The 71,827-nt window shown below is 43.3% G+C and overlaps 2 protein-coding genes across 3 annotated transcripts; one reads left to right on the forward strand and one right to left on the reverse strand.

Annotated features, from left to right (window-relative positions):
* The first annotated feature begins 15,857 nt into the window (after window positions 1-15,857).
* LOC780612 (callose synthase 10) lies at window positions 15,858-38,478 on the forward strand. 2 transcript variants are annotated; one of them, XR_006482243.1, is made up of 52 exons: window positions 15,858-16,278; window positions 17,056-17,153; window positions 17,272-17,426; window positions 17,953-18,076; window positions 18,167-18,277; window positions 18,377-18,496; window positions 18,959-19,048; window positions 19,900-19,997; window positions 20,085-20,202; window positions 20,960-21,088; window positions 21,550-21,626; window positions 21,716-21,794; window positions 23,115-23,207; window positions 23,306-23,408; window positions 23,549-23,672; window positions 23,789-23,978; window positions 24,069-24,121; window positions 24,620-24,680; window positions 24,787-24,868; window positions 25,034-25,083; window positions 25,175-25,261; window positions 25,337-25,413; window positions 25,515-25,539; window positions 26,011-26,108; window positions 26,185-26,266; window positions 26,363-26,523; window positions 26,628-26,748; window positions 26,907-27,004; window positions 27,099-27,189; window positions 27,427-27,587; window positions 27,666-27,775; window positions 28,822-28,953; window positions 29,119-29,187; window positions 29,286-29,463; window positions 30,568-30,685; window positions 31,360-31,479; window positions 32,104-32,219; window positions 32,312-32,392; window positions 32,522-32,634; window positions 33,005-33,057; window positions 33,387-33,563; window positions 34,181-34,228; window positions 34,322-34,480; window positions 34,567-34,680; window positions 34,752-34,840; window positions 36,290-36,448; window positions 36,589-36,590; window positions 36,747-36,849; window positions 36,957-37,076; window positions 37,549-37,599; window positions 37,697-37,879; window positions 37,981-38,478. XR_006482243.1 is itself a non-coding variant. In XM_044581644.1 (51 exons), the coding sequence occupies exons 1-51, from the start codon at window positions 16,014-16,016 to the stop codon at window positions 38,215-38,217; spliced, it is 5,751 nt and encodes a 1,916-aa protein (XP_044437579.1). In that variant the 5' UTR covers window positions 15,862-16,013; the 3' UTR covers window positions 38,218-38,478. The 2 variants fall into 2 exon arrangements, 1 of the variants encoding a protein (XP_044437579.1); XM_044581644.1 differs by lacking the exon at window positions 36,589-36,590 and having other exon boundaries at window positions 15,862-16,278.
* A 5,837-nt stretch (window positions 38,479-44,315) lies between these two features.
* Window positions 44,316-46,115, reverse strand: LOC123167524 (transcription factor MYB53). The gene is made up of 3 exons (XM_044585362.1): window positions 45,759-46,115; window positions 44,923-45,678; window positions 44,316-44,678 (listed from the first exon to the last, which is right to left on the reverse strand). Exons 1-3 carry the CDS (start codon window positions 46,022-46,024, stop codon window positions 44,645-44,647), a joined length of 1,056 nt encoding a protein of 351 aa, XP_044441297.1. The 5' UTR covers window positions 46,025-46,115; the 3' UTR covers window positions 44,316-44,644.
* Between the last annotated feature and the right edge of the window lie 25,712 nt (window positions 46,116-71,827).

Below are 71,827 nucleotides of genomic sequence, written 5' to 3' on the forward strand. Positions count from 1 at the left end.
GCTTGTCTGTCTGCTTCCTTCTGTGCAGCACTGGCTTTCTTCTCTTCTAGTTTCTTTGCAGTAGCAGCCTCCTTTTGTGCCTTCTTCTCAGCAGCTAGTTTCTCCTTCCTCTCAGCAGAAAGCTCTTTTTGTACCTCCACTATTATCTGCCTTGTTTCTACTCTTGCCTGCCTCAGGATTGCCATTGCTTCCTTCTTCTGTGCAGCTGCCTCTCTCTTCTTCTCAACTTATCTAGCCTTCTTTTCTGCTTTGTCATGCCTTCTTCTAGCAGCCTCTTCTGCTTTCTTCAACTCTGGTTCTATCCTTGCCCCTAGTATAGCTTGCTTCCTGTCTTCAAGTTCCTTCTCTCTTTGCTGCTTCATGGCCAACATCTTCTTAGCTAGCTCTCCCTGCCTAATTGTGTTAGTGCTTGTTTGGGCCTGGTTCAACATTGCCTATGCATTTGTTAAGAATGTTGATTCTAGGATTGGTGTCTGCTGAAGCACTCTAGGCAATGGCCTCTGTACATACACATGTCAAGTGTCAACAAATGGAAAGTAACCATGTCACTAAAGCATGACTGAAACAGAGCAAGTAATGCAACAAGTACAATATGTTTAAAGAGTACTCATGTTTAAATTACCTGCTGAAGCTTCTGATCCACCATAAGATCTTCAACTACTGTACTAGTCTCCGCACTTGTTTTGGCATGCTGCTCATCAAACAAAAAACTTGTTAGAGTCTACTGCTCCATAAGATCTTCTAGAGGTTGTGTAGAACAAAAGACAGTTACCTGGGCTTGTTCTGGAGGTGGCTGTTGCTCCATAGTAGCTTGTGAAGCTTCCAAATTGTCATCAGATTGGGGTGGAGGAGCTTGTGCATTGGGAGGTGGTAGACCAACTTTCATATATTTGCATCCCTTGATGTTGTGGTCAGGCTCACCACAGTAACTGCAGTGCATGATGACACCATGCCTTGACATCCTCCTACCTCCATTACTACAAATAATCTCTTCTGGTCCCTTCCTTCTGCTTTTGCAAGGCCTTCCAACATGCTTCTGGTAGTCTGGTGGATTAATTTCAGGCCATTCATCTTCTCCCACTCAGTGATGTCCTTGCAAGGGTAGATGATGTTGCTATAAGCCTTCTTGAACATGGACACTGAATAGCATTGATCCACTAAGGTTAGTGGATCTACTCTCTCATTCCTACAACATGCTATAACATGTATGCAAGTCACACCACTTTTTTGCCATCTCATACAGCTACAGGACTTGGTGTGCCAGTCTACTATGTAATTTGTTCCTCTATCCCCCACTTGAAACACTCCATCTCCTGATTCATACACATAACACGTGTTGGCCAACTCTGTCAGCTTGTCAACAAGTTTCTTAATCTTAGGGCACATTACTCCTTGCATCTTATCACCCTCACAATGCTTAGTGTAGTGCCTTGCAGTCCACTATTGCTTGATCCTCTCAAACATTGAAAGAATTGGCAATTCTCTTGCCTCCAAGATATATTTGCACAAGCATTGCATGTTATGTTAACAACAGTGATAGGAAAGCATTGCATCTTATGTTAAAAAGAGTGAGAGGAAAGCATTGGAACTTACTTGTTGAACACCGCACACAAATTGTTGAGCAGAATGTCACACTTAGGTATGTCAATGGTTAGCTTACGGCCAAGACATCCTACAGCGCATATGAGTGCATTCAGGATTTCTAAAACCGAGGAATGCTTAATAGTGAAAGACTGGACCAAAATTGTGAATGATCGCAGAGAAGTACTAGGGGGCAGCAAATAGAAGCGCAGCCCACGATTAGGATACATGTTCATCTGCATGCTCCTATATGATGAATCAGGAATTCTACACATGTTCTATGCTATTTTACCTGAGAGAGAGCAGCAGGAGTGATTAGCTAGTTCATGCTCTTAATTAGTACTTGTCCTCTCATGTCTTCGTCCTGAACTTAATCTCAAAGTGATTTGTGCTTTTGTGGTCTTATGAACGCTTATAATCTCATGACCATTTTGAAATCGATGATATCTTTGCTTCTGGTACAAGTGAATGTTTCTTCTTTAAGCTGGTGTTTGTGGTGATTAGATAGCGGTAATGACTATGATGATTAAATAGTGGTAATGACGACTATGATGATCATTAGCTAGCTAATTAATTTTGTTGGTGATGATATGATGCAAGAGTTTTTATATTAATATGATGATGGTGATGATGATGATGATGAGTTATTTATATCATTTATGAAAGAAACTGCGGATTAGTTTCAACTGGATGGATCCTAGCTAGCTAGCTAAGTGATCATCAAGCAATATGCCATATCCATATTACTTGATCACTTAGGACAATCCATGCATATATATCCACTAATCCGCGGTACTTTCACCTAGTGATTTAACAACTCATTATAATGTAAAAACAATCTCTAAATTAAATGGAAAACACAAAATTAAAATAAAAAATAAAACCAAAACACCCCCAACCTTTAGTACCGGTTTGTGTTACGAACCGGTACCAAAGGTCTCCCCGCCCACGACCCTGGTTCGTGCCACGTGGTGGCCCTTTAGTGGCGGTTCGTGTAGAACCGGTACTAAGGGGGGGACCTTTAGTCCCCACCCTTTAGTGCTGGTTACCGAACCGGCACTAAAGGCCCTTACGAACCGGTGATACTGCCCTGTTCTGCACTAGTGTTTGGAAAGCCCTCACCCAAGTGTTTGGCTCCAACTCTTTCAACCAGTTGTATGCACCCTCATTTAGCACCTTCATCTCAACCATGTACTGCTCATACTTAATAACTGTTGTGCTCCTACCTATCTTCCACAATTGGTTCTTCAAAGCATCACCTTTGTACAACTGTTGGAAATTCTTCCACATATGCCTGACACAGAACCTATGTTCTGACTCAGGGAATACTTCAGTGACAACATTTATCAGGCCCTACAAAACAATATAGACCAATACAGAAAGTGTTTAGCAAATGTACTCAAGTACACAAATTTAATTAGACCATCAGGCAATGCGGTTGCATATACCTTCTGCTTGTCAGACATTACTGTCCATGCGGATGTGTTGATATACCAAGATCCCTCTTCAGCCTCTCAAGAAACCAAACCCAGTTAGGCTTGTCCTCCACTTCCACAACACCTATTGCTATGGGGAATATGCAATTATTTGGATCTATTCCTATTGCAACTCTCAAGGTACTTCCTGGCTAGAAAAGGTGTTGTGAAAGCCTTGATTTACCATTTTTTGCAGCAACTATGTTCTTCAACATATTTCTTCACCATGAAACATTTTGTCCTGCTGTCATAAGAAGCCCACAAATACCAGGTACAATCATCATCGCAGACTGCTTTGACTCTCTTTCTGTCATTCACTGGTAACTTGACATCAACTCTGTTCTTGCAGCTCTATTCCTTAATTGCTTTCCTAAGCAAATCAACATTTTCAAACACTTGTCCAACATGAAATTTTGGACAAGTCAAATCCTCCTTTCTAAAAGCTCTAAATTTGGTTTGTATTTCATCATCTAAATTAGGTGCCCAAAGATCTTCACCTTCAGATTCATAATCTGACATGTTTTCTTCCTTTCCTTCCCCTACAACTCCTTTACCTTTTGCAATAGCTGCTATTTTCTGCTTCACCTTCTCCTTGCTCTGAACTGGTTCATCCTCATCCACATTGTCAGCATAAAGGTCATCATCTCCATCACTGATTTCAAAGTCACTATCTACCATGTCACCAGGATCAAAGTCACTGTCATTTGAGTCACTATCTGTTCCTACATTGCCTTCAAAACATCTCTTCTTTGCTCTGGTGCTCCTCAATTGATGTGCTTCTGCATCTTCCTCTACTGCATGTTGCTCTGCTTCCCTTGTTGCTCTACTTGCTTTGCATCTTCATGTGGCTCTGCTTCTCCTTCTTGCCCTACATGCTCTGCATCTTCATGTTGCTATATATCTTCATATTGCCCTGCTTGTCCTTGTTGCTCTGCATTCTCCTCTGCTCCTTCACCAAATGTGCACTACCTTCTTACAAACATGAATGGATTGCCATCTTCTTCCCTGTCTAGCACATTATTTGGATAGACAACCTGAATTGGTATAGGGCAGTCTTCTTCTGAATTTCCAGGCTTGCCACTCCGAGGATTAGTACCATCTTTTGAAGGGCTAAACACTGGTGGAAGTTGAGCCCTTGGAAATTGGACCACATCATCAACAACCTTCTTAGTAATCAAGGTGTCATCATGATCAAGATAAATACTGAAGAAATGATGCCCAATAGACAGAAATTTCATCATTTGACCAATATCTTCCTCAGAACTGATAAGTCTCAAAGAATTCCTAGTAATGTCAAGTATTGGGATTTGATAATATGCCTTCAACGTGTCTGCCATCTCCCAGTCAATCTCTTCTTCTAGATGTTCCACCATTGTGGGAGACCAGGTGAGCTTATCCAAACTGTCATACCAAACTTGATGTCCATCAACATAAGCCCTATTGCTTCCTTCACCCATGAAAAAACCACCATGATGAAACTGCACAGAGAACTTCTCACTTCTTGCTCCTGCAACAACAAAGCATAATTCATCAAATCAAAATTGATCAAAGAATGAACTTTTTGAACAGGACAACACAAAGCACCAGATGTAGGAGATATGCCCTAGAGGCAATAATAAATGATATTATTTATCTCTGAGTTCATAATTATGTTTATGTTCCATGCTATAACTGCAATGATTCTCGAGTCTGCAATATCCACGAGGCTCGGAGGAAGACTCAAATGCACGTGTGGAATAATAAACGGTAAGAAGTATTCCTAGTCTGGCCTCTAAGACTAGCTCAAGTGTTGCATGATGATTCTGTTTTCCTGGTCATGGGCATGTCTATGCCAGCAACTTTGAGGGCACAATGTTAAGAGAACATTTGTGTTGAATCGACCCGGATTGATGTTATGCTATGAGATTCATTCGTCGCAAGTTTATTGGTACATAACACAGAGATGGTTAACGTTTGCATGATTCCTTAGACCATGAGAGTATCGAGTTTCTTCATGCTTGCTTCATGAACTTTGGGGTTTGTTAAACGTCATCCGTAAATGGGTGGCTATTACGTCGGCTTACGGGTTCATGGAAAAGTGTGTCAAGTAACTTGATAGCTCAAGATTGGGATTTGCTCCTCCGACGATGGAGAGATATCTCTGGGCCCTCTCGGTGTTACGGTATCCATCATCGTCTGGCCAGACACTTTGTGATTTGATCACGGGGATGCCGGAACACGATAACGAGAAAAGAGAACAATACCGGTAACGAGGTAACTAGCATAGTGGACAAGTTGTTGATCCACGGGAATGCCAACATGTCTCACCTCGGGTATTTGTAACATATCGCGAAGCAACAGGAATAGCACACGGCAACTGGAGGTTCACTCGAATATTTATTCGTGTGGGTATAGGGGTCAATATGGGTGTCCACGGCTCCGATGTTGATCATTGATCGGAAGGGGTTCCGGGTCATGTCTATACTTCACTGAACCTATAGGGTCACATGCTTAAGGGTCATCTATCTGCTGAATACTAGACAGGGAGTCTGAGAGAAAATCACCGAAAAAGTTTCGGACACCGAAAAGTTTCGGACAGCGGAATCGTACCGCAGAGAGAGGTCATCGGATAAGTTTCGATGATACCAAAAAGTTGTTTCGGGATACACCATTAAGTCAAATTGGTTTCGGCACATGCCTGATAATTCTTGGAGGATGCCAGAATCATTCTGGAAGCTTTTTGGAATTTTCTGAGATAAAAACCGGAAATGTTCCGGAGCTGCCGGAGCCACTTCAGATGCGTTTCGCAGATGAAAATCACTAAAACCGGAATTGTTTCGGAACGCGTTGAAAATCATTTTAGTGGGTACTGGAAATGTTCTTAGCCCACATAAATATTTTCAGTTCGATCAGACGCTGAAAAATGTCGTCGTGAATAGTGAAAATCAGCTTTATGGTTACTTTATGGAAAGCCACATTTTGGGGCTTTGCTCCAAAAGATCTTGGGGATGACATGGATGGATAGGAGCCATTTTTTGGGCCCCTCATGGGGGTGTGGCCGGCCACATGGGGTATCCCCCCTTGGGGACCCTCTTGTTCCTTGGTTTCACTCCTAGGTCCTTGTGGAAGGACTTCATTCATGTGCATTTTGGGTTTTTTGTGAAACTACCCTACCCCCTTGGGATTTCCTATAAATAGAGGTGGAGGGGCAGCCCTCCACACTCATCCCTTGCTCTCATACACATGCCATGCATTATCTGGCTTCTTCTCTCCCTCCCACGAAAAGAGTTTCGTAGAGCCGTAAGGCTGTCTGGGTTCCGACAGGAACTAGTTCTGGACGGCGAAGCCCTGCCGGATAGATGACACCGTATGTGTGCAACTCTGTAGAGAGATCGTAGTTTCGGTCTTAGTTCGTGAGTGCCTCCCGAAGGGCTGTCCATGTGACCGTCCGAGTTTCGAAGGTCCTCCCGAAGGGCTGTCCGAGTGACCGTTCGAGTTTCGAAGGTCCTCCCGAAGGGCTGTCCGCGACACCGTCCGGGGGCTGTTCGACCGCCTCCCGGAGGGCTGTCTGAGGAGCAGATGAGGGTATACATCCTCGCGGTTGGGAGGTTGTAAATCCTAGCTGCGGGGATCTGCACCGCCGATCGTCATCGACTCTACTTCCCGCTGCGCTACGAGTCGGTAACGAAAAAGATCAAACCATGTATGCAGTCTCCATAGTGGTCCTGGGCTGGTGCGTAGGTCGGAATTTTTTTGTTTTCTGTCGCGTTCCCCATCAGTGGCATCAAGAGCCGTGCTATGCGTAGATGCAGGTTTCGATCTAGAATACATGGAGATGTATGGGTATTGCATAATATAATTAGGTAGTAGATGAGATCTATTGCTGAAAATTATTTATGCGGGTGACAGATTAAATCTGTTACCCGAGGTTCTTGTTGCTTCCCTAGAATTTGCGTTTGCTCAATGTCGAGACAGCATGGTGGAATTTGACAAAGTTCTGGCAATCCGTGATCCTGATTGATCATGGAAGTGCTATCAGTTCTTTGGGTTCTGCCGTAGTCAAAAGAAAGATGAAATTCGCAGATGAAAGGGCATTGCAGATATGATCTGCACGGGGGTCATGCGTATGACGAAGTTTAGTATGGGGCTCGAGATTTAATTATCCCATGTTTCATACACCCCGAGATGTTAATCTAGCAACTTGAATAATCATACTTGATGATAAAACGTTGGTCGCTGCGGTTTAAGTCAAAACCTTAGAAGCCCCGTAAAATAAATTTTGCATAAACCGATTATAGGCGTCTAACTTGGTTTTGCAGGATGTGCATATGATGTGGTATAGCAGTGCTCATACTAATTCGATTATGTATGAGATGACTATATGATGTAATTTGATTAACATGACCTGCATGTCATGATTCGGCATGATGGTTGGAGCCATATGATTGCACTTTAATGACCTGCGTGTCAACCTTGTTGTAATGCATTATTTTGTTAGCTATAGAGATAGCAATATTATCTGGTGCATCGACAAGGTGGTGGCAATCTTCGCGAAGGTGAACACGCGAATGCCGAAGACGAAGAAATGAAAGACTTCTCCGTCAGAAAGGGCTATACCATATCATGCTGTTATGAATTGCCTGAGATGTTTATCCCTTATGATGCACCCTTCTTGATTGCGCGGTAGTCGCTTTTATTAGGGTGATCTCTCACTTAAAATACCAAGTAGTTAGTGTTCTCCCAAGTGTAGCACCGTCACGGCACCTATCTTTTCGGGGTGCGCCGTGTCACACGGGTACGAACGATTAGAGAAGTGTGAGGCGGGTGAGTTGAGACCTCGCAGCGAGATCACTTGGTTGTCTTGACGTTCAGGCATGACCGTCATGAGCTCGGAACACACGCATCGAAAGATGAACAAGAGTCACATAGAGATGTGATTGGCAAGTTGGCCTGCCGGTTGAGATTTTTCGTCATCAGTGGTGTTACACCAATGGCGAACAATTGAAATGTGGGTCTTGTATCACTCACAATCAATTTTGAGAGATATTGATTTGAGTGGGAGCGCACTTTTGAATTAACATGTTTAATTCTTAGTGCAATTAATTATGAACATTGTCTAAGTGTTATATGCAAAATAGTTGTAGAATAATGGCTCGCGTTTCCACCTTCCCTGTTAAAATTGAATAGCTGTTAAATATCTGGTTAAAACTTTACGATTGGTACCGTAATATGAGGATTGTCCTCAAAAGTGCCGAGAAGGACTTTGTCCTATCGCATGCTTTCCGTATCCTCCCGCTAATGCTATGGATCATGTGACTCTCGTCCTTTGATCCAAAAGCTAGAATTCTGTTACGGTCAAGTGGAATATGTTTGCTTCCATGAAACCCAAACTTCAAAAGTTGGGATAGTTATATGATATTCATGGAACTGAAAATTATTTTCAGATACAAACAAAGCAATGTTTGTTTGCAAGTATTAGTAAAAGTGTTTACTATGCATTTGACTGTTGGGAAAGGGATCTAGAAGAACGCCTGTCGTATAATGAAAGGTGAATAAAACAACAACTTAAAGAGAAAGGAAGTGTCCAAAGGGTGTTAGTATGACTTACACGCCTAGGAAGTCCGGGGCTAATGCCACTCTTAAGTTGGGTGCTTCTTCTGAGAGTAGGAGAAATACTAAAAGTTAAACTGCTAGAAGTATAAAGGCAAAAGGAAAGAAGACTGGAATATCCAGCTCATGTATGAATGTCATACAAGTTTTTGATGTATAGAAGGCTGGTCAAAGATATAGTTCTTGCGAATTATGGTTAAACATGTTAATCACTAATTCTTGGGTATTGTGAGTTCATCACAAAAATACCCGCTCGATTGCATTCTGTTGCAACTCGATGTAAGAACTACTATGGCCTGAAAGACTAGCTAGAAATGAGGTTAAGGTATACACAGGGAACATAGTAAATGTTACTATACCTTCCATCGGTGTATTGCCGTCTGTATTTATTTTCATAATTCATTTAGAGTTTTACAAACTCTATCCCATTGCATAAGGCATCTTGCAAGAAGGTTGTTCATAAGAGAACTTTTTATGTTCGATGTTATGAATAACACAAGGTCCATACTTTCATTATGAATGAGATGTATGTTATGAATATTGATAATAATACAATACCTCTGGGTTTACTTTCATAATTCATTTTAGAGTTTCATACACTCTAGCCCATTGCACAATGTTTGTTGCAAAAGAGTTGTTCATAAAAACAACAATTGTTGTTAAGTATTATGAATAACATAAGGGCCATACTTCCATCATCGATGGGACGTATGTTATGAATATTGAGGGTAATATGATACATCCATAACACTGACGCTAAATGTCGCAAGACTAAAAGAATACCACACAAGTGTGGCACTACATTTGGTCACATTGGAGAAACCCGCATGGAAAATTCCATTATGATGGATTTTGAAGTCTTTTTGATTTTGAATCATCTGACACTTGCAACTTTCCTCCGAAAAGTGAAGTGACTAAAATACCGTTCACAGGCCATAAGGAACGAACAACAAACTTATTAGTGATCATACATTTGATGTGTGTAGTCCGATAAGTGTTGTTAGTGGTGGATTTATTTATCTTCAGAAATGACTCAAGTAGATATATGGATATTTACTTGATGAGACGTAAGTCTGGATCTTTTGAAATCATTCGAAAGGTTCTCAAAAATGAAGTAGAAGTTATTGTAACAAGAAAATTATGTTTCTGCAATTTGATTGCACAAAGGAATATTTGAGCTACATGTTTAGCGAATGTCTGATGAGTTGTGAAAGGGGTTTCATAAACTTGCACCTCCCGGAACACCACTGCAAGTGGAAAGTCCGTGGAGATGTAATCAAACCATTTATGACATGGTAAGGTCAAAGATGACATAAATAAATTTGCCATTATCCCTTTTAAAGTGATGCTTTAGAGACTGCGGCTTTTACACTGAAAAGAGCTACATCGGGTCTGTTGAAATGAAGCCATGGTATGGTACGCCCAACCATGTTATATCTTTTCTTAACATTTGGAATATGGGGCTTGTGTAAAAGGTTACAAACCTATTCCAAATCAGACAAGTGCTACTTTGTAGGTTATACCAAAATGTTGGGTATTCCTCCCTCACTATACCGAGGCAAATAGTTTTGCTGCGAAACGGTGTGCTTTTAAAGAGAATGGTTCTTTCTAAAAGGTGAGTGGGAGAATAGTGCAATTCGACGAGATAAACAGTATCTTCATCATATCAAAGGAAAGAGACCTTGGAAGAAATTCCAGAGTTTCCTACTGCGACTGATACAGAAGTCTCTATAATAAAATGTATGAACTTCGGTCGAACTTGCAGCTGAACCACGTAGGCAAGGCTCGTGCAAACCTCTCAGGTGCGCAAACGAGATACTGTTGTTAGACAACATTATACCTACGATACACAAGGAAGCGTTGATGGGCCCTGACTCCGGAATTGGCTAAATGCCAATACAACCCGAGTTAGTTTCCATATAAGTGATTCAAGATTAAAACCTTGATACACCTTTCGGAAGACTTAGAGTCTAACGAATATTTATGGATCTTAAAACTGATACGGATAAAATGTTTTATCCATAAAGCTCGACTTGTTGAAATAATACGATGAGGTTGTTTTCATCGTAGCGATGCTTAAAGTCGGTTCGGGTTGAACTAGCAATTAATACATATTTCAATCATGAGATATGAAACATGGATGATAAAAGGATTTCCATCTGATGGAAATGAAAGCTAGGACTTGTATATGATACAGTCCAAAGTAATTTGTCGATCCAGAGGATGCTAGTAGGTATGCAAACTTCAGAGTTCCAGCAATGGACAGAAGAGAGCAAAATGGAGTTGGAATCTTCGTGTTTTGATGAAATGGTCAAAGGGGTTTTGACTTCATCAATGGGTAACGAAGATGCTTGTAATTCAAGAAAGTAAGTGGGAGCGTAATAATATTTCTAAAAACCTTATGTGCTTGGCACATTGGTAATTGGAAATAAAGTTCTTGACACAAATTAGGACTTCATTTGAAAATAGTTTTTTGATGAAGTGCTTAGGCTAAATAGCCTCAATATTAGCCATGATGATCTATGGAGATAGATTTACCTAATGGGGCTAAGCAATGAATACATATTGACAAGTTGCTAAAACCTTTTAGCATTTAAAACGCCAAGGAGTGATTCTTGCCAAAGTCACATGGAAAGAGTTTTTGCAAGACTCGGTGTCCCGAAACACTGATGAGTAAAATACATGATGCAGATTCCACACACTTTTGTGTTTGGATTAATCATGTATTCCATGGTATGTAAAACAACCAGATATGTCCAATACTCCCAAGGTGTTGCGAGTATGGATACCAAAGTGATCAAATTACTGATCATGGGACAAACAGTGAAAGATGTCACAGAGTACTAGAGTAAGTACTGATGACATGGTTTTCTCGCAAGCAGAGATCATGAAGAGTTCGTTGTAAAATGTTACATCGATAGAGTCTTCATCTTTTCTCCATGCGATTTTCGATTTAAATTAAGGGTTTTGTGTAACACACAATATGAATTTTGTGAAAACGTGAAAACGCGAGGACATGCAAAGATACACACAGAACTGAAGTCGTCAGATCCGTTGGACATCAGGCTATACCACAAGCGAAGCATATTTACACCGGTGTGCCACAGGTGTGAAGTGCATTAGCATAAGCTAGATTATTGACTCTAGTGCAAGTGGGAGTCTGTAGGAGATATGCCCTAGAGGCAATAATAAATGATATTATTTATCTATGAGTTCATAATTATGTTTATGTTCCATGCTATAACTGCAATGATTCTCGAGTCTGCAATATCCACGAGGCTCGGAGGAAGACTCAAATGCACGTGTGGAATAATAAACGGTAAGAAGTATTCCTAGTCTGGCCTCTAAGACTAGCTCAAGTGTTGCATGATGATTCTGTTTTCCTGGTCATGGGCATGTCTATGCCAGCAACTTTGAGGGCACAATGTTAAGAGAACATTTGTGTTGAATCGACCCGGATTGATGTTATGCTATGAGATTCATTCGTCGCAAGTTTATTGGTACATAACACAGAGATGGTTAACGTTTGCATGATTCCTTAGACCATGAGAGTATCGAGTTTCTTCATGCTTGCTTCATGAACTTTGGGGTTTGTTAAACGTCATCCGTAAATGGGTGGCTATTACGTCGGCTTACGGGTTCATGGAAAAGTGTGTCAAGTAACTTGATAGCTCAAGATTGGGATTTGCTCCTCTGACGATGGAGAGATATCTCTGGGCCCTCTCGGTGTTACGGTATCCATCATCGTCTGGCCAGACACTTTGTGATTTGATCACGGGGATGCCGGAACACGATAACGAGAAAAGAGAACAATACCGGTAACGAGGTAACTAGCATAGTGGACAAGTTGTTGATCCACGGGAATGCCAACATGTCTCACCTCGGGTATTTGTAACATATCGTGAAGCAACAGGAATAGCACACGGCAACTGGAGGTTCACTCGAATATTTATTCGTGTGGGTATAGGGGTTAATATGGGTGTCCACGGCTCCGATGTTGATCATTGATCGGAAGGGGTTCCGGGTCATGTCTATACTTCACCGAACCTATAGGGTCACACGCTTAAGGGTCATCTATCTGCTGAATACTAGACAGGGAGTCTGAGAGAAAATCACCGAAAAAGTTTCGGACAGCGGAATCGTACCGCAGAGAGAGGTCATCGGATAAGTTTCGATGATACCGAAAAGTTGTTTCGGGATACACCATTAAGTCAAATTGGTTTCGGCACATGCCTGATAATTCTTGGAGGATGCCAGAATCATTCTGGAAGCTTTTTGGAATTTTCTGAGATAAAAACCGGAAATGTTCCGGAGCTGCCGGAGCCACTTCAGATGCGTTTCACAGATGAAAATCACTAAAACCGGAATTGTTTCGGAACGCGTTGAAAATCATTTTAGTGGGTACTGGAAATGTTCTTAGCCCACATAAATATTTTCAGTTCGATCAGACGCTGAAAAATGTCATCGTGAATAGTGAAAATCAGCTTTATGGTTACTTTATGGAAAGCCACCTTTTGGGGCTTTGCTCCAAAAGATCTTGGGGATGACATGGATGGATAGGAGCCATTTTTTGGGCCCCTCATGGGGGTGTGGCCGGCCACATGGGGTATCCCCCCTTGGGGACCCTCTTGTTCCTTGGTTTCACTCCTAGGTCCTTGTGGAAGGACTTCATTCATGTGCATTTTGGGTTTTTTGTGAAACTACCCTACCCCCTTGGGATTTCCTATAAATAGAGGTGGAGGGGCAGCCCTCCACACTCATCCCTTGCTCTCATACACATGCCATGCATTATCTGGCTTCTTCTCTCCCTCCCACGAAAAGAGTTTCGTAGAGCCGTAAGGCTGTCTGGGTTCCGGCAGGAACTAGTTCTGGACGGCGAAGCCCTGCCGGGTAGATGACACCGTATGTGTGCAACTCTGTAGAGAGATCGTAGTTTCGGTCTTAGTTCGTGAGTGCCTCCCGAAGGGCTGTCCGTGTGACCATCCGAGTTTCGAAGGTCCTCCCCGAAGGGCTGTCCGAGTGACCGTTCGAGTTTCGAAGGTCCTCCCGAAGGGCTGTCCGCGACACCGTCCGGGGGCTGTTCGACCGCCTCCCGGAGGGCTGTCTGAGGAGCAGATGAGGGTATACATCCTCGCGGTTGGGAGGTTGTAAATCCTAGCTGCGGGGATCTGCACCGCCGATCGTCATCGACTCTACTTCCCGCTGCGCTACGAGTCGGTAACGAAAAAGATCAAACCATGTATGCAGTCTCCATAGTGGTCCTGGGCTGGTGCGTAGGTCGGAAATTTTTTGTTTTCTGTTGCGTTCCCCTTCACCAGAAACCCCCAATTTTCTCCATAAACCAGAGCTCCAAACCTAAGCCTATTCCAACAAAGGTGCACATACAGGTACATAAAAACATCATTTCATGTGGAATCAATGAAAATTTGACCCGCTCGACAAGAACCTAAAACCCTATCAGAAACCCCTAAGGCTTTGTTCGGTTACACCCCCCACAGGAGGATTGGAGGGGGTTTTGACTTGTAGGGGATTAAATCCACTTCAATCCCTGCCAAACCCCCTTCAAATCCCTCTCAACCGAACACAGCCTAATTGGGTTCGAAAAACCCTAAACCTAAATCGCCATACACGTGACAAATACTACCACATATCATAGGCAAACACAATGCCAGCCCTATCAAACAAGAATGGAAGAGAAAGAAGAAGATTTACGACAGGAATCAGAACTTACGGTAAACGGGGGCAGGGGCACCGTCGGGGCGACGAACATGAGACATGGCGGCGGCGCCTCCTCTTCACCACCGCGAGAAGAAACTCCTCCGCGCCCGGTGCTCCGACCACGGCGCTGAAACACGGCGCACCACGCCACCGATCGCCTCCGTCCCCTTCTCCGCCGGTTTGATCGGCTCGAACAGGGGAGGTGGAGAGGTGGAGAGGGGGAGAGACGTGGGAGGGCTTCGGGTATCTTTCCGACAGGGGAGGTTGTTGCAAATATGCCATCAGGTCGCTCCTCCTTGCGACACCTGGCGCGCGGACTGGGAGCCGAACGGTCAACAGGTGGCGTACGAGCGGTCTACGACCGTATTTTTACTGTTCACCGTACACAGTGACCGTATTGCGTGAGTTCTTGTGTACAGTGACCAAAGTGACTGTGCGACGCAAGTTGAGGTACCGCTGATGAATTTTACTCTATTTAGAATTAAAATCCTATTCCCGTTATCTCCATATACATATACACGGATGGAGGCTGTTTTGTGAACGCGTCGAGAATTCGTTGAAATTGGCACGAACTGTACTCTTCCCCGACCCGACGCGGTAGCCCGGTCGAGAAAGGCAGCGACACGTGAGAGCCAAAAGCCCAGACCGCGCCGCACCGGTCGGTCGGGTCGCACGTTACCGCGTCCCCGAGACCCCCCGACTGGCCAAGGCCGAACCCTTCTCCCCGGATCTACCACTTCCACCTCCACCCCCACCCCCACCTCGCTCTCTTTTGAAACCCGTCTCGTCTCCCCCAACCCCCAGAAACCAAAACCACCACCACCACCAAAGTAGGCAGCCAGCTCAGATCGCCCGCCGACTGCAGTAGCCGGTGGGGCGTCGGGGCGCGCGGAGATGGCATCGTCCATGAGTTCAAATCGGAGTTATGGTTTAAAAGATATGAATGATTTTAAAAAGCATTTGTTTGACTTAAATATGATCCACGGATGAATTATCTAAAATATCAGGGGGGGTTTGAAAAATGTAAAATAACGGTTCGGGTGTGACTTAAATCCGGACGGCGGGTTGAATTCTCTGAAACAGATGGACTTTTTTGAAAAATGCCATGACGGACGAAAGAAACCAATTTGCTTTATTATTATATTAGGTAAGATAAAGATAAAGATATATAAGACGGGACGAAAGCCTGCTTGGTTCGGTCGCCACGTGTGTGTGGTTTGTGAACGCGTCGCAGGCCCGTTGATAATTCGCGCTGAATAGCCAGCCCTCGGGTCCGACGCGGTCGCCCGGTCGAGAAAGGAAGCGAAGGACAGCGCCGGGCAGCGACACGTGAGAGGGACCGCCCGGAACCGGAACGGAACCTCCCTCCTAAGGCAAAGCCCACCGCGCCGCACCGGTCGGTCGGGTCGCCCCCGCGTCGCACGTTACCGCGTCCCTCCCCGACTGGCCAAAGCCCCGAACCCTTCTCCCCTCCCCGGATCTACCACCACCGCTTCCACCCCCACCTCGCTCGCTTTTGAAACCCGTCTCCTCTCCCCCAACCCCCCCGAAACCAAAACCACCACCACAACAGTAGGCAGCCAGCTCAGATCGCCCGCCGCGGCCGCCGATTTCTCGCCGCGGACTGGTGGGGCGGCGGGGGCCGCGGAGATGGCGTCGTCCATGAGGCGGCGGCCGAGCCGGGGGGGCAGGGGCCCGGGGGCGGCGGCGGAGAACTGGGAGCGGCTGGTGCGGGCGGCGCTCAAGCGGGACCGGGCGGGCGGCGCGGGGGCCTCGGCCGCCGCCGCGCACGCGGGCGCGGGGGCCGGGCTCGCCTCCGCCGTGCCGCCCTCGCTCGGCCGCACCACCAACATCGAGCAGATCCTGCAGGCCGCCGACGACATCGAGGACGACGACCCCAACGTCGCGCGGATCCGTAAGCGCCCCCTCCCCTTCCCCTCCCCTCCCGCTAGCCTGCTTCGCTTGCTGCTTGTCACCGCGAGTGAGCCCGTTACCCTGTGGTTGCTTGCGGGGTTTACTGAGTAGCGTGTGGCCCGCGGATGTGGGGGAAATGCCAGTCGGTAATTGGGCGCCCACGCAGCGGGGCTCAGGGTTTCGTGTGCGCTCCTCTGCTGCTGCTCTAGGCCGCTTTGGATGCTTGCCGCCTCACCTCGACCTGAGACAGGAATAGGATTGCCTGTTTGGGCTGAATTGGGGGCGAATTTTGCTGTATAGCTCAGGTGCTGCTGGCTTCAGATTGTCCGACTCTGTGGCCAAATCATGGTCCCGTTGGAGGTTCCAAAGGGTTCTAATCTAATAGCGTGAATTGGCGCATAATGTTCCATCTAGGATTTCGTAGTGACTTGAAGAAAGCTCTGACAACTTTATTTACTCTGAATGCAACTCCAACCCTTGGTCTGGCTGAAATGCTCGTGCACAGCTTGCGGGCCTGAAAAATCTCTGGGTAATTCATTGTCCACGCCGTGGGGTTTAGGGTTCTGTGTGCTCTCAGTCTCTTATGCTTGCCACTGACCTGGGGTTAGGTCCAGAAGACACAGTTGAACATGTAACTTGTTAGCCCCCATTTCTACGCCCTTACTCCGTTGAATGATCACAAGGAGAAGAACATGGGTGTGCCGGCGTACTTATGCACCCTTGCATTAGTTTATAATCTGAATGTCTTCTCTAATCTTCCATTATTGTCGCCCTACAGTTTGTGAACAGGCATACAGCATGGCTCAAAATCTGGATCCAAGCAGCGATGGGAGAGGCGTTCTACAGTTCAAAACCGGTTTAGCATCCGTGATCAAGGTATGCTAGTGCTCACTGTGTTGCACGACCAATCACCCCTATTGTGGTTCAATCTTTCCTCCAGTTAAGTTTCTACTTTGGTGCCTAACTTCTTATTGTGTGCCATGGTATTCTGCAGCAAAAGCTTGCTAAGAAGGACGGGGGTTCAATTGACCGTCAGAATGACATCGAGGTGCTGTGGAATTTCTATTTGGAGTACAAGAAGCGTCGTCGAGTTGATGACATGCAACGGGAGCAGGAGATAATGAGGGAATCAGGAACTTTTAGCACCGAGTATGTCTTTCTCTCTGGTTATAATTGTGGTATTATTTGCTTCATAAAACACCAGGGTCGTCTCATTTCCTGTGACTTGAGTTTTGGCCAGCATATCCTGCATGTTGTGTCACCTTGAGATACTCGCTGAAACACTCTGCTCAAAACAACCAGCAAGTAAAGCTTGTGTATCTTGGTTAACTAATGTTAAATCTTGTATTTAGTTTTACATTTGCTCATTGCTTTGCTGCTCCTGTGCTGCATGTTTTTAGCTATCAATTAGTTGATATTGATACGCCGGAGTTGGATTTTGTTGTATTTATATGCCCTACTCATGTTTGTCCATGCATCTTTGATCTCTGGTCTGGAAGTGTCTGTTATACACTAAGTGCTAAGTTGACCTTCTTTCTTAAGGTCTCTGAGCACAATTGTTTGCTGAAGTACTACATTATCAAATCCCTGTTGCACTTGATGATGCTATGGTGCACTCATCTTATGTACTATACGACATTGCTCATGAGTTTTCCATTTTTTACGCTATGACCAGGATGGGAGCTAGGGCTATGGAAATGAAAAAGATTTATGCTACTTTGAGGGCTCTGCTTGATGTTTTAGAAATTCTTGTTGGACAAGCACCGAGTGATAGGCTTGGTAGACAGATTCTAGAGGAGGTAATTGCTAAATGTACTAATCCATTATTTTAAAGCATGGTTTGCTTGACATTTATGCTTTATTGAACTGGTACTCATTGGCCCTTTCAGATAAAGAAAATAAAAAGATCCGATGCAGCTCTGAGAGGCGAACTTATGCCTTACAATATTATACCCCTTGATGCATCATCAGTGGGAAATGTTGTTGGTTTTTTCCCTGAGGTATCCATGTTTTCTGTTTTTGTTACAATATTATCTTCTCATACCTTGCCAGATATTAGTCTCTTTGGTTGTCTTGACTATCTCTTACAACCCTATTAGGTCAGGGCTGCAATAGCCGCAATTCAAAACTGTGAGGATCTGCCACGCTTTCCTTATGACACACCACAGCTGAGACAGAAAGATATTTTTGACCTTCTGCAGTACGTATTTGGCTTCCAGGTAACCTTTCTCTGCCATATTTTCATGGTTTGGGTCATATTATATTAGATCCTCCTCTATTAAGTGAAAAAGTAGATACGTGTATAGTTTTTTTGGTGTGCTTAGTTCGATGATCTTATGTTCTTTGGCTTAGTTATCCATCAAGCAACAATGTGGCAAGTTGTTTCTTTATTTTTTGCTCCCGCTCCAGTCTTATCTACTTAGGATTCATGCTATTCTGTATTGTAGAACTGAGCACTAGCCCAGTTGGTGGGAGCACAGTGGTGTCTCCTTGCCGACCTGGGTTTTTGACCCCTGTGGGGCGGATTAGTTCTTGTTCATTTATTTTGCGGGACTAATAAACTAGTATCTCTTTATCTTCTTTATAATGTATGGGGGTTGCTAGTACCCTTGGTTTCATTACTATTATCTATTCTACCCGCGTCGTGTATCTAATGCGGTCAAATTTTGCTCATGTTTCAGGATGATAATGTTCGGAATCAGCGTGAAAATGTTGCACTTACCTTAGCCAATGCCCAGTCCCGTCTGAGCTTGCCTAATGATACAGAACCGGTTAGTTCTCCCCCTCTTATCTGGATACGTCTGAACAAAAGAACATTTAGGCATATGGGTGTGGAGTTAAGTTAGATCCTTATTCCTACTGATTATAATACTTCATTTGTTACTAATTATATGTTGTCTTGGGCATTCACACGGTCTTCAATGTAGGATAGAACATTTGAGCGCACAGTAATAAAGTTTTTAAACCACACATTTCAGGAACTGACTGTATCTTGGTTGGTTGGTCTTGCAAGAGTGCAAGCCTCCAGCCACCTTGGTTTAAAACCCTTGGCTTGACTGTCCAGATAGCCTATGCTGATCTATTTCACTTCATTCGCCTTGTTTTCTACTTGTACGTTTATGCAAAAGTAATGTGTTTACAGCAAGATCACTCTTGAGATTGTCGCCACCCTTAGCTTTACTGTCCAAATAGTCTATGCTCGTCTATGTCATTTCACTCGCCTTGTTGTCGACTTACAAGCAAGATTTCTTTATAGAATATACATCGGATTTTGTGTGTGTGTGTGTGTGGATGCTAATCTATCTATGCCAAATTAGAAGCCTATTCGCCTATTTACCTTGGTCGTCTTCTACGATTGCCCCAGGGAATGATGGTTTTGTCTAAATAAACTGAAACTTTTAAGGATTGAAAGAAGTATAACTAGCTGTTTATTAGCAATGCCTAGGCTTGCTGCTGTTGTTCCATCTATTATCAATAAATTTGAGGCACCTGGCAAATATGAAATACCTGACCTCTTTTATTATTCTTTCTGGTGGCCATTTGTCAGTAAGTTTTAGCTGTGCATATTAATAATTTCTTAGCTAAACTCACTATAAAATAAACATGGACACAACTCTTGTAGAAAATCGATGAGAAGGCTGTTACAGAAGTTTTCTGCAAAGTTCTGGACAACTACATAAAATGGTGTAGGTTCTTGGGCAAGCGTGTTGCATGGACCAGGTATGTTAACTGCTTTTGAACAGCTTTCTTTTTGCATGCTATTAGCTCATCGACGCTTACCTGTTATATCACTTACTTTTTTGGTAGCCTTGAAGCAGTAAACAAGAACAGAAAAATCATATTGGTTGCTCTCTACTTTCTAATTTGGGGCGAAGCTGCAAATGTTCGCTTTCTTCCAGAATGCCTATGCTACATTTTCCACAACGTGAGTCTTTTCTTGTCACCCGTTAATTTGTTTTCAAGGGATGCCATGTGAAACACTAGAAGTCGCTAAATCAGTCGAGGATAGGCTCTTCCGTTTTGTAGATAGTCTAGTCAGTTTGTGGCAATGACCAAAATCGTTAATTGCAGCAGCCATTTGACAGCTAGTTATCTTAGCTTCTTGACAACCTCGTAATTTGGGTCTAACTTTGACCACCAATTTGACCAACAAAATATATGTTATATGCCACAATAAATATAGCATTGAAAACTTCTTTCACAAACGAATCCAATGTCATACTTTTTGTGCCATATAACTTATATTTTATGGGTCAAGCCGATGGTCAAAGTTAGACCCAAATTACAAGGTGGCCTTGTATAGATGAAAGGAGGGAGTAGTAGTAAACAGAATGATCTGTGCATCTGTCCCTGATGGTGTATCTACCTTTTTGCTGCACTGACTTGTTTCAAGGAACTCTAATGTATCATGAAAACAATTGTTATGCTATGACACTCACAGCAGTTTGCTTTATGCCAAAAAAGATCGCGAAGTAGCTTTTTTTTGTAGATCTTCACTTTGTACTAGAAAAGTAGACCCTGTATTTGATGATTCAATGGAACAAAATACTATGTCCTTGAGAAATCAAATTCTGATTGATGGCAAACTTAAGATTGGTTCCTTGTCGTGTTTGAATATGTTCTTAGTTCCTCTGTAGTTCTTTTGTACAATGTGTTACTGATCCTTTTTGGCATGTCTTCAGATGGCAAAGGAACTTGATGGGATTCTTGATTCATCTGAAGCTGAGCCTGCAAAGAGCTGTGTCACCAATGATGGTTCAACCTCATATCTAGAGAAAATAATTACTCCTATATATCTAACAATGTCTGCGGTAGGTTCATCATGGAAGTTCTAGCTTGGTTTACAATTTTGTCCAACTGTTACATCAATTAGATCAGAATCGTTATTGCTTTCCTACTTGTGGATCTGGCTTTCTTTGGATTGATATGGATCTTTTTTTTTTGCGACTGAATATGGATCTTTTTTTTTGCGACTGAATATGGATCTTTCTTGAATTCAAAATAAAGTCCTATATTCTGCCGCTACAGTGTTGCGCTTCAATATTTTAGCATTACTTCCTTGATTTTGTTGAAAACTTGAAATTGTTCGCTCCATCTCTTAGTTGGCTATGTGTGAGAGACCATGTAGGTTTCGTTGTTCTGATTTATTTTTACTTAGAATCGTAAATTCTTTTTCCAGTGTAAGCTTTTAGCTATTTACATAGGAATTGACTTGCTGTCTTTTTATCCTTTCTGCTGTATTTAGGTTTAATGCATTTTATATCTTCCACAGGAGGCTAACAATAACAATGATGGGAAAGCAGCACATTCTGCATGGCGGAATTATGATGATTTCAATGAATATTTCTGGTCCATTCTCTAAATCATTGCCTTTGTGCTGTTTCCCTTTTACCCTTCGTTTACTGTCTCTCTTACTCTGTTTTGTTTCATATGTGTAGGTCACGCTCATGCTTTGAGCTGAGTTGGCCACCTGCCGAGAATTCCAAATTTTTGCGCAAACCTGCTAAGAGGAAGCGTGTAAGTTGATCATGAATATATTTTTTAAAGACAGTAGTAGTTTGATGGTACGTGTGGTGCAAACAGCTAAACACTGTTGAGAAACCTAGTCCGCAGAATAAAATTGTTTAGTTTCTCCTTTTCTTGTACCTAGCCCTTATCTGTTGTCCTCACTGTATGTTATGGGCAGGGGCTCCAGTACGGTAGTAAATTGGATTGCTTGTTGTCTACTAGTTTGTTTGATTAGGAAGTTATCCTCAAGAGTTTGAGTTCAAATCAGCGAAGTAGGACTAGGTTTGTTTTTATTGGGCGTTAAACATAAGAGTTTGGACTTCTAGGTAACAAGGAGAGCCTGCCTTATAAAACCCTACAACTGTTGTAACTTCTGACATCAAGCAAGGAGAATAGTTCTCATCAAAAGTCATCTTCCTCATTATTACCCCATTTGTACAGACTCCCTATTCTAAGTCGCACTGTCCATCCACCTTCGTATTCGTAGGATTTTGGGAGTCTTCCACATTATTTAACTACCTGCAATCTCCTTTAAGTTACATGAGGTTTACCATCCTATCATTTTTAGTTTCTAGTCAGCATTCTTGTTGCATTATTTCAATGTTGGTTGCAGACCTTGGTCTCATTTCAGTTCACACAGTGTAAACAACTTGGTTCACACTCGATTTTTGACTATGAAATACAATTCTTACTTCTCCCTCCATCTGGAAATACTTGTCAGAGAAATGGATGTATCTTAGACATATTTTAGTTCTAGATACATCCATTTTTATCCATTTCTGCGACAAGTAATTCCGGATGGAAGGAGTATTAAGAGCGATATTTAAGAAACTATATCGAGCTGCATGATTTTTTTTGTAAGTAGTTGCTGTTTTACTCCACCTTAGAACTTGGCAATAGATTGTAAAATAAATAAATTACATTTAATACTAAAGCCAGCTACCTCTGGATACTATTGTGAATTTGTGATTATCCTTTTTATTGGTGTTTTAGAGTATCTGCAAAGAGGAATGAAAACAGAGATAGAATTTATGATGTTATGCTTACATTTCTTATGCAGAACTACCATTATCTTTGAATCATTAAATTTTGTAAAAACGTATTACAAAAGTGTGGAGTCTTTTAAGCAAACATTGGCTGTTCGTCATCACTTTATTTATTTTTGATATGAAATATTTGGCAGTACTAGTGATTAAGGGGGCTAAGGGGTGTTCTTTGACTTGAATGAAATAAATCCATTTTCTATGAAATATTCATGCGTACCCTGTTTTACATAATAATTATTTTTTCTTTACCTATGCGCCTTCTTATTAAAAAGTTCCATTGCAGACGGGAAAGACCAACTTTGTTGAGCATCGAACTTTTCTGCACCTGTACCGCAGTTTTCATCGGTTGTGGATTTTCCTCATATTAATGTTTCAGGTCAGCTGTTTGATACTATTGTAATTAATTATGTGAATGAATATATCAATAATTTATGTGCTAAAGATGCCTTCTCTCTTCTCTCAATGGTGCTGCAGTGCTTAACTATTATAGCCTTTCACCATGGGAAGATAAACATTAGTACTATTAAAGTAGTACTTAGCGCTGGGCCAGCCTTTTTCATACTGAACTTCATTGAGTGTACGCTCTCTAATTTGTTCTTCTTGATCTCACTTTTCCTATAATGGTTTTGCACATGTTACTTATACATTTTAAGAAAGTGTTACCTGGACCAGGATCTTTAACATTCTCCATTTGCATGTGCCTCTTATCTTTTGTAGGCTGCTTGGATGTGCTACTCATGTTTGGTGCATATAAAACTGCCAGAGGTTTTGCCATCTCACGATTAGTAATCCGATTCCTTTGGTTGGCTGCAATTTCAACATTTGTGACCTATCTTTATGTGTGAGTATTTGATTATATGTTGTTCTTAGATTTTACCTCTCTCAGTGTGCATTAAGTTGCCTATTCACTTTGAGCACTAAGTTACCTATTCACTTTGAATGTTGAATATTGAACAGGAAAGTCTTGGATGAGAAAAATGCAAGAAACAATGATTCAACTTATTTCCGGATTTATGTTCTTGTTCTGGGTGGTTATGCTGCGGTTAGGCTTGTGTTCGCATCGTTGGCCAAGATCCCAGCTTGCCACAGGCTGTCCAATTACTCTGACCGTTCACAGTTTTTCCAGTTTTTCAAGTGGATATACCAAGTATGCATGTTTTCACTCTACGTCGTGTTTTGAGAACATATCTTCATTATGAAATTACGTATTCATCTTCTTTCCCTTTTTCGTACCTAGGAACGATACTATATTGGACGGGGACTCTATGAGAGTATAGGCAACTATGCCAGGTTCTTTTCTTCTCATATTTAGGAGTTTTGAACATTGTAATCTGAGGCACCCTTAGTTTTTGTACTTCTTTATTGACATATCACCAAGATACTAATGTTCAGTTGTGTTAAAATTTTGTGGGATGTTATTTGCGAGACATGCTACCTATTCTTCTGGTCAGGCCAATCACGTTTCCTGCCGAACTTTAGTTATGATATCTGTAGTGCTGCTTGCGGTATTTTACTGTCAGATATGTGTATGCACTTAATATAAAGTGCAGGGAGCCAGTTATTAGGAAATAGCAAAAGACAGACATATGTGATGATGTAATCACTACCTGACATTAGGAGTTGTTAGCATCAGTCTGAGACATTTCTCTAGTTTATTTACTAGTACTTGCCAGTTGGTCATGTTTAGTTATTAATTCACCAGCATTCTAACTGGTCTTCAGCCTTCACTACTTGAGTGCTTGTATGGTCGTGGTGTGTTATTTACCTTTGACAAATTTTCTGATGCAGATACGTGATCTTTTGGTTGGTCATATTTGCATGCAAATTTCCTTTTGCTTATTATCTCCAGGTGGGTATAACTATTTCTTTCGGAACTCAGATGCTTACTGATATTTTCTGTGTGGCCAGAACTTCAAAAGTTACTCTGCTTTTCATCATGTCATTCCCTTTTGCAGATTCGCCCTTTAGTTGTACCAACCAATATAATCGTCCAACTCCATGATTTGCAGTATTCTTGGCATGATTTTGTATCAAAGGGTTAGTAAATTTGTACATATCGCACTAGTAGCGTTGTTTCATTTACTCCACATTTTTTTTGAGGTAATAATTTGCTCAACATCTTTATTAAGGAGAAAACGATTATCTTCTTTTTTACTTAAGTACACTAACAATGACACTACCATGCTGATGACGCTTTTATAGGAAATAGAAATGCTTTGACCATTCTCAGCCTATGGGCGCCCGTCGTAGCTGTAAGTTTCATGTGTTGACCTTCAAATTCTTGGAGAGAAAAGAAGTGAACTTTCAAAATGATGCACTGCTTCACTATATTTGTATATTCAGATATACCTGATGGACATACACATTTGGTACACTCTTCTATCTGCTCTTGTTGGTGGCGTTATGGGTGCTAGAGGTCGCCTTGGGGAGGTACTATCGACCACGTATGCATTTGTTGTGATCTGTAAACTGGATATCACTCTTACATGTGCCAATTTAATGCAGATTCGTTCAATTGAAATGCTTCATAAACGTTTTGAGAGCTTTCCAGAAGCTTTTGCAAAAACCCTTTCCCCGCAAAGGTCCTTAATCCTATTCTTTAAAATTGTGTCATTTTGAGCAGCTATCTAGTTTAATTTGATTTATTTTCCAATTTTCATAATGTTTTCATTTGATGTTGTAGGATATCTAGCAGGCCAGTTCCTCAGGTAAACAAATGCCTGTTTATCACATCCTGCGTTTGTAACTTCCTTTAGATGCTTGTGCCACAGTACATCTCAAGATCTCAAGATGTCTACCGCCGCACCCCCTGGCACACACACATCTAGTTTCTTAAACTAAGTGTTCGCGATTAGTTTTATGCAAACAAGTTATGTTCAACTCAATTTAGCCAAGCATGTCACTCTATTTAAACTTGTTGTTTCTCAAACTACCAAGTCCACTTTCAACTTGTAAAACTGGCTTTCCTGTATTCTTATTTCATCCTTGTTATATTACCTCTCTATCTGGCCAATATCCTAGACCCTGATGAAGTGATGTTGGCTGGACATATTATTATTTTTAATGGCTTCTTTTTATTTATCTTAAAAAATCAAGTTAGCTGATTCCAGTTTCATTTTTCAAAATCTCGACAAGTTAAATACCTGAAAGTACTGACCTTTAATCACGCTCAACACTAGGATTCAGAAGCAGCTACTAAGATGTATGCCTCGATATTCTCCCCGTTTTGGAATGAGATTATCAAGAGCTTGCGTGAAGAGGACTACATCAGTAACAGGTACATTGAACACTATATATGTTTACCATTCTATAAAAACCATTTGCTTCAATACCATCAATAAATTTTGTTTCAGGGAGATGGATCTGCTTATGATGCCAAGTAACTGTGGAACTTTAAGACTCGTACAATGGCCATTGTTTCTTCTTACTAGTAAGGTATCCTAATTGAAACCAACTATATCCAACTTCTGTTGCAAGAATTGATCTTTATCTGTGAATTGGGGTGTCATGACTCTGTTGCTTTATTTGTAGATCATGTTGGCGAATGACTATGCATCTGACTGCAAAGACTCCCAGAAGGAATTATGGCACAGAATATCAAAAGATGAATACATGGCCTATGCGGTCAAGGAATGCTACTATAGTGCAGAAAGAATTCTTAAGTCTATAGTTGATGGTGAAGGGAAGCTCTGGTATGATTCCGTACTAAAAGATGAAGTACCTTACTCACCATCATTAGATGGTTTTCCTAAATTATCTCTTCACTTTTCTCTGCTTTGTCCTGATACATGTACAGGGTTGATCGCCTTTTCCAATATCTCAATGAAAGCATAGGACGAGATTCACTTTTGGTTACTATAAATCTGAAGAAGTTGCAGTTGGTCCAGTCACGTCTTACTGGTTTGACAGGACTTCTGGTGAGATTGTGCTTTCGTTGATGCCTCGCATAGTTTTCTTTGATGAACATTTAATGGAGCAGTATACGTGTTAGTAATTTTTTAACTGTTTCCTATTTCATGTATGTTTCTTAAATATATCATGAAGGCGTTTTAAATGACAATACAATATGTATTAGATACGCGACGAGACTGCTGATCGTAAAGCTGGTGTTACAAAAGCTCTCCGTGAGCTCTATGAGGTTGTTACCCACGAGTTTCTTGCACCAAATCTGAGGTATGCTATGAGAACAATCACTGTTTTGATTGGTGAAAGATATCAGTTACACAGTTCTACTTTATTTCCTACAAATGTTTTTTTCTTGCTGCAGGGAAGAATTTGACACCTGGCAATTACTGTTAAGAGCTAGGAATGATGGGCGTCTATTCTCTAACATTTTGTGGCCAAATGATCTGGAAATGGTACTTCTACTTCATCTGCACAACTATTTGAAAATTTCTTACTGGAAAGAGTTCTTGTCGTACCATCTCTTGTGGTGCTACCAATGTATGCTATTGCCACTCAAAATGTTAAGAAAAAATCCATTTTTTTTTTGGGTTTTTCGTGACTTTCTGTGTTGCTTCGCTGGTACCATAGCAGCATCCCTATAGGGCATGGCATTCTCTCATTGCTTACACCGGGTCTATTTGTGCTTGTAGAAAGAACAAGTTAAGCGTTTACACTTACTTCTGACTGTCAAAGACTCTGCTGCAAACATTCCAAAAAATTTAGAAGCTCAGAGAAGACTACAATTTTTCACCAACTCTTTGTTCATGGACATGCCGGAAGCAAAGCCCGTCTCTGAGATGATCCCATTCTGGTACTATGAATGCTTATGAACTTCATGCTTATCTAAAGGAATATGATCCTTTTGACACATACTTTTCTTGTGCAACAGTGTATTTACCCCATACTACAGTGAGACTGTACTTTATAGCATGTCTGAGCTGTGTGTTGACAATGAAGATGGCATTTCTATACTTTTCTATCTTCAAAAAATCTTTCCAGGTAATATTACGATGCCTTCTCTTGCAAATTATTACTTCTTGATGATATTTTATTTCTCAAGGCTTGGTTTATGTAGATGTTGTTCTGGCTGTTTTGCCAGGGAAAATATGTATAGATAGGGAGGTGCACTCACCCCTTTGAGTGGGATTGCTGCAATTTGTATATTCCATGAAGCCTCTGGAAACAAAAATTCTGATTTTGCCAAAATCGACACAACACAATGCGACTATTATGAGTTATAAAATTTCAAATCCAAACGCGATTGACAATCGAGAAACAGGACAAATGGTAGATGCATCTTGTGTCAATGCTGCCATTTTTTATCGAATGTTTCGTTTACTGTTTGGACGTACTCCAAGCCTGGTTCATCTGTTCCACCTAAATGACAGAGTGCATACAAGTCGTTGCCGCACTGATATCATATTTTGAACTCTTTCGTAGTTACCAAAACTGGTGCCGAAGTTGTGTTTGTAGACATCAAAATTTTAAACCAATACTCTTTCCTCCCATCCTGAGTTTTTTCTTTTCGTCCATAGTTTATTAAACAACTTCACAGGTTGAGGTTTTTCATTTCTCGTGGTAGCATTCCCCTTTTTATGTTGTACTTTGGGCTATAAAGTATTTGGAGTTTTTACACATGTTGTATGGCAGAGGAAAGTGTTCTGCAGAATAAGTCATGTAGAGTAGAACATTGTAAATGCAACTTCAATTAATTATCACAAAATTCCTACATGTCAGCATGTGTTGCAGAGGAAAGTGTTCGGCAGAATAACTCATGTAGAGTTGAGCATTGTAAATACAGCTTCAATTAATTATCACAAAATTCCTACATGTCAACATGTGTTGGATCACAGTTCTGTTGGATCACAGTTCACCACAAAGGAAGAAGATGTTCCTTGTACCAGAATACTGATTAAGTTGTTTGTTTTATACCAGAAATGTAATTAGTATCTCATTTGTTTTTTTGCAATCAGATTGTCGTTTTATACAAAACATGCCCTTAATTTTCTTTAAGAGTGTGGCCTGGATTTTTATTTGGTTTGTAGATGAGTGGGCCAACTTCTTAGAACGAATTGGTCGTGGAGAATCATCAGAAGAGGATTTTAAGGAAAGTCCAAGTGACACCTTAGAACTGCGGTTTTGGGTGTCATACCGTGGCCAAACTTTGGCAAGGACAGGTGAATTTTCTTTTATCTCTGTTTACTAAATGCTCATGTATAGCGGAATGTATGCAACTAATACATGTTCCATACTCAAATGGTCCATAAGCTTCAATCTGATGCCAAGTACATATTTTTTCCTTTTATTTGATATATTCCTTGACTTTGTATTTGCTGGAGCAGTGAGGGGTATGATGTACTACAGACGAGCGTTGATGTTGCAGAGTTACCTGGAGAAGCGATATCTTGGAGGTGTGTTTATAGTTCTCTGTTGTAGAAAATGAAATAACATAGTTTATTTTTCTCATTTGTTTTCTGAGAGATTTTCATCATTTTGTTTGTTCCACCAGGCATTGAAGATGGGTATTCTGCACTTGAATATATTGACACTCAAGGGTATCAGTTATCTCCTGATGCACGGGCCCAGGCAGATCTAAAATTTACATACGTTGTTTCATGTCAAATATATGGACAGCAGAAGCAAAGGAAGGCTCCAGAGGCTGCGGATATTGCTCTTTTATTGCAGAGGTTAATTTGCTTGACTTTTATTTCCTTTGTAAGATCTATTCTAGATTACTAGGACAATGGCATGCTTTGCAACTCACTTCATTGTAAATAGTCCACCTTATTTCCGTCAAAAATTATAATTATACCCAAACTAATTTAGTAAAGAGTAAACCCCCTTCGAACCACATATTTCTCACACTGACATTTTGAACAGATTTAATGTTAAGCATTTTTACAGTACATAGGCACTTCTGCCAGAGTGGTGGGAGCACTGGTTAATTCTGGCCTTTTTTCCTTTTCTTTGGGCTTGTTGAGCTGTGCCCTCAGCAGAACCTGTTGTACTTGTCGTCTGTGTGCGTGTGGTGTGTTTTTTGTTGGACTTGCTTTTTGTGTTGGATACTGTTGTCTGGTTGTGGTGCTTTATCTTTAAAGCGGGGCGAAAGCCTTTTTCGGTAATTCTGGCCTTCCATTAATAATAGAATAAATTAGTCATTTTCTAGCTAAGAAGGGGTAATAGACTTTTGTTCCTAATCTATTTTTTCCAAGGCAACACTAGACATGTCTTTAGAAAGCTGCATCATTCTTGATGTCCATGTCAACCAGTGAAAAATAATAGCGTGCTATAGAGTTCTCAGAAATGTCTCGCTAATAGCACGCTATAGTGCGATATAGCACGCTAATAGCGTATTTTAAGGGTCATGCTATTTTTTCATTGAATTGTCAACAGATGCGTGCCAACTCACTGTCTAGTCAGCTGACAGGTAGGCCAAACCAACCAGGATCAGAAGTGGATGTTAAGTCTGGTACAATATGGATTTCGGTGCTTAAAATCTGGTTCAATACAAAAATAGCAATCTTCTAATTGTCATGATGCAACACTTGTGTGATTCAAAGTGGGATGCACTCTATAATTATCTAAAAAATATAGAGGATATGAAAAGATTAAAAGAAGTCCTTAATTTCTTGTCTTTTGGCTCATCAGTTGATTTTTTGTCTGTTAGATGAGGTCATGCTTGCTGTAGTTTTCATTATCTTAAGTTAATATGTTTCTGATTTTGGTTTCTGCTATATAATTTTTAAACCTTACATTGCATAATCCTGATTAACTTTTGTTATAACTTGTAGAAATGAGGCCCTTCGGGTTGCTTTCATACATGAAGAGGATGGTGTATCGAGTGATGGGCAAGCTATAAAAGAGTATCATTCCAAGCTCGTGAAGGCTGATATTCACGGAAAAGATCAAGTAAGCACAGTACTGCAGTTCTGTATAATTTTGATTAATGATTTGCTCCATTTTTCTTGCGTCCTTGAAATCAACAATAAACCTGTAACACTCCACTTTTCACATTATAAGATCTGTAGTACGTGGAAAATAGCTTGTTCTGTATTAGCAGCAATTGAGCTATCTCAGTTATTATTAACTGTTTTCTGACTCCAAAAGCAACAATAGGTGAAGAAACTGATGGTCATGTTCCATCCTTTTCCTTCTCCGTGTAACCGACAAACCATGTGTAGTACCTGAGCCTTATTCCCCGCTTTCCTTTAGTTCACATGTTTTTGTTAGTCTCGTAATATCACCTTCTCGAATAAAACTGATAATACTGTTCTCTCATGTTACATATTGAGTAAGAGAATATGAAATTATTGCTCTTATCATCATTTCTCAGTTTTCTGCTACTGCACCACCTCTTCTATTGATGCCCCCTTATCATTTGCTGATCTACCAAACTAACTCCACTTCTGGAAGAGATCACAAATGCTGTTGTAGCCTTAGCTCTGGTAGTATGGAATTTTATTAACCAAAAAACAGAAGAAAGTTTTGGTTCTTGCCAGCCATAATGTATCTTAGAATTTTACCAACATTAATATTAATTGACCTCTTATGCTTCATCTTTTTTCATACTGTTGTATAAATAGGAAATATACTCCATTAAACTGCCTGGGAACCCCAAGCTTGGTGAGGGGAAACCTGAAAACCAAAATCATGCTATAATTTTTACTCGTGGAGATGCAATACAGACGATCGATATGAATCAGGTATACTTTTCTTCTTCAATAGTAACAACAGCCCTTAAATATTTAATCATTAACCTTATCATTTGTCAATTCCTCATGAAGTATCACTAGTTTAGATTCTTGCGTGTATTTTGTTGGATTGAATTTAGATCCCAGTAAAAATCTACTCATAGAACATATTGTCTGTTTCTAGTTTGTCCATTCCATTTTTAAGAATATTTTAAATCCTGGATGCTAATCTATGCATGATTCTGATAGTGTCGCATCCTGCACCGTTCTTGGTAGAATTTGCCATACAGATGGATGTTCCATTGCTTTCAATTTGCTTGCATTTTTCTTGAATAGAAAGGAGTTCATTATGTACAAGGGCGTAAGGGGAATTTATACAACAAAATACGAAGTCGCGCTAGATACTTCCCTTAGAAAACGAGATGAGGAGGGACTAGGTGTTCATTCAAAAAGAAATAGGCACCCAAATTCAAGTAGATGACTTGAGCTTGGGTGGTGGGGGTGTATAACTCCCACAAACTGTGCTAGGCTTAGTTTCAGATGCTTCTCTTTTCTCATATGCATGGTATACATTAGATGTGTTATGATGCCCCCGTGTACCCCAAATAGCCCTGATGGATACAAGTTCTCACATAGGATAACTACTTGGAGGAGGCAATGAAAGTGAGGAATTTACTTGAAGAATTTCGTGGTAACCATGGAATACGTTATCCCACAATTCTTGGTGTGCGGGAGCATGTGTTTACGGGAAGGTTATTCTTCGACTACTCAGTTATTTTTTACCAACTATTGACATGTTTTGTATCTTTTCTGTATCAACCTGTTCTATTTTATTCTGCTACAGTGTGTCTTCGCTGGCATCATTTATGTCTAAACAGGAAACCAGTTTCGTTACTTTGGGGCAACGTGTTCTTGCTTACCTCAAGTGAGTAAATGTACCGTGGCCTGTAGGGAATATCCGTGCACATTCTTACTAATTTTCTCTTTCTACCAATGAACCTGACAATAGTTTCATTTCGGCACAACTTAATTGCATTCTGTTGTCCTTGTGTAGGGTTCGAATGCACTACGGGCATCCTGATGTCTTTGATCGGATATTTCATATAACCAGGGGTGGTATTAGCAAGGCATCCCGGGTGATCAATATAAGTGAAGATATATACGCTGGTTTGTACTTTACGTTATCTACAGTTATGTTACATCATGAATGTGACATGGTGGGCTGCAGTGCTTGCCAGCTCATGGCTATTTAGGTTGCACCGGGACCTTTTCCTTGTTGGACCTCCCCACACCCCACCCAGTATTTTTCGAGGTTTCAAGTCTTGAGATAACTAGTCATTCTGAAGTTATTTACCATGTTATATTTTTTAAGAAGCTAAAATGCCTGATGTCACCATCTCTGTTAATTGTCTCACAATAGATAGGTTGGTAGGTGACGTGTCGATAACTAAATATTAGTTTAAGATCACAAGCGTTGTGCATACCTAGATATTACTTTATTCTTGAAAGCTTGACTTTAAGTGTTAACAATTTGCAGGATTCAATTCAACTCTGCGCCAGGGTAATATCACACACCATGAATATATCCAGGTTATCTATTCTGTTCACTTGTATACATAGTCTGCAGCATGGATACATTTAGGTGTACATGGTATGACATGTGTGGAAAGTTCTGTTGACAGATGTAATTATGTGCATTAAGCGAAACATGAGTGAGTAAATGACACTGCAGCACACACATCAGTTTCTATTCTTTCTGTGCACACAAGCTAACATGTAACATGCTTTACAATTCAGTGCTGATATGTCTACATTTTGCTTACTGAGTGCACATGCCATTATTTGTATGTTGCCCATAAAATGTAATAATGATATGCTTCTTTTCCCCAAAATGCAATAAAATCTTTGCTTCTTTCTAGGTTGGAAAAGGACGTGATGTTGGTTTAAACCAGATTGCCCTGTTTGAGGGGAAAGTTGCTGGAGGTAACGGCGAGCAAGTTCTGAGTCGAGACGTGTACCGCTTGGGGCAGCTGTTTGACTTCTTTAGGATGCTAACCTTCTTTTACACCACTGTTGGTTATTATGTCTGCACAATGGTATCCCTTTCTCCCCCCTTCATAATAAGTTTACTGTATTGTTGTTGATTGGTTGTGCCTGGATAATAATCTCAACCAACTCATTTGAATGGATGCATCCAAGTAAGTTATTTATTGTGTGTTGTTGCTACGTGAGCTTTGATATGCATAGTGCCATTAGTTGATCATATATCCTGAATTGGTTTTGGTTGCATTACATTATCCTGAAACCGCCCATATCTGCTTGAGGCTATAAAGATGGGTATAGATACCAGAATGTCATAAAAATAAATGCATCCTTGTCGGCTATTCCCAACTTAGGGTTTATACAAACTTCTAATTCAACTTCTTTAAGATTGATATGCTAAGTCCTTCACCAAAAACCTAGATCGTGTTGATTGACTTATGGGTATGGTTTATTGGTTGCTACTTAAACATCGTGTCTTGCTGCTACTAGGTTCTCAATTTCAATCATTTGATAGCTTAAGGCATGCCTATAGAAAAGACTGCAACGGTGAACCTGATATAAGCATTTTCTTGAGAATTGGATAATTTGTATATGTTTCTTGACTGGCTGCATATATGATTTCGGTCACATGCATATATGTAATAGTTTCTTTGTTTACGTGTGTTTGCAGATGACTGTTCTAACTGTGTATATCTTCTTGTATGGGAGGGTGTATCTGGTAAATATTATGATCCCTATTTTGTTATGCTTCTTTTTGCTGAATGTTGCTTCTGTGCTGTATTAAACCCTAAATTACATTTGAAACTTTTAGGCACTCTCTGGACTCGACCATTCGATATCTCGTCAAGCTAGGTTTCTGGGGAACACTGCCCTTGATGCTGCTCTGAACGCTCAATTTTTGGTTCAGATTGGAGTTTTTACAGCCGTACCAATGATAATGGGTTTCATTTTGGAATTAGGGCTAATGAAGGTGGCGCCCTTTGTTTCTTTAGAAACCTACTTTTACAGGGTCACCCGTGATCATGTATTCATGTTATAATTCTTAATCCTGTGCAGGCTATTTTCAGTTTTATCACAATGCAACTGCAGTTCTGCTCAGTATTTTTCACCTTTTCACTTGGAACTAGAACACATTATTTTGGGAGAACTATCCTTCATGGTGGTGCGAAGGTAGATATGATGTGTTCCTTTTTACCAATATTATTTGTTTGAACTCTGCTGATCCATGATCCTCTATGCAGTATCGTGCTACTGGAAGAGGTTTTGTTGTTCGCCACATAAAGTTTGCTGACAATTATAGGCTCTATTCTCGAAGCCACTTTGTGAAAGCGTAAGTTGCTACTTTCAAGCAATAAAGTGAATCGTCACAACAAGTTCATCTGCATGAGTAATGGACACAAATCCATCTATACCAAACAGAAGAGCACACAGCTGTAGTGTTGCCATATTCCTTTTGTACTCCCTCCGTCCGAAAATACTTGTCATCAAAATGGATAAAAATGAATGTATCTAGAACTAATATACATCTAGATACATCCCCTTTTATTCATTTTGACGACAAGTATTTCCGGACGGAGGGAGTAACATTCAAGGTTTTCGAGTCGTTCTGAGGTTGAGACCCATAGACTAAGCGTGAGTGCGTGACTAATCGACACTAGTCGACACTGAAGTTGCGACTCATAGACTAGTCGACACTGAAGTGTAGTTCGGCCTTGGAGTTGAAACTCATAGACTAGTCTATAGACTAGCCTGAACTAGTCCTTGGACTCATAATCCATGGTAGTATTGTGATAATACGGTTTCCCCATCCAATTGCAATTATCAGACATAATTTTTGCATTGTATAACCTGATTGTTGACATTGGTCATTGGCGATCAATCTGTAACTCCTCTTGAAGGCAAAATTGGTTAGCATTTGCTGCAAAACGCCTTAAAATAAGTAATCTGTTGACGGGCTCTGCAAAATTGTGCTGGAAATTACTGGAGTAGTTAAATTTTCTTGTTTAGAAAATTAGGAGTTAGAAGCAAAGAAATCCTATTTGCCTTTGGAAATTAACCGAGCCCAACTGTTATTGCTCAATCCTATGTTCTCTTGTTCCTCTCCAAGTACAAATAAAACTGCTCACAACCCCTCCCTTCTAAATTTCGAAATATTAACAATAATTGTTCTAGTATGCTGCACCAAGTGGCGCCAATTGTGCAGTTTTCATTGGCAAATACTGTTGTTTCATGATTTGCTTCAGCAAACGCCAACCAATTGTAATAATGTCTTAAAGAGTCAGTTCTGCCCCAGAAATCTAATTCGCCTCTTGGGAGTATATGCTCCTCTGTTAAAAATGTTCTTTACAAATGCCAATTTTTTTGGAAAAAATTAGATGTGTTCATTGTCACACCCAAATGCTACCTACAAAATTTTAGGGGCATAGCTTAAGCATTTTGACCTGTGCAAAATAAAATAAAATAACAAGACGAACGCCACATGTTACACCTACTCTTGTTTTTTCACCGACGACGCACTGCTATCCCGTTTCGCATAAAATTTGTCAAGCACGCTTGTTACACTAACATGAATATCTATAAAAAGAAAATCAGATTTTTTTAAAAATTATTTACTATTTTTTAATTCACTGTTCATCCAGGAGCATATGCTCCCCAGAGCCAAAACACCATCCCCCCATGCAGGGATCTGACTCAACACAACACATTGAATCTTCAATTCCAGCTATAGTGTTCTTGCTAGCATTACTTGGTGATCAATCTGATGGCTGTATTATTGCAGGCTTGAGGTTGCTCTCCTGCTTATTGTCTACATTGCGTATGGCTACACGAAGGGCGGGTCATCGTCATTTATTCTGTTGACTATCAGTAGTTGGATCATGGTTATATCCTGGCTTTTTGCTCCATACATTTTCAACCCTTCTGGTTTCGAGTGGCAAAAGTATGTTCACCAATCCTACCTTTTCCCTTTAGATTTGTTGTCATTCAAGCAGGATGACCACTGATAGGGAAACTGAGCTTGTTTACTTTTTTTTCCCTTTGTAGAAAATAGAATAGTCACTACTGTGATCAAGCATATAGAAGTATAGGATAATTGTATATGTACGCTTTTATACTACCTGCTCACTTGTCATTCTAGTCCTAGAAATATAAATATAAGATGCATTTGGCTATTGCACGTTGCATTGATATAATTGGTTTTTGGATGTACCTTTACTGATTTGCATTTTGAATGTCAGAACTGTTGAGGACTTTGATGACTGGACAAATTGGTTATTTTATAAAGGTGGAGTTGGTGTAAAGGGCGAAAATAGTTGGGAATCTTGGTGGGAGGAGGAGCAGGTCAGTAACAATGACGTTGTGTGTGAAAATCTATTTGTTTAAGCCCTGTGCTTCTTGCTCTTTTGACTTATACATGTTCTTGTTACTTCTGTAATGTGTTCATACAGGCTCATATCCAGACCTTTAGGGGACGAATCCTTGAGACTATCCTGAGCCTCAGATTTCTCCTGTTCCAGTATGGCATTGTGTACAAGCTTAAAATTACTGCACATAATACATCTCTGGCAGTAAGTGAAGAGCTCTCTCCTTTAGTAGTTCTGTCCAGTACAAATTTTCACTTGCTTCGTTAGCTGACTCTTTGGATGCTTCTTTACACCAAATATAATATTTTCTTATAGTTCAATTACATCATATGTATTCCTTTTTTATCTCTTCATGTTGGCCACTTATCCATTCTTATGTTTACATTGGTTGCATAACTGTAACCGAGCAGTAGTGTGTTAGGTCTGCCTTCTGCCATGAGCATAAAAATGTGGTTGGGTACAAACTGGTTTTAAAATTTACCAGTTTACTTCATAGTTTTTACTCTATAGTTTTGTTTTCATGTGCAAGTTGAATAAAAAAAATCTTGAAGTTGAGTACATGTATTTTCATCTTCAAATAAAACAAGAGATAATAGTATAACAGGTTCATGATGTTCCTACCAAGTCTGCCAGTTCTATTCTGTGATAAATCTAAATGCCTTCTGTTACTGGTCAGATGTATGGCTTCTCGTGGATTGTACTTCTTGTTATGGTCCTCCTGTTCAAGGTTTGTTATATTATTCATGCTTTTTCATCTATTTTGTATTCTGCATTATAACATTATTCATGAGTTATGACAAATCTATTTTGTTATTGTGCTTCAGCTTTTCACCGCAACTCCAAGGAAGTCAACTGCCTTGCCGATATTTATTCGGTTTCTACAGGGCCTCCTTGCAATTGGCATCATTGCAGCAATTGCATGCCTTATTGGATTTACAGACTTTACAATTGCTGATTTATTTGCAAGTGCACTAGCTTTCTTAGCAACTGGATGGTGTATCTTATGTGTAAGTACACTGGTCTTCCTTTTTCAATTTCTACATTTCCTGTAGTTTCTGCCTTTGTGCATTTTGCCACATGCCTCATAACCTGTTGCTTCTCGTGGCAGCTGGCCATCACATGGAAGCGTGTGGTGAAGACTCTGGGGCTGTGGGACTCCGTCCGCGAGATCTCCCGGATGTACGACGCTGGGATGGGCGCCGTTATCTTTGCGCCCATCGTGTTCTTCTCGTGGTTCCCCTTTGTGTCCACGTTCCAGTCGCGCATCCTGTTCAACCAGGCCTTCAGCCGTGGTCTGGAGATCTCCCTCATCCTGGCGGGGAACAAGGCGAACCAGGAGTCATGAGAAGCCTCATCCATCCGCTGGGTGTTTTTGTTGTACATTTCTGGACTTGATTAGGGACATGCTAGGTTGAAACAACATATGTACATAACGCCCCTGAGTATTTGGACGCTAATCGCTCGCTTGTGGACAATGAGCTAATGCTGGCTTAGACGTGTGAATATTCATTTGACTCGCGCTTGTAGTTTTGAGTTGCTGGATGTAATTTGGATCCTCTGGTGATTTGTGTCGCCTGGTAGCAGTAATCACAGTTTGAGTAAACTAGTGGCTAACTCTTGAGTTTGACACTGTTTCTGTTAGATTTCATTCTGTTACATTTTTACATTGCCCATCTCTCTTATTTCTGTTAGATTCTGCTGACATGCAGTTGAACATGGGGTGACCTGTCTGGATACCATCTTGTGTCAATATGGCCTGGCTTCCTTGGGGAATGAGTGCTGACAACATTCCCTGTATATCCTTGGTGCTTGAATTACATACAACCCATATGCCTCCTGTTGCGTTGGCCACTTGATCAGTTGCGTGGTCCACTACTGTGGCTCACAGTTCAGGACCACCTGGTGCTTGGCTAGCTTGTTGCTTTCACAAGGTCAGTGGCTGCTATCCATGGTTATTTAGCTTGCTCTAGTCTTAATTAACGTATAATTCTCTTACACCTGTATAAATATGCAGTACTCATGAATGAGAACGTATGCCAGAAAAACTATTACCTCTTGTCTTAGATTTATCTAGATATATGGATGTATTTAGACACATTTTACATCCGTATTTAGACAAATCTAAAACAAGCTTTTTTGGGACGGAGGGAGTATTAAATAATTGCTGTCTCCGTGTATATCTACAGTTCTACCTGGTGTATATCTACAGTTCTACACCAGGTGTTGATGGTATGCCGACCACAAGATACATACATGTGTATCTGCCTAATCAGAAACGTGGCTTGACCATGACGAGCTACTGCGTGTGTTGATCGACATTGACAAGGCATTCTTGTGTCATCGTCATGCCTTATGGTTCACCACCCAAAAGGTGAACATCCTAGCACAACTTGTCCTTAATTCAGCACTACATATGTATGTATTACTCACTACTCTGGCAGGCTTGCAAAGTTAACATGAACCAACTGGTCCTACTCCCCACTCCTAAGCATGCTGTTAAGAGTAGCTGAATATATCATTGTAAGACAGGAACTGCATAACCAAACAGAAGCTACTAACAGAAATAGACAGGCTGATGCATATTTTATTTCTATTTTCCTTTCTGGTGTCCAGTTTCATACATTGTACATCCATGTCATACCACAGAGTTCACCTCCACATCACCCAAAGAAAAAAATATGTAAACAGTTGCTGCAAAGTTTTGCATACTGATGGTTCTCTGCAAGCAAACGCTTGCCGGCAAGATAAGCAACACACAGTTTTATCAAGTCAACATGCACACCAAGCATGCACGACTTGACAATCCTGGACACATCATTCAACTGTTTCGACCGATCAGATCGACCGCGTTTGTTTGTCCCTGTATGCAGCCGGTCGATCCTACTCTCTGTTTGGTAAAATTTCTGCTGAATCACATCACCTTTTGATCCGGGGCGTAAAAAGAAAAGGTTTGGTAAATGTGCATGCATGATCAGGCTAACTAACAAACTAGAGGTCGTAACTTAGAACTGACTGGCCGTTTTACCACGTGAAGGATTAGAACACCTTTTTGATCCATCAAGATGATGATGATGATGATCTGTGCTGAGGGATCGATGATGATGACTGTTTGATCGTTATCTGTTGTTACTGTTCAATTACCCGAACCGTGCTTTCTATCACATGAGGAACTGTAGCACTTTCCCTTTTCTTTGCATAAGACCTTTCCTTTTACTATGATGAGTGCTAATTTAGTTTACGGCGATGCTGTTTACGGCTGTATTTGTAATGCCTGATGATTTCCCCATTATTCGCTTTGGTGGTTCTTCTATAAGAACAGGAACTGTTGACGAGTTGGTTAATTAAGTTGGTGCTTAAAGTTTTATGTGTTCTTTTCATGCCCCTAGTGCAAGTTTTTCTTGTTACAAAGCAGATCAACTATATGTCTTTTCCACAAAAACTGTCTGTCAAGCATATAAAATTATGAATTTGATGTGTCGACCAATAGATGGCATTTTCAAAGAGTGACATTTGCCCCCCTTTAATTTTTTCTCGCCGGATGATGCAAGGAGATTGAGAGTGAGATCTAGCCAGAGGGCTTTAGGTTGGAACAGAGCATTATTCCCGCATCCATCGCAAGGTAGGTATGTGGTTGTTCCTTTATAGGTCCATGGTTTACCTACTAAGTATCTTGCCATCCCTTGTGGGGCAAGGCTTTGTTTCCGCTTTGTTATCCCCCCGAGCACTCATTCATGGGTATTATTATACTACATTTAACTGCTCAACAATTTAAGATGCAATATTTTATGATGTATGCAGTAAAATTAATATTTTTTTCCTAGTTTAACCTGTGGGAAAGAAAATGGTGTGACCATCGAGAGGTGAGTTTCCTGGAAGACGATGAGTGACCATTTTTCTTGCTAGATTTGCATACAAGTACATGTTTATTCTGACAGAGAGACAAACCGGAGACAACTTCATAGAACTTGGGGCTTTGTAATTGTGATATATTCCTCGGTGAAATGATTGGTCTGCCACTTGGTAAGCAGACCGTACGCTCAATTAGCTGGTCTTCAAAGTACTTGAGATTGTGATGATTATCAAACAGGACAAACCGATTATCTACTTACCCACGTTTTCTTACTGATGATCTGACTGACAGCAGCACCAAAAAGTGACTCTAGACTGTGCAAAGGAAGGCACTGACCTGATCATAGCAGCGAGCAGGTCAAAGCAGTACATCCACATGGGTAATCACCTTCATTGGTTACTGCCACCACTGCTGATTAACTTACACAGCTGACCAAACGGGCAAATGCTGCTTAATTACTACTCCCTCCCTAACATAATATAAAACATTTTTTGACACAGCCATGGACACTAAAAAACGTCTTATAAAAAGTTACAGAGGGAGTACGTACTAGATAGTCCATCAGGAAATACAATTTTCATAATTGCCTATATTGACGGCCAATGTGTCGCTATCTAAGACGACATATGTACCTTTGGGGAACAAGTAAACTTTGCCTCTTCCTCTGAATTACTGCCATCCATGTGCTTGTCAGTTTGTCCGAGACAAGAAGTTAACCACAGAATCCGCAATGACCAATGCAATCCATATATTACATTTGGGAACTTTGAGACCATAGAGCAACTAGTCTCACTTAGACAGTTTTATTTTTTATTTTTTGAGCAACTAGTCTCACTTAGATAGTTTTTCTTTTTGAGCATCTAGTCTCACTTAGATAGTTAACTGGTCAAAATCAAAACCTTGTCTGGTTGGTCAGCGCATGTCAAGGAACAGTGCTTTCCTGATGAGTAGGAATTGATTAGGTCCCTCCTTTCCACACCTCTCAAAAGCTGCACAGTTTCAGGGGTCTTATGCGTTTTAAACTGATTAATTAATGTTTCATTAGTTTTGTTCAGCAAAAAGTCTCAGTTTGACATGCATTGGTGCCTGGTCAGACTCAAAATGCCAAGTTGACCACCATGCGCTGCAGCCATCATACGGGTTCTGTATGGTTCTTTTTTCATGGGTTAGGTAAATCTTTGTGCATGTCACCGTACACTTGTGGACAGCATTGCATAGGTGGCCAACTGGCCATGCTAGGGCTGTTGCCAAGAGTTCTTGGGATTCAGGTCTCCTGGCACACATCAATCTTTTCAGGTGGAAGCAGATTTAGCTTAATTCTAGTTAATTTAGTTTGTGGTGAAGCATAAACTATTTGATTCTGACTTTGCTCTCTGCCTACATTCTGGTTTAGCTGAGGCATAAAGTTTAGCAGAATCTGGAAATAATGAGCATTTATATAGTATTAAGCAGTGATTGATATGCAATGCCGCCCAAATCTGATCATGCCTAATAAATCTTGACAGCAAATTAATTTTTTCTTGTATAATGAAGGTCTTTCTAGAGCCAAGCTGAAGTGTTCCATCTCTTCTCTCTCTTTCCTCTCATGCAATTAGTTCGTTGGCTAGTTCAATTAATTAGTGGGTAAGGGGTAGATACATACATACGTATGAAATGAAAGAAATGAAAGCCACCGTGGACTTGGTGTTGAACGAATTATCCGTAGTCCATTTGTCATCTGCCATGAACGCATGCATGGTCATGTCGAAATCTCACCCGACCAGAAAGCGAGATTTAGGTCACGTATGCATGCACATATATAATTCTTACACTTGGAAGTTTCTCGGAAGGTCATTAATTCTGAGGATGGTATGCATACATGTGCTTGGAAACTAATTTTTTTAAGCAACTTGGAAACAATCTGACAGTGAGGAGATAAACTGCCCATCAACTTATTATCATATATAAGCTAACGATAATATTGGTTTTACGTTTATCGGCGTGGCCCCGGCCTTCACTTTCCTTGAAAGAGAAATTAAAACTTCCCAAACTGTTCATGGGAAAAAGGGATAGACATTGCAAGAAAACGGGTTTAAGTACTCTAACAGCTCTAACCACTGTGTCAAATCGGAAAAGCCCGCGAGCTTTTCGAGGATAAAGCGAGCTTAGCTGCTAATCAAAAGGGATGCCATATGCTAATTAAGCTAGGTTGTGAGCATAGAGGACGGACCAGTCAGAGCAGTGCATATACGCAGGTGCAAGCAGAGGCGGGTCAATGGCTTGTGGCGCCCGGAAATGAGCCCTCTACCTACTGTCTAACCAATTCTGTGACTTATATGGTCCATGACCAAGAGAAAAAAGTATTCATATATACACATAGAAAATCATATTGTGAGGCTGCAGGCATCCATCAGGGTCACACCAAGTAGCTGCGGTTTTAACTAAAAGTGCACTCAAGCAGCTAGCTGCCGATGATGGATTTTTTTTGCATCCACTGCCCCATCACAAAAGGAATCTAACTAAGCTAGCTAATTAGACAGGAACGTCCACACATGAACAAGACATGTCAGAAACTGCCCCGAGGACACGCACCGGTGATCGACATGGATGTTTAGTTAGTTCTTCCTTTGCTTTAATTGATTGATTTGTGCGTCGAAACTACTGCCTTGCAAATCGAAATGAATTGATTGCTTAGCGTTGATATTGGTAATGGATTAGTTAAGCTCGATCAGTTAGAATACCATAAGTCCTAGCTAGTATCAAGTTGAATCTGGTTAACCATGGATTATCTAGATAGATTGATGAAGATAGTGTTTTCTTTTGCCTTGATTTTCGTGCTGAGTCGTCAGTGATAGTGTGGAGAAATTCTAGAAGATTAATAAGGTAACTTTCTCCACATTGACAAGCTAAAGCTTGAGCGCTACCCGTCCTTGTCCAACCCCAACTAACTCATTTGATACTATTATACCGTTTGCATGCTATCATATATATGCATGCATGTCCCCTGCTGGTTAATTTCAGTAGTACAAGTGATGTGTGTCTGCTAGTCAATTCTCCTCCAACAAGTAACCTCGTTGTGACTGAGAAGACCCCACACACAGAGGAATTAATCAAAGGCAGCTATATATATTTTTTGAGAAAACATTCTAAATTTTCTTGAAGTTATATATTATGCATGCAATTGTCTTTCTTAGTTAGAACGTATATATGGTTTAATTAAAACGTGAAAGCAAACTTATCTTCTACTATATATGTACCGTACCCTAATGCGAAATGGAAGGCCCACAGTGTAGACTATGTCTTCTCTAATTAGATAATTAAAATACAGTAGTCCATATGATGCAAATTTGACTATCAACCATATGTAGCCATACAATTATTGTCGCAAAGTACATATGGGAGATTGATCACAGTGAAGACTAATGTTGGACTCACAAGACCAACATCGTGGGATTAAAATATAATCACAATCCAATCAAATGACGACCTGAGTTTAGCTTCTTCACGCAAGAGAAAGTTCAAACAAATCAACTAAACCCTCCGTCATTATGCAAGACTCAAGAAATAATGACGATGAATATATAGTCACACTTACACACACATACTTTGCTGTCTGGAAAAACGAAGGTGCTTTCAATTTATGTCACAATCTAGTTATTACATATATTCCCCACCTCATAAAAAAAAGGAAAAACAAAGAAACTAATTAAACAAAAATGAACATTAATTGCTGTGAGTGTGTACATATATATGTATGTCCTTCTGTTCTTTTTTGTACATGACTAAAAGTGTGGACTAAACCACCTTGTTCCCCTATCAACAAACAAACTTGACATCTTCGGTATTGATCAACCGAAAAGTGCGTCAAATCCAACAATTAATAGTCTCAATCTTCTTCCTTATTATTTTTGGCATTCTTGATCATATCTCTTCTATCTACCCATCACAACTCACTTGAGTTCAGCCATGACATTTGCCTGCATAAAAATAAATAAGAGAATAATCATGTCAGCTATAAGTATTGTGTCAATTAATCTCCTGGTAAAATGACCTAGCTAGTTGAACTATATAAATTAAATTAGGATTAAGGAAAAAGCACAGAGAATATTTAAGAAATGTATGAGTCAGAATTATTTGGGTGGATGGAAAAGAGACATGCATGCATGGGTGTTTTTTCTTTCTTTTTGATAGAAAGTTGATGGAACGGGAGCAGGTACTCACTCTAGCAAATCCTTCCAGCTACCGTCCGTGTTGAGGTCATCCATCAGGTTCAGGCTCTCCAGCCCGTCGAACGGGCTCGACGCCGGCGTCTGCTCGCACGACACACCGCCGCCGCCATTGTTGTTGCACTCCTGGTCGTTGGCCACCATTGGGCGCGGTGGCGCCACCGCGTCCACGGTCACGTTGCTCCCGCTCGCCCCGCCGTGGCCCCCAAGCTCCGTCGAGCTCAGCCCGTCGCCGGCGCCGAAGCTGTCGAACATGCCGCTGATGTTGTGCATGCCGCTCGCCGGCGCGGAGTTGGTCAGCGCCGGTAGGTTATTCATGCCGTCCCACTGGCACTGTTGTAGCAGCATGCTCTGGTCAACGCCGTGCTGCCCACCGTTATTCATGCCGCTCTGCCCACCGTTGCTGGCGGCGAGGAGTGCCATGAGGTTGTCCATGCCAGGTGCTGGCGCGGGCACCGCGGCGGTGGTGAGCGCACGCACGAGCCCCTGAAGCAGCTGGAACTTGGCGGCGTCGGCCTGCAGCCTGAGCGCGTTCATGTCCCAGGCGCCGGTGGCCGAGCCGGCGCCGCCGAAGCTACCGGCTGCCGCGAGGAGGCCCGGGAGCCCGGCGAGCAGGCTGAGGTCGGTGCGCGGGCGGTGCGTGACGGGGTCGATGCCCATGCCGAGCAGCTTCTTGCGCAGGTGCGTGTTCCAGTAGTTCTTGATCTCGTTGTCCGTCCTCCCCGGCAGCTTCGTAGCAATCGACGACCACCTGAACCAACCAACCCCAATCCATCAGTCACCGGCGCCGGAGTCGGAGAAGAAGACACAAACAATAGACACGTGGCTTACTTGTTGCCGAGGAGGGAGTGGAGGTGGATGATGAGCTTCTCCTCGTCGTCGGTGAAGCGTCCGCGCTTGATGTCGGGGCGGAGGTAGTTGGTCCAGCGGAGGCGGCAGCTCTTGCCGCAGCGGTTGAGGCCGGCGAGCTTGGGCAGGCGGCGCCAGCTTCCGTGCCCCTTCTCCTGGATGTAGTCCACCAGCAGCTTGTCCTCCTCGGGCGTCCACGGGCCCTTCTTCACGCCGGCCTCCCCGTCGCAGCACGGCGACCGCCCCATCGCGACTAGATAGTAGCTAGCTAGCTTCTTCTCTTTCTTTGACTGTGAGGCTAGTAGCTTGGCGGAGAGAGGTGTAGCTAGCAATGGCCGGCGGGGGAGTTGGGTTTTTGAGGTTTCGTTGGGGTGGATAGGAGGGGGTTTTATAGGGAAGGGTTTAGAGGGAGAGGGAGAGGGGCCCGGAGGGAGGTGGAGGATGATGCGTGCATGGCGGCATGGAATGCTAAAAGGTAGTGTTTGTGTGCGGGAGACGCAGCCTCCTCTCTCTCACCTCTCTCTACCCTCTGTGTTTCCCACTCTCGTTCTCTCTCTAGCGACCTCTCAGTTTCTCTCTCTAGGCACCTCTGTGTTTCTCTCTCTAAATCTCTTTCTCTCTCTCTCTCTCTCTCCGTCTGTCCCTCTCTGACTTTTTTGGCTATGGACAGAATCAGTTTGCTTAAGCAGGTACGTTGTTTAGTTAGATAGATGCTGGCGTACGTGTGTGCTGTCTTGTTGCCTTTTCTAGTTTTCCCTACGTGCGTATACTTATTACTGCATGAGCAAGTGGATGGATCAAGTATACGTATTGCGTATATGTATGCATGCATGCGTGATATGCATGCGTGGGTGGAAATTCAAGAGACACTATACGTTATGCTCCAAATGAATATCTTGATGTCGAATATTCCGTATCAATCAAATCTAAGCAAGCTACATCCGTTTTTATTAACATGTTCACATGCCAAGGAGTTGAGTGGCGGGACGAATACAAGCGGAGGAAGAAGGAGAGAGGAAGAAAGTAGAAGGAAAACATATGGAGGAACAAGGAGGGGGTGGGCGGGCGGGCGGGGTAGAGGATTATCGCGAGAGGTAGAGCGTCGAGGCAAAAGGGCATTGACGACAACAATGGGGCAGGTATAAGTGCAGGAAGAAGATTGACGATGACCGTGGCTCTAGGCCCATAGTGCAGCTAGCCGACGCGCGCGATATAGTGGCATTCACGGATCTATAGAGCCCTGTGTGTGTTTGTGTGCGTGCGCGAGCATGTACGGGGCGAAGCTAATTCTTCCTCGCATGATTTAGAGAAAAGTCCGGTTACAAGAGATCACGGTACAGGTGACAGCCTCCGTGGTGTTTTGATGTAACCTTTTCTTTTACGAAAGATCTTTATAGTCCGTGCGTGTGTTTGAGTTTCTTCGCTCTAGTGTAAGTTTTCTCATTAACGAATTAAAGCCGGGTCGTTTCAAAAGAAAAAAACAACATGTACCAACATGCATGTTAATTTCTTGTGTAAGAAAGCAAAACATATCGGTTTTTGCAAGTACGATATTGATATGAAACGACAGATGATCACCATCATCATGAATATATCCACTGTACACACCATAGACACATAGAAGTACCGAATATATTTGAAGCGACAGGTGCACTGTTAAAAAAAAGGAGGCCTTCGTGTGTGGGCGGCACGTGTGCAGGAGGCAGAGGGGAGTTAGGTCCGGATGACCTGACACGTGTGGACTTTGGGCTCCAAACAAGGAGCAACCAAGAAGGAACTACCTGCCTGTTCCCCTCCCTTCATTTTCCCTCGTGTCACGTAAACCAATTTGGTGCACCTCATCAGCCGCCGCCTCATCATAGGCCTATTAGGGTGGCCTGGTGGGCCCGTCTTAGCTACCTCTACAAGCAGTGGGACCCACCTTGCAGCCACCTAGCTTGCTGGATGGATGCATGCTGTCTGATGACTGTCAATGGCCCAGCTGGCCTAAGCTTGCCCGGTGATCGATGAGCAGCTAATTAGGTAGTTTACTGGGATTAATTAATTAGAAGAACATTCTAGTGGTATGTACATGTGTATGTGAATGGTTGACTTGGGAAATGGATTTGGTGATTTGGTTCATTAGTTTAGCTTTGCATTGGGTGAGGGTGTGTTGAGTGGACAGTCTAGTGAGCGGTCACATATGTGTCCACAAGGCCAACACATAGAAGAAAGGCTTTTCTGTTAAAATTAGCTCAGATGTTGTTGATCCATTCTTTAATGATAAAACTGAATTTCTACATATAATTGATTTGGCTATAAGAAAGTAGGAAGCCAAATGCATACGTGAATTGTTTTTAATATGAAAGAATAATGGCTCATGTTGCCATTTGGCATGCAATGCCGAAGAAAAGTGAGCATTCACCAACATATTCCAGTCCTTACTTGGAGTGTGTGGATTTTATGAGACAACATGTTTGTGCCTAATTTGTGCTTCTTAGACCTAATTTTCCCCGCTTTTGTTTTAATTTCTGATTATAAAAGAAGCATGTCACAACACAGCTTCAATGACTCCAAACTAAGCCTAAGTTTGCATGGGTAAGAGCATCTCCAGCACATCCCCATAACTTAATTCCCCATATTTGAGATATTAAACTTTTTTCCATCTAGCCCATCCTTCACAACTTAACCACCCACTCCCCAAATTTTCTTTTGCTGATTCTTTTTCAAATGCTTGCTTACAAACTTCATCTAAACATACATTTCATAACATATTAGTTCGAAACTTGATCCAAGATACATATCAATTTCAATGTTGGACAATAAGAATTGTTGTTACTAATCTAGGGTACATACTACGAATAACATATTAGTGCAGGGCTAAGCTATCACTTCTAATTGTTGAGACCGTCGTGGCTAGTTAGGGCTAGGCTTGTTGAACATTTGAAGATGCGTGAAGAGTTGATTGCGCGGTAAATATTTTCTACGGAGGTTGGCTATCTCCTTCGACGAGAAAAGGCCGAGGTGGTTTGCACCACTTCGGAGGCAACCAGGCAGCCGAAGGCCAGCTGCATGATGGCACTGCTTGGGAAGCTTCATTGGAATATAGTTTCAACCTTGGTGACCGAAAACGACGTGCAGCTCGGACATGACTGAGGTGCAACCAAGCTTGAAGACCGGTTTAGGGGCTACTGATGGTGTCTTTGCCAGGGGTCTCTCACCATGTCGTTTCCCGGCCTTGTGGGCTGGCTGCGGACCCCTACGTTGGTTGCGTCCTGTGCCAGCTGGGCAGCCCATGAAGATTATATGGAAGACCCCGTAGGATTTGTTGTAGAAGGCAAAGATACTGGGATGTGGAGGACTCCTGCACCGACGTAACCGAATAGTATATGTAACCCAGGACCCCTGTATGCAATATAAGACGGGGCCAGGGTCGTCGATAACATACACACAATCCCTTGGTATTCACCCGTACTTTGTTACGCACCCCTATCGTAATATACGAGCAGGAGTAGGGTAATACCTCAATCTTGAGGGCCCAAACCTGGGTAAATCCTTGCATCGTGTTACCATCCAACCTAATCGCCTAGCTGGGATACCGTATCGATGGATCCGGAATCGTATCCGACATTCCGTGCAAAGGCGTTCCCTCATTTCCCAAGGCGTCGCGATTTAGTTCCTGTTTGGTACTCTTGGTCGCTTCGTATTAGGTGTGTCGATTCCTGTTATGTTGCTCGACTTTGAGTTGGTGGCGCGCACCGGGGAGGGGGCAGGGGAGTCTGTTTTGAAAGTCGCCGCTTGCACACATTCACAAACATATTTCGGAGCCTTCCTCTTTACGCACCAATTTTCTGAGAACATTGTAGTTTACATTCTATACACAGTAAGAAAAAAAATGCAATCTATGGATGCTCAATGGCTTACAATATTCGACTTAGAGATTGCAATTTTTCAAGTAGTAGTGTGTTGTCATGAGTAGAAGTTGCTTCGATGTGTCGATCTTGGAGTTGATATGCCTTGATCCCACCATGCGTGCGTGCATCTTTTTGGCCCACACGTTCACCCACCCATGCATGCATGACACAACTGAACTTTTTAGACATAATTGCCTAGCTAATCCCACTCACTTATTAAATTACTCAGTATGGATCCCTGTCAAAGGTTGATTAGACAGTACCTGGACACAACACATTTTACAATTGTCAAGTGCATGCCGCTGAATTATCAAAACCATACGTGCATGCCAATGTACAGTGGGGTCCATTATAACTTGCTGAAACTCTTAGTTAATCTCCTGTGTTGAGCCAAGGTGTACTACTTGTGGGCACTAATCAAAGCCCTTTGAGGAAAGCAATTGTGCAACTAGTTGGAATTAATGATCTTGTGGTCTTAGGATTACAGAAAAGGTATATCTACGTTGTCGGCACCAAAAATACAGAAGCAGAAAAGGAATCTATGTTGACATGTAGTAGGTCATGTGCACATCACAACACTGTTGTTCACTGTGTACTGCAAGACACCCTTATGTGCAAGCAATGGAGAGAGTATGAAGGGCAGGGCATTGATTTCATGAAAGTGTGGTTTCTGCAATCAGTGGCCCCCTCTTGACAGGTACACATGCTTAATTATGTGGGTCAATGCATGGTTAGTTAACTAATTAACCAGATGTAACTAAATGGTTAGTTATGTCTACAGGAGAATTACAGAATTACATTGAGTGTGTTCTGGTGGTTTAGTTGCTGTGCATGAAGGATGCCTAATTTATCTAGGTCGTCTACTGAAGAAGCTAGTAGAATAAATTATATAATAATGGGGGTGCAATGCAATTCAAACAGTTGGTTAAACTTTTACCAAACATGCAACCACCTTGATCTCTCACATCACACGGAGCAGAGACGTTCCTGTAAAATTGGGCTCTTTGATGTTTGAACTGTGATATAATAGCTATCACACCTTGCTCATTGGAAGCTTCCTGTCAACCCTTGATTGCTACTGTCATCACTGACAAATGCTGGCACACAAATCCAATATGTATATGTTTCCCCCAAAAAGTTGAGTAGTTAGTTCCATGGGTTGTCCATTCAGACATATATAGTTGAACACTCTTGTCGTGTCTGTCAGGTCATTTATTCTCTTTTTCTTTCTTAATGCAGTAGTGCACAGATATTTAATTTGCAGGTTCAATAAATAGTTAATATTTAATTTGCAGGTTCAATAAAGAGTTAATATTTAATTTGTAGGTTTATTAAATAAGGAAAGTCAAAGATAAAAAGCAAAAAAAATAAAACACTCTGATAAGGCACGACATGTGTTTTTATAACCCTAAACTGCAAGAAAGACAGGAGAACAGAATTAACAAGATACATCTCTGTCTATTTTTCTCGAGCAGGCACCTAAATGTGCACCATTTTACAGCTTAATTTCACTCCTACAAATTAGCAGCATGTTTAGAGTCTAATTAACACTAACACTGACATAGATAGATACATAGATGCCTTCGCCATCACCAGCCACCCAATATGGTTAACCAAATCGGTTATGGTGGGTGGATCAACAGCCACACGCACGCTCTTATGTAGAAGCTTCAGGTTGATCTTATTGCAGCCTGCAGGTTTCAGTCAGTATGAATCAGCCATGCATATTTAAATCACAATGCGCTCTACATTCGATGCCCTCATGACACAACCAGTATCAGAGGGCTTGCTAAACTAGTTTCTATTCAGCAAACTAGCTTATTGGTCAATTCCCTTCAGCAAACCCGGTTTCAAGAATTGCTTTCTCTGGTTTAAACGAACCCAGTAATTAATACTCCCTCAGTCTGGAATTACTTGTCGCGGAAATGGATGTATCTAGACGTAATTTAGTTCTAGATAAATTCATTTTTATCCATTCGTGCGACAAGTAATTTGAGACGGAGGGTGTATGATCCAGTCTATTCCTAAAAAAAAAATCTGGTCCGGTGCAATCACTGAACTGAACTTGTGGAACTGTTAAGAATTTCGCACTCTGGTGTCCGATGAAGAGGAAAACCACTATGTCCCTATTGGTTATTGGCATTATATGCTCATGTGAGCAACTGAATATTACACAACATATTTCAGTGTGTTCAATAATGTGAGTAGATGTGACAGGAAGAAAGAACTTTATTCTCATTCTGATAACTTCTGCAAGTACTCTATCTAGTGGATGAATTGGCAAGCATCCCACAGTAGAATTCGGATATGTTAGTACCTGCCTAGGTATCTAGCTACTAGGACAAAGGACAATTATGGTTGTTTTGTGCTTGTTAGTAGCATTGAGACGCCAATACACTGTTACCTGCAGCTTTGATTTAGAGTATACGAGGGTGACATGATGAATTTGAATGCTATTGGGCAGTTAAAACAATCCATCAGATTGTTGGATGTAGTATATGTCAGCGTACACTCTAGAAAATATCACTGAACATTTCTGATTGGCAATGCCATGTCCTCCTACAGAATGGTGCACAGCTAATACAAATTATGTGTATTTGCACTAATCAGATTTCTGACGCGTGTGACAGACACAAACGAAGATTAACTTATTGTGATAAGAAATCTGATATGGACATCTTATATAAGGATGTGCTTATTTTAGGAGGCAATCCTTTTCAGCCCATCATTATTGTGTATCACTGGAAGCAACAGCGCTGCAAATATGACAGAACGGCTTCCAATTATGTATGTCACACGCTGAGTTAATAATTCCTGTCATTATCTGAAGAATGTAATTCCCATCTTCTGGCTGTTTTCTTCTGTTCTATATTTGGGAAATTTATTTATTTTATGGTTTGTTCCAAATCATAACCAAATGTACACATGCATAATAGAGAAAGATATATAAGTTCTCAATTTTTTTTGCTATCATCCTGAAGAAGATATGTAACATACTCCCTCCGTCCCATAATATAAGAGCGACTAGTGTAAAAAACGCTCTTATATTATGGGACGGAGGGAGTATTTACTAAGGAGTATTTGATCACATATGGAGCTTGAATATGGCAGGCAAAGAATTTTATTCTTACCTTTAATATATTTTCTTTAGTTGCAGTAATATAAGCAACTCAAACTTCACATGCTGTTCAGTTGATGAATGAAGTAATGATCCGGACGGATAAGTCAAGCTTAAATGTTTACACAGTCAGACAGCCTTGTGGGTCTTTAGGTTAATTAGGGTCTCAACTTAGTCTAATGCAACCTTAACATGCATGAAGCTACTTGTTCTCGCGTCTTTTATATCATCATATGATACTGCATTGCTTAAGTATTTTCTAAATCAACAAGGATTAACAACATAATCTGCCGTGACATGCCCTGGACTGCATCTGTTAAAGAGAATAGTTAGTAAACAGAATCTGATAAAGAAATAGAACCAAATCTTTGCCTGATCCATTTGCTCATCGCATGTCACTGTTAAGCCTGTAGTTGTTACAGTTTGGTGAGGATTGTGTCCACGTTTGTACTACTTCACTTGTATCTTCGCACTTATACTAGACACTATATTAACAACCTATACTAGGACTGATCGCAATTTGGGCATCGATCTAGGTAAGATGAATTAAATGTGTCATTTTACTTGCAAGACAAGGCATTATTTATCAATGCTAAGCTAGGCTTATTGGCCTAGGCAGTCTCAAGTCAATAGGTTCACTGTCCTAATCGCAGACGTGCAGAAAGGCTCCATTAGTATGATATGGTGATAATTTCAGTGAGTTGACAAAGACTATATCAAGGTTGAAATTGATGCTCCGGGCCTCAACCGATTTGCTCTTCTTGTTGATGTCATCAGTTACATAAACAGAAAGTTTTGGTACTCTGATCTGAGGAAAAACCATATCTGTAATTGTATTTGCTCAAAAAATATATAATACAATTACCATGGGTTTGAGATAATATATGCCAGGTTAATAAATAAAAATAAATAAATCCATTTGTGTAAATAAGGACATATTTCAATGCATACGTGGTGTCTGCGGTGTCATGCCGTGGCAATAAACCCGACAAGAGCCGCGTCTCGTAAACTTTTGCAATCTTAGTTTGTTGCATTAATCTAATCCAGTTAGTTAGGAGAAAGCGGACCATGTTGCATTATAGCATCTGTTTGTCTTTGCCGCCGAGATTGGCCCCTTCTTGTTAACCAATTTGTCTCAGAGCATGTCTGTGCTATTGGCAGCAGGAGTTGTTTATAAATACTCCTAGCATGGAAGGAATTCAACCCTGAACCTGTGTGTCTGTGTCTGCACCTGGAAAACAGGCACACGCTATGACCTGCTGTCTAAAGCAAACCAACAAGCAACAGTGTATGAAACTGAATCTGTCCTTAGATCTTCAGTTATTTCATCTGTCTTCTAATTATCTATCGTTAAAAATTACTACTAACTACTTGCTTAATCATGAGTACAGGGGATTACGGAGTTGAAACTTCAACTGATAGTAGCTTCCGCACGGTTAATTGTTTGCTAGACTCATATCGCTGGAATCTAGTGTAGTGCTCCTACTGTCGATAGAATTTTATCAACTGAATGTGCTGCACTAGACCTCAGCAATACTAGCGTGTGCGCATGACACGGATCTGACACAAAATGTAGTACAGAACAAATCCTGTTCTTTGCCCTAATTTATATTTAAAGACAATAGGCATGTAGCCACAATTGTTTGTAAACATGTAGCCAATTTAGCAGGCATCAACTTGGCACAATTGTTTGTGGATTGGGGGCCAAAGGCATGGTTGAGAAGCATGGGAAAGCCAGAAAATAGTGGCATGACAGTGATGCATATCCATGGCTGACTAGCAACAGTAGTGCTTGCAGGTTCCTGTCTGAACCTCTGAAAAAAAAAGTTCTTGTCTGAAGTGACTCATGGTATAGGATGATGGTGATTAGTTTATTTAAGAGCTAACTAGGTAGCTAGGCAGGGCTGTGGTTTGCAAGGGAAGCTTAAGTTTGGATGTAGGCTGAAGTGACTCATGGTAGAGATTGACAAGTTACTCTTCTTCCTTCTCTTATGTGTCACTGACTAATACAGTCTCTGATGAATGTGTAGAATAATAATAATAATAGTAATTCCAATGATTAGTTTGTTCTTCCTCCAGGAGTGTACAAAAACAACATGAGAAAATGGAAAGGGGAGATTTACTTTGCTGAGGATGGAAACATATGGTAAAATGCATATAATTTTGTAAAAAAAGGTACATTTTTATCCTAGAAAATTAAATGCGCCTTTGTCGGGGTGAAACCAAGGTCACCGGGGTGACAGGCGGGAACACATACCACTATATTACAGTGACTTCTTCAATGCATCTAGCTACGTTATGCTAAGGTCCCACAGGACCAGGCACAAGAACATCAACTCTCCTCGATGAAGTGAATCATAAATTGGAATTATCCAACCTATAGACACCCAAATGAAGACCAGATCCAAATTGATCCACTGAGGACAAAGACAGACTGAACCCTGCAAGATCCGTTAGAGACAAACCTCCACACACCCTTCCGCGATGCTAGATGCATGACCAAGATGGGGGCTAGACGGGGAGAACTTTATTCCATGTCCTGGGAGCCGGCGTTGCCTCACACTCCTGAGTAGGACACAAACCTTAACCAAACTAAAAAACACCTAAAAGCGAAGCCCTCTCGCCGGTAGAGGCCGTGATCCACAGCGCCTCCATGGCCATAGGGCCACAGAAGACGAGGAATATCAGTGGTGGCGCCCACGGGAGTAGGAAGCCCTATCTCCTATGCGTGTCGCGAGTCATGAGCGAAGGGGTACGATTGCAGGATGTCTCTCTAACAACGTTCTCTTCTCTAAGTGAAGGGGTAGACTTCTTTTTGGGGCCCCAAAGTACCCAATCAACGGTTTCTTTTCTAAGATCTCTTAAGAAAATTATGAATTGATCTCATTTCAAGTAATAACTGTACCTCCTACAAATTGGATTTTTCCTACCTATTTGTGTTACTAACAAGCTCATTTCTCATTGAGTACATGTCGCGGGGTGATACGTCACAAACGTATCTATAATATTTGATTGTTTCATGCTATTATAATATCACTTTTATTTACTTTTTATAGCAATTTATATTATTTTTCTGACCTAGCCTACTAATTTAGTGCCCATTGCGACTTGCTGTTTTCTACATGTTTTTTATTTTTGAGAAATCAATATCTATGAGCGTCAAAATGGCACAACGATTTAATACAATTTTTTTCTCCATAGGAAGAGTCCAGAAAGTATTGGCGGCGGACGAGAGGAGCCACAGGGGCTCCACGCGGCCACCTGGCACGGCCAGGGCCTGGCCCGCGCCCCTAGGCCACATGGAAGATGCACAATTTCAGGGATCTAACATGTTTTAAGTTAATTAATGTTTCATTAGTTTTGTGGTGCAAAAGTCTCAGTTTGACATGCATTAATTGGTGCCTAGTCAGACTCAAAATGCCAAGTTGACCATGCACTGCAGCCATCATATGTGTTCTCTATGCTTTTCTCATGAGGTAGGTCAATCTACGTGCATGTCACCGTACACTTGTTCACAATATTGCATAGGTGTCCACTGGCCATGTTGCTGCTGTTGCTGAGTTTTCTTGGGATTTAGGTTTCCTCCCACACATCAATCTATTTTTGGGGGAGGAATAGAGCTACTCGCTCCGTCCAGGTGCATATGTCATCTTAGATTCTGCACCGGGACCAAGGCGTGAAAGGAAAAACGAGAGAACTTAATGTTTATTTACTAATTAATAACATTACATGCAATGAACTAACCACCGCATGTCGTGTTTGGTAGTCTCAAGTCATTGAAAGCATACATGCCCCACATCTCTTATTGGTTGATTCCTTCGGTTATGTCCAGAATCAAGAAATGAGGTGAGAGTTAATGCACCGCCTACGTGTTTTGGGATTATTTGGTTTTCGTAATGTGACTTATACACCTAGACAGAGGGAGTAGCTGTTTGTTTTTCTTCGAAAAGTAGGCTCAAACCCATGCCTCTGCATCATCATGATGCACACAACAATTTCTTATTAATTATTACCTCCATCCCAAATTACTTGTCTTAAGCACTGATGTGATGCGACCTGTATCTGATCATTCTTAACTGCAGCACTATACACATATCTAATAAATCTTAATAATAAATTCATTTTCTTGAATATATAACTAATTAAGAGCCCTAGAGCCAATTTGAAGTGTCCCATCTCTTCCTTCTCCTCAATTAATTAGTGGGTAAAGGGTAGATATATACATACGTATGAAAGGACCTAGTGTTGAACAAATTATCCGTAGTCCATTTGTCATCTGACATCATCCCAAAAGTCAAGGGCGGTAATAATATCCCCCATTTTCGCCCTATAGCTTTGATTAATAACTTTGCTAAGTTTCTTTCCAAAGGGTTTGCAACTAGGTTCTCTCCGGTGGTACATCGTACCATTAGTCCCACCCAGACTGCTTTCATCAAGGGTAGGTTCATCCTTGATGGAAATCTCTGCCTTCATGAAATTGTGCATGACCTTTGAAGGAGAGATTCCCGTGCCCTGATTCTCAAACTTGATTTCGAAAAGGCCTATGACTCTGTTAGTTCGGACTTCCTTCGCCAGGTCTTATTGGCAGAAGGGTTTGATGCGGGTGTGGTTCATAGACTAATGCAATTGGTCTCTGGGGGCCACACGGATGTGGCTGGGAATGGCATGACCACCAAATATTTCGCCAACGGTCGTGGCCTGCGGCAAGGAGATCCAGCCTCTCCTATTCTTTTGAATTTTGTGGACGATGCCTTGTCTTGTATGTTGGATCGTGCGGCTTCGGCTGGTCATATTACCCCTGTTGTATCCCACCTTCTCCCTCGAGGAATCTCGCATCTCCAGTATGCTGATGATACGATCATCTTGGTGGAGATGAATGAGGCTTGTCCTGCTAACCTTAAGTTCATCCTGTTATGTTTTGAAGCCTTGTCGGGGCTGAAGATCAATTTCTCCAAAAGTGAGGTTATCGTGACCGGAGTTGACGAGGTGGAGGCTCGAAGGGTTGCCCAATTACTTAATTGTTCGCTCGGCTCCTTTCCCTTCAAATACCTGGGCATGCCTATTTCCCCTTACCATCTGCACGCTAAAGAATTCAAACCTCTGGTGGCTAAAGTGGGCAACAAAGTCATGCCATGGTGCGGCAGATATACTACTCAGGCAGGGAAAGTGTGCCTCATCAATGCGTGCCTGTCTTCCTTGCCTATGTTCACGATGGGCTTTTTTATGCTTTCCCTGGGCATTCACGCAGCCTTTGATAAACACAGGGGGGCTTTCTACTGGAACTCTTCGGATAATAAGCGTAAATACATGTTTGTCAAATGGAAGGCCATTTGCAGGCCTAAAAGCCTTGGGGGGCTGGGAATCCTTAATACGACGGTGATGAATAAGTGCCTTATCATTAAGTGGTGGTGGTGGATCATGAATGCTTCCCCTGGGACCCTTTGGTTCGATATCTTGAAAGCTAAATATTTCTCTTCCGGCAACCCCATGTTCGCCTCGGCGTCATATGGGTCTCAGTTTTGGAGGGATCTGATTAGGGCCAGGGATGTTTTTCACGATCACGTTAAGTTTGTTTTCAAGAATGGTGCCTCGACTCGCTTCTGGTTGGATTGGTGGACTGGGGATGCACCATTAGCATCCTCTTTCCCGGTTCTGTTCTCGTATTGTCCGGAGCCTGGGATCTCGATCTCTGAGCTCTCACGCAAGGGTTGGGACTTGGGTCTCCGGAGAACCCTCTCTCCTGCAGAGTTGGAGGACTGGCATCGGCTTGGTGCCCTGTTCCCTAGTCTCTCGGAGGAGGAGGACTCGGTGACCTGGCCCCATACCGCCTTGGGTATTTTTTCGGTCAATTCTCTCTACGCTAGGCTCATAGATGGCTCTCCCACGTCTAAGTTTAAATAGGTATGGGCGGCTAGAATCCCCCCTAAGATTAAGATGTTCCTTTGGCAGGCCATTAGAGGATGTTTGCCTTCGGCCGACCAGATTCGTAAGAGGAACGGGCCTGGTTCTACCTTTTGTGCTTTATACTATTCTAAGAGAATACCAATCATATCTTTGTTGAGTGCCCTCTGGCTAAGTTGGCCTGGGGAGGGGTCAGATTGTGGATGAATGTCTCTTGGGATCCTGGCTCTTTCTCGGATCTGCGGACCTTAACTGATAGCATTCATGGCCGAACGAAGAGGCTTTTCTGGATCGGGTTGGGGGCCCTATGCTGGTCTCTATGGAATATTAGGAACAGATTCATCATTGAGGGTGTCTTCCCTAACAAGCCAGCTAATGTTTTGTTTAAAATGTCTATATTCTTGCAGCAGTGAAAATTATGGACTAAGCCAACAGATGTTGACGGTTTGGAGGAGCTGATCAACAAGGTTCGAGCGTCGGCAAGCTTGATGTCTTCTACTACCTCCGTCTGATCGTCATGTTTTGGATCCCTTCTTTAGCAGTAGGTTGTTGGCCTGCGTGCCATTTATGTTTGATTTCAGCCTGCGCGCCTCTGGACTTGTGTTTGTGCTCGGTGAACTCGTGGTTGTTTTATGTGGTACTCTGTCGTGTGGCTTTATTTATAAAGTTAGGCTCTCGCCTTTTCTTAAAAAAAAAGAATGCATGCTCATGTCAAAATCTCACCTGACAAGAAAGCGAGATCCAGGTCCTGCATACACGTTTGCATGCACAGATAACTACGCTTGGAAGTTTCTTTGAAGGTCATTCTGATGATGGTATGAATATGTGCACATGGAAAGTAACTGGCACTGATGACCTAAATTGCCTATCAACGTATTACTCATGGTAACAAATTTTCATGGTAACATATTATCATCTTAACAAAAACATTTTATCGTTTATCTACAGGGCCCGGCTGTTTGCTTAGCTTGAAAGAGAGAAGAAAACTGTTCAAACTGTCCACGACAAAAGGAAGGACATTGCCAGAAAACAGGTTTAAGTACTCTAACCACTGTGTCAAATCGAAAAAGCCCGCGAGCTTTTCGAGGTTAAAGCGAGCTTAATTAACTGCTAATCAAAAGTAGATCTATGTCCTAATTGAGCTTAGGTTGTTAGCATACGTAGCTAGCTGCGGCGGTCAATGGCTTGTGCTGCCCGGAAATGAGCCCTTTACCTACTGTCTAACCAATTCTGTAACTTACATGGTCCAGGACCAAGAGAAAAACATATATATTGTCAAATTGAATTAGATACTACCATAAGTCATAGTTATGAATCTGTGTGTTAAGTTAATACTAGTATTGGTTAACCAGGTACGTACTGCTAGGTAGATTGATTAAGATAGTGTTTTTTTTGCCTTGATTTTCGTGCTGGGTCGTCAGTGATAGTGGAGAAATTCTAGAAGATTAATAGATGTAACTTTCTCCACTTTGACAAGCTAAAGCTTGAGCGCTACCCGTCCTTGTCCAACTCCAGCTAACTCATTTTATACTATTGTACCGTTTGCATGCTGGATATCATATACTCCCCTGCTAGTAATCTTGCTTGAATAATAGGTAGCTATATCTATTATTCAAGCAAACGATGTCAAATAATTTGAAGCTATATTATGCATGCATGCAACTGTTTTTAATTAGCTTTTGTATATGTGCGAACTTAAAAATCGCATTCGCATGAAACATTCTCTTAGATATGCACACCCTAATGCGAAATGGAAGACCCACGGTGTAGATTATAACTTCTCTAGGTAGATAATTAAAACACATTAGCCTATATGATGCAATAATTAGACTACCGACCATGCATATGTATGTAGCCATACTATTATTGTCGCAAAGTAATATCACATTGAAGACTAATGCGGACTCACGAGACCAACATCGTGGGAATAAGTCATTTGTATATAGCATGTAAGGATCTTACCCGATGGAAATGAAAATATAAAGAATTAGTACGACTAATCTGTTGCCTTTGCGAGAAAGAACGGTGCTGGCGATGAGAGGGGCGATCTGAGAGTGAGCGGGCATGGTGGCGGCGCTGCCGCCGGCCGAGGGCCGGGGGCTGGAGGGGAGCGTTCGCGCATGGGAGTTGGGTGGCCTCTTCTCCGTGGAGTGGAGCACCTTCAGGCGGAGGGGGAGGGAGATTCTCCTTCGCTCCTCAGATCGCCAACGGTGTTTGCGGCTGATGCAAGAAAGAGCAGAGAAAATTTTCAAGGCCCGTCCAAATCAAGTGGAGATCAAGAAAGTATTGGAGGGGATTCATCCCGCGGAATCAGTGGATGGGAGTATTGGCTTTCAATCCTCCAGTACAGCTGCTAATCCGGGGAACCAATTTGTGAATCGGCCGGCAGTTTCTAAGGAACTTAAGGCAGATTTGAAGAACAAAGGTAATGGGCTTCAGGTATGCAGTAATTTGGCTGTTAATTTCGGAGATTCAGAGGCAGAGTCAGAGGAGAAGCCTGTGTATTTCAAGGAAGGGGGCGGTGGGTTTCAGTTCGCACTTGCTCCTCGTGTCTGCTCGCCTCTGTCTGTTCTTTCTGTCTTAGTTGCTCAGGTGGCCATGGGAGACCAGGACAAGGCAAAGGCGCTGGTGGATGCTGATGGGGCGGGGGTGGACACCCTCCCAGTCGCTGCGGTCAGGGATGCTGGCAGCGCGGCTGAGGTGGGCACGGGCCTTGACAGGCCTGCAGTTCAGGGCGTTCAGCTCGCTGCCCTGGTTCAGGCTGGAGGGGTGGCCGTCTCGCCGCTGTCTCAGATGGCTTCTGAGCCTTCTGGGAGCCTGCCGGGGGCTGCAGTGGGAGGGCCGTCTGGCATGGCCCTCTCTGTTACGCCGTCGGCCTCCTTTGGCTTTGCGGCGGGGGCGGTGGTTCCGCCTCCTCTCCGAAGGGCGGGCAAGAGCAAGGTGTTCGCCGGTTCTAGAGCCGACATGAAACCCCTCGTCATCGACTTGGAAGCCGCCTTGCGTGCGGTCGCCGGGAAGCTTGCGGTGGCTAGAGTACTCTTACCGTACTCGATCGACCCAAGGGCGGTTGTCAGCGATCTTCGCGGCCCTTGGAAGTTGCGAGGCAATGCGGTGGCTCAGCGGGTCGAGAGCAAGGACGGACACTTCGTCATCAAATTCTCGGAGGAGGGTGATCTCAAGCACGTGCTTCGGGCTGGCCCGTGGCACTTCAGGAACAACGCCGTGCTGATCGCGGTGCTCGACGGGAAGACCAACCCCGTGGATGTGTGCCTGGACTCGTTTTTGGTCTGGGTTCAAATCCATGGGTTGCCGGTGCCACTCAAGACTGAGGCCTTCGGCTGGGCTCTTGGTGATCAGCTGGGTGAAGTGAAGGCGGTGGCGCACCAAAACCACCAGATTGTCAGTGAGCATCTTCGGGTTCGGATCATTCACAAGGTGGATGAGCAGCTAAGGATGTCCGTTGCCTTCACTCCCGTTGGCAGCAAGGAGGAATTCAGCTTCAATGTAAAATATGAAAAACTGCCTAACTTTTGTTTGTCCTGTGGTATCGTGGGACACATGACGGCCAAGCACTGCAGTATTCCGGCCGAGCAACGCAAGGCGATCTACTCCTCCGACCTCAAGGCGCCGGCCTGGAGTGGGTCGGTTCGGCATCACTTCGACTTCTGGGGCCTGGCGGGGCCCTCGGAAGATGAGGTGTTCGCGCAGAACGCGAGGCTCCCGGACAAGGTGATCTCGGTGGTTGCCACGGCTGTCCAACAACTTTCTATGGCTGCTGCTCCAGTTCTGGCTGAGGCGTGCCTTGGGGAGAAGGCTGGCTCGGTGGCTGCGTCGGATCCCGGGATGCGTGTTCTGGGCTATTCCCTGGAGGGGAGACCGGTGCTTGCGGGATCCGGCTCCAAGGATGGGGCCATGGACAAGCTTCATCAGGAGGTGTCCGTGCAGGCGGCCGGGGGCATCGTCGACTCCAACATTGATGCCTCTGGTTTAGCTGTGGGAGCTGCTCAGCAGGGCCAGGAGGGCCTTAGCGGTGAGGGCAAGGGGGCGGCCCTGGTGCAGCCGCTTCCTGCTGGTGGGGACCGCGACCAAGGGGTGGTTGCTCCCAGGCCGCAACTGATGGAGTCGCTGGGCGCGGCTTCCCTGGAGGGCCAGGGCGTGATGGAGCCTGCCATTTCGGCGGGTGGTGGAGCTGCGGGACTCCAGACTGTATCTGGGGTGGTGCAGCAGGCTGGTGGTGGCCAGGGCGGTGTTGCTGCACTTCCTGGGGATGGTCTGGAGGCGAACTCGGAGGCGAAAGCTACTGGTGGGATGCGGCCAAGTCTCGATGCCAAGGGCAGGGAGACCATTTGGGGACGCTGGAAGCGTGTCCATAGGGAGGAGCGCGAGGAGCGTGCTATGGTGCAGCACGCCGGTGTCAAGCATGCCATGTTCGGGGTGCCCACTCCGCCTAACAGTGGGAGTGAATTGTCCAACCGAAAAACTGCCTTCGTCGACATCCTCCAAAACACAATGATGCCCAAGAAACGCGGTTCCGACGGCAGCCAGGAATTCATCATCAACATGAACAGTGCTAGTTCTGAGAGTGTGGACTTTTCTGCTTGTAAAAGAGTGTGTGTTGAGAGAGTTGAGGCTGTAGTTGGGATAGATGGTATAGTCACTCATGTTACTAAGGAAGTAGATGGGGGAGAGGAAGTGAATCAAGGAAAAAAAAGAGAATCTGTAGGGGAGGGGAGAGCTGTAGGTGAGATCACTAAGGAAGCTACCGACCATGGGGCTGTCGGTCAACTGACGGGCGCGGATGTGAGCGCCCGTCAGGAGCCATGAAAATACTTAGTTGGAACTGTCGGGGTTTGGGCAACCTTGCACAGTTCAGGAGCTTGTGTGTCTTTCTAAGACGCACCAACCCAATGTTATCTTTCTCTCCGAGACAAGGAAAAATAAAGATTATGTTGAGCGTTTGCGTTATCGTTTGGGTATGAGTAATGTTTTTACCTATTCTTCTCCAGGGAAAGGTGGTGGTCTTGCGTGTTCTGGGATGATTCTTATACTATACAGCTGAACAAATATGGGGAGCATTTCATTGATATGTTTATCTGTACTGCTAATGGAGCAAAGTGGAGAAGCACCTTTATCTATGGAGAGCCTAAGGCTAGTCAAAGGTACGTCATGTGGGAACTTTTGCGGAGAATTAAGCCTATGGGTTCTGGTCCTTGGTTCATGGTTGGAGATTTCAATGAAGCGATGTGGCAAAATGAACATTTTTCTCGGAATAAAAGGTCCAATTCTTTGATGGCTGATTTTAGGAGTGTGCTCTCTGATTGTAATCTTTTTGACTTGGGGTTTCATGGTACGCCGTGGACTTATGACAACAAGCAACAGGGTTCCAAAAATGTTAGAGTTAGATTGGACAGAGCTGTTGCGTGTCCTCAATGGTCGGCACTATTTCCGGAGTGCAGGGTGTCTCATATTATTAGCTCAAGATCTGATCATTGCCCTCTGCTCATTCAACTGTCAGGATTGCCTCGGCAAGGTAATATTGTTAAACAACTTAAATACGAGGCATACTGGGAGAGGGAAGGGGTGGTGTTAGAAGAGCATATTAAATCTTGCTGGAACGAAGGTATGTATATTGATGATTTGAAGGATGTGGCTTCTAAGCTGTGACGCCCCCGATTTGACCGTACACTAATCATGCACGCAAATATGTACGATCAAGATCAGGGACTGACGGGAAGATATCACAACACAACTCTAAAACATAAATAAGTCATACAAGCATCATAATACAAGCCAGGGGCCTCGAGGGCTCGAATACAAGTGCTCGATCATAGACGAGTCAGCGGAAGCAACAATATCTGAGTACAGACATAAGTTAAACAAGTTTGCCTTAAGAAGGCTAGCACAAACTGGGATACAGATCGAACGAGGCGCAGGCCTCCTGCCTGGGATCCTCCTAACTACTCCTGGTCGTCGTCAGCGGGCTGCACGTAGTAGTAGGCACCTCCAGTGTCGTAGGTGTCTTCGTCGATGGTGGCGTCTGGCTCCTGGACTCCAACATCTGGTTGCGGCAACCAGATAGAAAGGAAAAGGGGGAAAAGAGGGAGAGAAGCAACCGTGAGTACTCATCCAAAGTACTCACAAGCAAGGAGCTATACTACATATGCATGGGTATATGTGTAAAGGGGCATATCAGTGGACTGAACTGCAGAATGCCAGAATAAAAGGGGGATAGCTAGTCCTGTCGAAGACTACGCTTCTGGCCATCTCCATCTTACAGCATGTAGAAGAGAGCAGATTGAAGTCCTCCAAGTAGCATCGCATAGCATAATCCTACCCGGCGATCCCCTCCTCGTCGCCCTGTTAGAGAGCGATCACCGGGTTGTATCTGGCACTTGGAAGGGTGTATTTTATTCAGTATCCAGTTCTAGTTGTCATAAGGTCAAGGTACAACTCCGGGTCGTCCTTTTACCGAGGGACACGGCTATTCGAATAGATAAACTTCCCTGCAGGGGTGCACCACATAACCCAACACGCTCGATCCCATTTGGCCGGACACACTTTTCTGGGTCATGCCCGGCCTCGTAAGATCAACGCGTCGCAGCCCCACCTAAGCACAACAGAGCGGTCAGCACGCCGGTCTAATCCTAAGCGCGCAGGGGTCTGGGCCCATCGCCCTATGCACACCTGCACGTTGCGAACGCGGCCGTGAGCAGACCTAGCAACCCACACGATCACGGCGGTTACGTCAAAGCAGTCCAACACGGCGCGCGCCACTCAGTCGCTGACGTCACGAAGGCTTCGGCTGATACCACGACGCCGGGATACCCATAACTACTCCCGCGTAGATGGCTAGTGCGTATAGACCAAATGGCCAGACTCAGATCAAATACCAAGATCTCGTTAAGCATGTTAAGTATCCGCGAACGCCGACCAGGGCCAGGCCCACCTCTCACCTAGGCGGTCTCAACCTGCCCTGTCGCTCCGCCACAAAGATCCACTTGCGGGTACTCCTACGAGCCGACCCGACTTTAGTCACCACATGTGTCATGTATATAGTATATAAGTATATACCCGTGATCACCGCCCAGGTGATCACGGCCCGATAGTATAGCACAGCAGACGGACAAGAATGTAGGGCCACTGATGGAAAACTAGCATCCTATACTAAGCATGTAGGATTGCAGGTAAAGGTAACAACAGTAGTAGCAAGGATAGGCTATGCATCAGGATAGGATATCGAAAAGCAGTAACATGCTACACTACTCTAATGCAAGCAGTATAGAGAAGATTAGGCGATATCTGGTGATCAAGGGGGGGGGGGCTTGCCTGGTTGCTCTGGCAAGTAGGAGGGGTCGTCGACTCCGTAGTCGAACTGGGCAGCAGCAGGGTCGGTCTCGTAGTCTACCGGAGAGAAGAGGGGGGAAGAAACAGTAAATACAATGCAAACATAAGCATGACGATGCGTGACATGACAATGAGCGGTGCTAGGTGTGTCCTAACGCGACAGTAGGTGGTACCGGCGAAGGGGGGGAACATCCGGGAAGTATTCCCGATGTTTCGCGTTTTCGGACAGACGGACCGGAGGGGGAAAGTTGCTAGTTCGATAGGTTAGGGAGGTGTGGTGGACGAACGGACTGCGTATTCGGATTCGTCTCGTCGTTCTGAGCAACTTTCATGTAGAAAACATTTTCATCCGAGTTACGGTTTAAAAGATATGAATTTTCAAAGATTATTTGAATTTCTGGAATTATTTGAATTTAGCAAAAAATGAATTATGACGTCAGCATGAGGTAATGCTGACGTCAGCAGGTCAACAGGTTGGCTGACCAGTCAAACCAGACAGGTGGGTCCAGTGGGATTAAATGTCATTGACAGGGCACTAACAGAGTTTTATAATTAACTTAAACAAGGTTATTAGTAGGTAGGCCCCACCTGTCAGTGCCTAATTAGATTAATTAATTAGTTTTATTTATAAAAACATTTTTTTTGTTAATTATGCGGCGGGGCCCGCATGTCAGTGGCTGGGCCTGCCCAGTCAGCAGTTGACTGGGGTCAACCCAGTCAACGGGGCCCACGGGGCCCACTGGCAGTGGCTCTGGGGTGGCCCCAAGCCAGCCACGATGGCGGCCGGCGCCGGAGCGACTCCGGCGACCAAAACAGAGGCGGCCCCTCGCCGGAGTTGGCCGGAATCGCGCTACGGGGCTCGGGGAGGAGCGGGGCTAGGCTCATTCGAAGGAGCTCGCAGCGCCGCATCCAGTGGTGGCCGTAGCTTCGCCGGACTTGGCCGGAATCGGCGCCGGCGAGCGGCGGAGGCGGCGGCGTGCACGGGTGCCCGACGGAAACGGGGCTACGGCGTGCTATCGAGCAAGCGGAGGGGCTGGGGAGCAGCTACGCGCTGTGGGGAGTGCAACGGGCTTGAGCCCGTGACCAAAAGGTCACCGGAGACCCACCGGCGACGAGCTCCGCGGCGCTGCGTTCGGGCGCGCGTGGGGAAAGCAGCTAGGGGGCGCGCGAGAGCGAAAGGACAGGGGAGGAGGGGGAGAAGCTCACCGCGCGGCACACGGAGGCCGGTGAGGGGCTTAGTAGCAGCAGCAGTCGCCGGAGTCGAAGAAGACGGCGGCGACCCGAGGAAGAAGGCGACGGCGTTGGGGGGTGATGTAGGGGGTCCCGGCTCGAGCAGGTGGTCGGGGAGGACGGGCTCGACGCGGCGGAGCTCGTGGACACGTCGGGGAGGAGAACGGGGCTCGGTGGCCGCGAAAACGACGGCGGCACGTCGGCGACCGCGCTCGGGCGGTGGGGAAGGAGGGAGCGGCGTGGATCTGGGGGGATAGGGAGAGGCGCAGAGGCCGAGAGGTGAGCGGGGGGCGAGTGGGAGAGGGGCCCGAGGGGGCGGGGGCGCTGGCGGCCTTATCCTCCCCCGTCGCCGGCGAGGGGGTGCGGCGGGGACCTGCCCCTGTTCCGACCCCGGTCGGGGGAACAGGGAAGGGGAGGGCGACCCGAGGAGGTGGGCTAGGCCGGCTGGGCCTGGGGTCGGCCCAGTTGGGCCAGGGGTCCAGTGGGGGGGGGCTTCTCCTTCTCCTTTTTTTCTTTGTTTGTTCTGTTTTCTTTTGTATTTTCTTTTTATTTATTTATTTTCTTTTCTGTTTTATTTCATTTAAAAGTATTTAGGCATTTCATAAAAATGTGTTTTCTCCACAATAATTATCAGTGCAATATCTGGCATGGCCCGAACATTTTTGTTTAAATTTTTGAAAACTTTTATTTTCCACTTTAAATTTAATTGAAGTTTGAATTAGGAGTTTGAAAAGAAATGTGATTCAAATGTGATCAAGCCCTGTTTAGCAACATGATTAGCTTAATCACAAAGAGTTACTGTAGCATGATTCTCGGGGTGTTACAAATCTCCTCCACTACAAGAAATCTCGTCCCGAGATTTAGGAGGTAGAAGGAAGCAGTGCGGGGTATTCTTCGCGCAGACGATCCTCTCGTTCCCAAGTGGCCTCATCTTCAGAATGGTGCGACCACTGGACTTTGAGAAACTTGATCGCCTTCTGACGTGTGCGGCGTTCAGCTTGGTCGAGAATGCGGACCGGATGCTCCTTATAGGAGAGGTCTGCTGCAATTCGAGCACTTCATGATCCACAGCTCGGATTGGGTCCTTGAAGCAACGGCGGAGCTGTGACACATGGAACACATCGTGAACCTGAGAAAGGTTCGGCGGTAGCTCCAGTTGGTATGCCACTTTTCCACGCCTTTCGAGAATAAGGAATGGGCCAATATATCGAGGAGCTAGTTTGCCCTTGATTCCGAAGCGGTGAGCACCCTTCATAGGTGTGACTCGAAGATAAGCCTTTTCGCCAGGTTGATAGACCATGTCTTTATGATGACGGTCATACTGACTCTTCTGACGTGACTGAGCAGTCTTGAGATTCTCACGAATAATGCGGACTTGTTCTTCGGCATCTTGGATAATATCCGGACCGAAGAGTGGACGTTCCCCAGTTTCTGACCAGTTCAGAGGGGTTCGGCACTTTCGTCCATATAACACTTCGAAGGGGGCCATCTTCAGACTAGCTTGATAGCTATTATTATAAGAGAACTCAGCATACGGGAGAGATTCCTCCCATTTCTTGCCGAAGGAAATAACACAAGCTCGAAGCATGTCTTCGAGAACTTGGTTGACGCGTTCAACTTGTCCTTGCGATTGAGGATGAAACGCAGTACTGAATGACAGATGAGTTCCCATGGCTTCTTGGAAACTTGCCCAGAATCTTGAAGTGAATAAGCTGCCACGGTCTGAGCTGATAACCAATGGAATACCGTGGAGTGAAACAATCCTGGACATATAGAGCGTTGCCAACTGGCTAGCAGTGATCGTTTCTTTGACTGCCAGAAAATGTGCAACTTTGGAAAGCCGGTCAATGACGACAAGAATAGCATCATTACCTTTCTGTGATTTGGGAAATCCAGTGACGAAGTCCATCTCAACATGGTCCCATTTCCATTCAGGAATAGAGATAGGTTGCAGAGTTCCAGCAGGCCTTTGATGTTCTGCTTTGATACGACGGCAAACGTCACACTCAGCAACATAACGAGCAATGTCTTGCTTCATATTAGACCACCAGAATCTCTGACGGATGTCTTGGTACATCTTTGTACTACCAGGATGGATACATAGAGGCGTATCATGAGCTTCTTTCATAACTTCCTGTGTCATATCCAGGTTTTTCTCTGCACATGGCACCACTAGGCGGCCCTTGAAGTATAAGGTGCCATCTTCAGCAATGGTGAAGAATGAGGGCTTTCCTTCTGCGAGGTAGCGCTTAATCTTGTGGGCTTCAGAGTCATACTTCTGTAGCCTTTTGATGCTGTCCTCGAGATCTGGTTTAGCAACTAGGGTATTGAGGGAACCCTGGGTAACAACGTGGAGGTTCACCTTGCCAAACTCCTTAGGAGGGGGAGCGAGTGCACCCGGAGGAACAATATGGAGGTTCAGCTTCCTGAATTCTTCAACAAGCGAGGGCTGAACTTTGTGAACCTGGAGGTGGTTGCAGTAAGACTTGCGGCTCAAGGCATCAGCCATTACATTAGCCTTGCCTGGCGTATAGGAAATACCCAAGTCAAAGTCTGCAACAAGCTCCATCCATCTCTGCTGACGGAGGTTCAGGTCTGGCTGAGTAAACAGATACTTCAGACTTTGGTGGTCGGTGAAGATCTCGCAACGATTACCGAGAAGGTAATGTCGCCACTGCTTCAGCGCATGAATGACAGCAGCAAGTTCGAGGTCGTGAACTGGGTAGTTCTCTTCGTGAGGGCGCAATTGCCGAGAGGCATAAGCAATCACTTTGCGGTCTTGCATTAGGACACAGCCTAATCCTTGACGGGAAGCGTCGCAGTAAATGACGAAGTCCTTCTTAGTATCAGGTGGAGCTAGAACTGGGGCAGAAGTCAACTTGTCTTTGAGTGCCTGGAAACTTTCCTGACATTTGTCTGTCCATTGGAACTTGACGCCCTTATGCAACAGGTTAGTCAGAGGCCTGGCGATCTTGGAGAAGTTCTCGACGAATCGACGGCAATAGCTGGCGAGACCGAGAAAACTTCTGACTTGCTTAACGTTCTTGGGAGGAGTCCAATCAAGAATAGCCTGAACTCGTTCGGGGTTGACGGCAATACCATCCTTAGAGATGACATGCCCAAGATAGGTTACTTCCGGTAGCCAGAATTCACATTTGGAGAACTTGGCATATAGTTGATGCTCTCGTAGCTTTTCCAGCACAAGTCGAAGATGTTCAGCATGTTCTTCTTCGTTCTTGGAAAATACCAGGATATCATCCAGATAAACCACGACGAACTTGTCGAGGTAATCCATGAATATATAGTTCATCAGACGAGAGAAGGTGGCTGGAGCATTGGTTAAACCGAAAGACATGACGGTGTACTCGTATGAACCATAGCGAGTCACGAAGGCGGTCTTTGGGATATCCTCTTCGCGAACACGGATCTGGTGGTAGCCCAACCTCAAGTCGAGCTTAGAGAACACTGACGAACCCGCCAGTTGATCATACAGATCATTGATCCGAGGAAGAGGGTATTTATTCTGAATGGTAGCTTGGTTTATAGGACGGTAGTCTTGAACTAACCGGTTTGTCCCATCCTTCTTCTTGACAAAGAGAGAAGGTGCTCCCCAAGGAGAGCAACTTGGGCGAATGAATCCTTTGCGAAGAGATTTGTCGATTTCCTCCTTAAGCTCAAGGAGTTCATGCGGCGGCATCTTGTAGGGTCGCTTGGCTATAGGAGTGGTGCCTGGTTTCAAGTCGATGATGAATTCGACAGCTCTAGCAGGGGGAATCCCTGGAAGTTCTTCAGGGAAGACGTCGAGGAATTCACGCACGACGGGAATGTTTTCAATGCCCTCGAGTGGTGCAGCGTTCAATGCATTCAATGCATAGAGCCTTGCCTCGGCATTTTGCACCAGATGGGCTTGGTAAGTAACTATCTCATCTGAAGGGTGTAGCAGATGGACGGTCTTAGTGGTGCAAACGATTGAAGCAGTATGCGCTTTTAACCAATTCATTCCCAGAATGAGATCAATGCTACAGGACTTCAGTACGATGGGAGAGACAAGAAATTCCAGTCCTTCAATTTCAACAGTAACGTCGTGACTAACCATAGAGGTTTGACATTGGCCCGCAGGGGTGTGTACCACTAGCGGAGTGTTTATCTCTTCGTAATTAATGCCATGCAGGAATGCAAATTCTGCTGATATGAATGAATGGGATGCTCCTGTATCAAATAAAACGGATGCTGGTACTGAATTTACGAGGAGTGTACCCATCACAGTAGCAGGCTGGTCTTGAGCTTCGCTGAGATCAACGTGGTTGGCATGAGCACGACCATAAGACTTAGCATTGTTGTTGCGGGGCTGGTTGTTACCACGGCCAGCTGCTGGAAGGGCCAGTTGATTCTGGTTCTGATAGCAGTTCCTGGCAAAGTGACCCGGTTGACCACACTTGAAGCACAGACCATTATCGGGAGTGGGAACAGGAGCCCCAGGTGGGGGAGCTGGTAGCTTTGACTGCCTAGATGGTGGAGGAGGCAGACGCGGTGCAGCATAAGATTTCCTTGGAGCAGGTGCATTT

This window comes from Triticum aestivum, chromosome 7D, assembly GCF_018294505.1.
Source record: "Triticum aestivum cultivar Chinese Spring chromosome 7D, IWGSC CS RefSeq v2.1, whole genome shotgun sequence".
Taxonomy (NCBI): domain Eukaryota; kingdom Viridiplantae; phylum Streptophyta; class Magnoliopsida; order Poales; family Poaceae; genus Triticum; species Triticum aestivum.

Bases quoted from the DNA above. Each gene is read 5' to 3' on its own strand.
- LOC780612 (XM_044581644.1), top strand. From the start codon at position 16,014: ATGGCGTCGTCCATGAGGCGGCGGCCGAGCCGGGGGGGCAGGGGCCCG. The intron at 17,154-17,271 runs GTATGCTAGTGC...GGTATTCTGCAG, and splicing joins GTTTAGCATCCGTGATCAAG to CAAAAGCTTGCTAAGAAGGA. The intron at 24,122-24,619 runs GTTCTTTTCTTC...TTTCTGATGCAG, and splicing joins AGTATAGGCAACTATGCCAG to ATACGTGATCTTTTGGTTGG.
- LOC123167524 (XM_044585362.1), bottom strand. From the start codon at position 46,024: ATGGGGCGGTCGCCGTGCTGCGACGGGGAGGCCGGCGTGAAGAAGGGC. The intron at 45,679-45,758 runs GTAAGCCACGTG...TGGTTGGTTCAG, and splicing joins CACTCCCTCCTCGGCAACAA to GTGGTCGTCGATTGCTACGA. The intron at 44,679-44,922 runs GTGAGTACCTGC...ATTTTTATGCAG, and splicing joins AGCTGGAAGGATTTGCTAGA to GCAAATGTCATGGCTGAACT.